This window comes from Malaclemys terrapin, chromosome 12 (assembly GCF_027887155.1).
Source record: "Malaclemys terrapin pileata isolate rMalTer1 chromosome 12, rMalTer1.hap1, whole genome shotgun sequence".
In the NCBI taxonomy this organism is placed as follows: domain Eukaryota; kingdom Metazoa; phylum Chordata; order Testudines; family Emydidae; genus Malaclemys; species Malaclemys terrapin.
The window spans coordinates 34,181,212-34,252,592 of record NC_071516.1 but is presented as its reverse complement, the minus strand read 5'-3'; the positions used below and the strand labels follow the sequence as shown (position 1 = coordinate 34,252,592).

The window sequence follows — 71,381 nt, the reverse complement described above, 5'->3', positions numbered from 1 at the left end:
GTTCATAGCATATCACCGTGTTTAACTTGGGCCATTTGAAATGGGGTCAGTGGGTGTGTTGGCAAAAGCAGTACCCCCCTGGCTGGGATGCTGAAGAGTTCCTTGGTTATAGTGGATTATACTGGGAAGGGAGAGAGCTGAACTGAAACTTTTCTTCAGTCATTGTCACTGAAATGCAGAGCCAAGTAAAAGGGAAGAGTGGGTGACACAAGGCTGCAGGTTGTCGTGTCCTACTGCCTGGATGAGAAGATGCTGGAGATGAGAGGTTTAAAAATCTGTGGAGAAAGCAACTACCAACAGAAGAGCCCCTCCCATAAACATAGGGGAATCAAACTGCTAGCTTAGGAGTTTTTAAAACAAAATCTAGAGGGATATTATTTAAATTAGGAATGGAGAGGAAGCTGCGAGGGAGAGAAGTCAATCAAAGATGTGCATTAGGAAGGGTGAAGATATCTGATAAGTGGCTGAGCTGCAAACAAAATACATAGTCGACTCTATGATGAAAACAAGATATTCTACTATATGACTGGAGGAGAGTAGCAAATAGAGTGAGCTGCTTGGGAATTGTCCATCACAATGTTTTTTCAACAGGAAATGCAGTTCTGGCTGAATCAACATTTTCCACGGGAATTTCAGCCAAACATTTTCAGGGTTTTTTTTCCTGAGGGAGAATTGGAACGAAATATTTTGTTCTGGATCAGGAGGATTTAAAATGAAAATGTCCGTTTGTCAAACCCATTCAAAGCATTTTATTTCACGGCTGTTGGCCATCAATGAGCATCCAACTGAGCTGCCATGACAATTCATGGGAGCTGTAGTTTAGATGCCTCGCTCCTTCATTCTCCCCTATGGGCTGGGCTCCTGGATTGGACTACATCTCCCATGATGCAATGAGGACTCCCTTCTGGTTGAACCATTAAAAAATACATAGATTCCTAGGCCAGAAGGGACCACTGTGATCATCTAATCTGGCCTCCTGCATAACGCAGGCCATAAAACTTCCCCCAAGTAATTCCTATTTGAATTAGAGCAGATATTTTAACAAAAATCCCAATCTTGATTTTAAAGTGTCAGTGATGGAGTATCCACCACAACCCTTGATAACTTGTTCCAATGGTGGTTTACCCTCACTATTAAAAACGTACACCTTATTTCCATTCTGACTTTGTTCAGCTAAGTTTTCAGCCATTGGCTCTTGTTAGCTGTTTCTCTGCTAGATTGAAGAACCCATTCTCACGGGTTCCCCCCAGGGTGCCACCTGGAACTGGGGTACCACTGAACCCTCCTGACTCACCAACCTGGGCTCCCTTTACACTGTATTGCTGTGACGGGCCGTCAAGCCCCCTCCAGCACACATACAGATAGGGACACACCCAACTGCAGCTACACACAGATGCTGAAATCAGCTCTGCATGGGAAGGCTCAGCTAAGGCACCTCGCAACTCCTAAGGCACACAGTGTGTAAACCCTACATTATATCCTCTTACACTGCACAGAGAACTGTACAGCATAAGTTCATGAAATTCACCCCCTCCCTCAATGTGGAGGAAGATATGCAACAGCTTTATGCCCCCAGTAACATACTAGATAGGTAGGATATGAAATAGCAAATTCTCACCCTGAGTGATAAACTGGCTGGCAGTCTCTTAAGACACAAGCTACCTTGGTTTTGCAGCTTGGGTTTCCCAGAATTTCAAACACAGGCTAGGAATCCCTTAGCCTGGGACCATCACTTCCCCTCCCCCGCCCCGTTCAGTCTTTATTCCTCAGGTGTTTCCAGGTGTGGTGTTGTAGGGAGAGTGAGGTACCATCATGATGTCATTTCTCCCCTTTTATATCTTCTTCCCACTTTCTGGAAAGCTCTTTTGCTGTGACCTGGGTCAAACAGTTCCCATTGTGTAGTGCTTTCTCTGAGAGGTTTCTATTGTACACAGTTCCTGGGGTAATCCTTGTGCTTGTGTGCATTTCTTAATCCATTAACATTGTTTGGCCTTTTTACTGTTTGTAACGAGGCGGTCTGGTTCCCCGCCGCCCCAGAGAGGGACGAGCCCCTCTGGACGCCAAAGTGGGTGGAGCCAGTGGAGCTTGCGCCCGACTCCCAGAGGTCAGGGCGCAGGACAGGAAGTACAAAAGCCCAACCCCAGAGCTCACTAGAGGCCCAGCCACTGGAGAAGCCAGACACCTATGGCCTAGTTCCCAGTTGGGAGACTCCTGCAGTTTGCGACCGACCCGAGGACTGGCCAGACCTGCCGAGGCCTGATGCCAACCAGACCCTGGGGAAGCTGTTAATCCTGCCTGTGGCAAGCTACCCAGAGGAGCTGCCAAGCCTACCGCTCACAGAGTACCCTGAGGAGCCCATGGTGCTTGATTCCATGGAGGAGACCGTCCAGACGCAGGTACCTCTAGAGGGGGAGGTAGGAAGCAGCCCGGGGGCAGCCGACCCTAGTCTGGCTGCAGCACACCCAGAGTTGATGTCAGTGTGTTGCGGCCAGGATCCCCACTGACAGAGCAGCAGGTGGTCTACCGCTGCTAGGGCCCCGGGCTGGGACACAGTGGAGTGGGTGGGCCTGCTTCCCTCCTGCCACCCAACATGCAGGTCACAGTCTCCCCCTCTCCCAGGGCCTTTGAAGCCAGGGCCTAGGCCTCCTGAACTCATTTGGTTGCTCAGCCCCCGCATAAGGACCTAAGCACAGACTCTCTACTGTCCCTCCCTGACCCAGGGCTAGGACCTGTGTTAAACTCTTAGCTCAGCCCCTGCTTAAGGGCCTGAGCCAAAGACTCTTGACTACCCCGCCCTGAACTAGGGCCTGGGTCTACTGAATAGAGCTGTTTGTTGGTCTCTACCATTGCCGTGGCGTGAAACCCCGAAATAACCCGATGGACGTAGCGAGGCGGTCTGGTTCTGCACCGCCCTGGAGAGGGATGAATGCGGCCAAACTCTTCTACACAGTTGTAACTGAAAGTCTGCTTGTGGGTGTTTTCAACCTCACAACATGTTTCAGTAACACATACATAGCCAAACTTCATAACTTCACATATGATGATAACACGTACAGTCCAATGAGATGTTAATGTCTAGCAGATCAAGACTTTTAGAATGATACCTTACAAGGCATACTTTGTGCAACACATATCCTAATTACATGATGGTGGTGAATATTGGGGTGCCAGGGTGTTACATCCATTGTTGGGATATGTGTATATCTATATCTATATCTATATCTCTCTCTATATATATAGATATCCATATATCCACATAATGTGTTATAGGCCATCAGGGCCTAGTGTGGATGGAGTGTATTCGACATATGTATGTGCATTGCATGTTGGCAACTGAAGCAAGAACTTAAGATTTCAAGTGGTCAAGGACTATTTGTACAAAACAACTTTGTTATGTCCCTGGGAAATATATGAAGAATCAGCAGTTAAAGAAACAACACCAGCTGGACTGCTATAAAAAAATGTGTAAGAATTGGAGGAAATGGCATGCCTTGGATCATGGTGGCCTGCCTGGAACTAAGTTGTGGGTGAAAGGCCCAAACAACAGAGACAAAAGACTAATGGCGTCACAAAGTGGATAATAAATGGAGGCTTCACACATTTGCAATTTGGAGTCTTTCAGCAACCCCAGAGCCCTGGGGGTTTTGCAATTTGCAATTTGGAGTCTTTCCACCGGCTCACCACATCTCATCTGATCTGATCTGATCTGATCTGACCAAACCTCGACTAGCCATTGGGACTTCATTCTGATCTGCGGACTCTGGTGTAGATGTTTGGTGTATGAATGTGGAGTGAATGAGGTTTATTTTGTAAGCAATAAAGAGTACTTAGAGTATTATATACCAATACTGTGTCTGGTACCTTCCTGCTCCCCCATCCTGTATGGAGAACCCTGCTGCGGGTCTAACACCATTATCAAATATTTGTTCCCAGTGTAGGCTCTTATAGACTGCGATCAAATCACCCATTAACTATCTCTTTGTTAAGCTAAATAGATTGAGCTTTTTGAGTCTATCACTAAGGCAGGTTTTCTAATCCTTTGGTCATTCTTGCGTCTCTTCTTTGACCCCTTCCCAATTTATCAACATCCTTCATGAATTGTGGACACCAGAACTGGACACAGGATTCCAGCAGTGGAAACACCAGTTCCAAATACAGAGTCAAATAACCTCTCTACGCCTAGTTGAGATTCCCCTGTTTGTGCCTTCATTGCAGTAGATCAGATGAGATGTAATCAAGCCAGAGGGTCCAGCTCAGAAAGGAAAATGAAAGCATGAGGCACCCACACTACAATGCCCATGAACCACTAAAACAGCCAAGGAGGGGAGTGTTTAATGTCTAATTGAGTTTCAATTTGGTTCAAAAAAGCCACCCAAAATGGATCAATCTGAGAATGTTTATTATTGGGGGGAGACAGGTGGAGACATGCCTGTGGAAGAGAACCTAGATCTTCCATCTCCCACTCCTTTGCCTTAACACAAAGACCATCCATCATTCCCATGCACAGAGTTTCCCATAATGAAATAGCTTTCATTTACCCCCTTGCAGGAGAGCTCCTCTTCAAGCAGAGAAATGGCTAATTGGACAATCGTGGCCAAATTCGTCCTTATGGGACTTTCCAATCGCCCAGCCATTTGTTTCTCTCTTTTTGGTGCCTTTCTGTCGATGTACCTGACTGGCAATGGCCTCAACATCCTAGCCATAGGGACCAAGGCTAAGCTGCACAACCCGCTGGACTTCTTCCTCTGCAACTTCTCCTGGTTAGACATCTGCTGCCCCACTGCTACCATGGCCAAGATGCTGGAAAACCTCTTGTCAGAGAGCAACATAATTTCCTTCACTGGCTGTATGTTGCAGGTCAACTTCCTGGTGGCTGTAGCAGGGAGGGAGGTTTTCCTTCTGGCCGTGATGGCCTACGACTCATACGTGGCCGTGTGTAACCCTCTGAGGTATGGTCATTAGGAACAAGAGACTCTGCATTCTGATGACAGCCGGGAACATGGGTCACCAGATTCCTCAACTCCCTCCTGCACACAGTGCCTACCTTCACCCTGCCTTTCTGCCACTCCAACGAAGTCAACCAATATTACTGTGACATTCCTCCAGTGCTGGCTTCATCCTGCACTTCCATGTACCTCAGGGAGATGGTGGCCCTCGTCGTAGGGGGGATATTCGACGTGGGCGCCTTTCTGGTCACCCTGCTCTCCTACATCCAAACCCTCTGGACCATCCAGTCAGCCGAGGGCAAACACAAGGCCTTCTCCACTTGCACCTCGCACCTCATGGTGGTACATCAGTTCTACAGCACCACTGTCTTCAGCTACATACACTGCTTGTCCAGCCGCTCGCTGGATCAGGACCGGCTGGTGGCCATGCTGTATGGAGTCTTCACTCCCATGCTGACCCCGTTACCTAGAGCATGTGGAATGTGGAATTGAAAGGGATTTTGAGGAGAGTGATGGGTCGTAAATGTCAGGAAATAGGCATTTTGGGCGCCTCTGCAGACTCTGTGCTGACCTTCACTGGGGCACTGGTCAGCCTTGGAATGAGATTTTCAGAGCCACCAAAGGCATTTGGATGTGCAGTTCCCATCAAATGCGATGGAAATTTTGCCTGCAAATCCCTTGGGTAACTCTGAAAATCTCAGCTTGGGGTCCCAAGTCCACTGATGTCACAGGGCTAGATTCTGGACTTCTCACTCAGGGCCTGATTCTGCGAACCCTATGGGGCCTGGTTCCCCACTGTGCTACTCCAGGTTTATGTCTATATGACTCCACTGAATATGGATGGAGTTACACAGCACAAAGTGGAACAAAGCAGTGGTAGTTTAGGCCCACTAGATAATGACTTACAGCTGTGATTTTCAAAGAGGTCTAGAGGAATTAGGTGACCAACCCCATAAAGTTTTAATGGGAATTGGATTCCTGACTCCCTTTGGCCCATTTGAAAATCCAAGCCTCACTAAACAAATGGTCCCATAGATTTCAATTGCACTTTGGAGAGCAAGGACCTCATCCTGCATTTTAACTTCAATGGGGGACCAAGCATGGGGCAGGATTCCACCCTAACAGAACAGCTGGTGGGATCTGCCACACTCCCCAGTCTGAATAAGGGTGGTAGAAAACGGGTTGTCAGTTTGAGCCAAGTCCAGCATAGCGTTGACTTTCATGAGCGTTGATTGAGTCTAACATCTTGTGATTAGTTCTCATTAGTTTTGAATCTTGATTAGTAAATTCACAGTAAATCAAAGTATGTTTTTTTTTAATTAACAGTATGTAAAAAGTCATGGCAACAATAGATCAGTCATTTTAATTTCCTACATATGGGTCAGGGAGGTACTTTCAGTTTAAATGGTGCCTTGGGTTAAGCGCTGTTAACTGGTTGAAGGTACTTTTGGTCAATAATGTCTATTGGGCTTTTGGAATTCATGAGATAATATATGAGAACCTAATTCTCTACAGTAGAGCTGGCCAAAAAATGTCCAACAAAAAAATTTGCATTGGAAAATTACGGTTTAATCAATTTTTTGTTTTACTTTTTTATTTACAGAAATATTTCATTGAAATTGTTCCTTTTCCAGACTTTCAACACCATTTTTTCTTCTGGAAAAAAAACCTGAACATTTGTTGTTATTTCTGAAATTATTTGTTTCAAAATTGTGGGATGTTCTGCACTTCCTGTCTGTTTTCCAACTTGCAAAAGTTAATTAAGTTAAGCATGTAAGTAGTATTTTTCACTTTTCCAACCTGGAAAATTTTGGAAAATGGTGAAGTGTGAGAGAGAGGGTGACACAAAATCTTTCCCACATTTTCAACATTTCTCACACTGGAGTTTCCTGGTGGAATTTGTCAAATGGGAATTTTTCCTTTAAAAATTGTCATGGGAAAAAATCCTACTTTTCCAATGAACTGTAATAATCACAAGTGTAGAGCCTGGTGTACATTGTCCTGTGACATCAGTAGAGTGCCACTGATTTACACCAGTTGAAGATTTGTCCACTGTGCTTCATATCTGCTTGTCAATGAGATGTTTTTGCTTTAACATAAAGTCCAAAATTCTGCCTATTGACACACAACTTTAATATATTTGATCACTTAGAAAACAAAATTACAAAAATAAAGAAGATGATGTGGCTTGTCTTCCTTTCGGTGTTTTAAATGGTGTTCATTTTGCAAATAATTGCATCTCTGCAGTGCCTTCCATTGAAAGCTCTCAGATCCATTTCTACAGACATTAGTGAATGAAACTTTCCAGGGCTCCTCTGATATACACAATGGAGCTGGTCAGAAAATGGGGATGGAATATTACGAAAGTGTTCATGAGTTCCACCCTCAGGCTGTTTTTCCTCCAGACTTCATTTGACCGCTATTTTCCAACCATCTCTATATTACCCCTTAGTGTAATGTAAAGATGTGACTATGAAAATATTCTACACATGGATAATTAACTGAGTCAGATAAACCAGTTTATTGGGGCTGGTCAAAAATTTTCCATCAAAACTTCTTCCAAACAACTTGGAGTTTGATTAAATAAAATTTTTCATGGAAAGTACATTCTTCCCTTGCAAATTATTGATTTTTCATCAGAAAACTGAAACCCTCAAAACAAAAACAAAAATTGTAGAGGGTGGCAGTTTTTGTTTGAAAATGTTTTAGTTTTTGGCCAAAAATTGTTCCATTTTCAGCTGAAAGTTTTTAGATTTGTGATTGCTGAAAATTGAAAAATAATTGATTTGGTCAAAAAGTCAAAATTTTCCCAAAACAAAAACATGTTCTGACCAGCTGTACAGATTGTTTGTCAAAACCTGTGTGACATGGTGAGGAAAGAGAGGTTGATACTGAGTGATTCTTCTGTATTTCCAAAGTCTCATAGATGATATTCAAGTATTTTCTTCTGTTGTTCCATCCCTTGCATGCAGAAGACTGAGATTTTTCAGAGGCCCCTGTAAGATTTGGATGATTCTCATCAGTTTTGAGAACTGGGCTTCCAAATTCCTAACACAACTTCAAGAATTTCAATCATTGACTTCTCCACAAACTGAGTCTACAGTTAACGTGGTACCCCTTTTGTGTGTAGAAAAGGCTTTCTCCACCCAAGTTGTACTGGATTGGAAATTTAATCTGATTTATTTCAAGCAGCCCAACCCCAATTATGAACACTCTTGTTTTCTTTTAAGAATAGCTTGTTTGGGTTTAGTTTAAATCAATTAGGAACAAATTTGAGCTAAAAAAAATGGAAAGGGCTCAGAAAAGGGCTATGAGAATATTTCAAGGCCCGGAAAACCTGCCTTTGAGTGAGATATTTAAGAAGCTCCATCTGTTTAGTTTATCCAAGGGAAGATTAAGAGTAGAAGTGATCCAGAATTTTTCTGCAAAACTTTTTTCCAGTCATAAAATGCCAACTCGTCAAAATCAAAACTTTTCACTGAAAGTTATCCCAGTTCTGCTAATGTTTCTCACACAGAAGCAAGAGCCTAGAGTAGCCAGTAGTGGATGTTGCTTCAAGTTCTTACTATCAGGCAATTTTTTTTACCAATGAGCATACTTAATTATTGGAACCATTTATCTAGTGATGTGGTGAATTCTCCATTGCTTGGAGTCTTTACATCAAGCCTGATTTCTTGTCATTGCCCTGTGTTCTGCAGGAGGTTCAGAGTTGATTTACTAATGGGCCCTTTTTCCCTTACAATTTATGAATGAACCACTCATGCCCTGCAATAAGTGTGTCCACGCTGGAGTTTGCACCAGTCAGACTAAACCAGTTTAATTAAAATGCTACACGTTTGCGTGTAGAGAAGGCCTCAGTTTAAAAACAACAATTGAAGTTAAACCGAGGGCTATTTATGTGTGTGGACAAGGCTTGGAAAACAGAGAGAACATGTAAGCGCTTAAAAAACATTTGACATCAATACAACTTTCCAATACAACTTTCCAGTTCCCATGAGACGTAAAGCTGATTTAATGAGTCCATCTGAGATCCAGAGCTCTGAGCAATTCAGGGACTCTGTCCCCAAATGCCATGATTTCATGTATAAAGAGCATACTCTGCAAACTGCACGTGTGGTCATAACAAGATCCATCTGCATGCCCGCATGTTAGACTTCTATCTCTCCCACAGGCAGTAGGTTTAGTAACAGTAGCCTCCAATAGCTCTGGAATACGTTTTGGTTCTACCTGGAACTAGCTCTGATTTCAATCGGATCTGTTTGTTCAATGAAATTAGATTTCACTAAAAGTTTGGCTACTGGTATTCATTCCTGAATTGTTCTCTTATTTTTCTATTTTCCGGTAAATTAGGAGAGGAAACTGATGCAATGATGCCAATACCCTGAACCCTACCCGGGACTGATCGGGTAAGTGCATACTATTTGCATTCTATTGCACCATGTAAGATGTGCCAGAAGGAAATTATGGCAAAAGAGACTATTCTGCAATTTTTGCCATTTTCCAAAGTGACCCTATAATTTTGGGTTCCTTGCATTTTGAGTGCCCAACTTTACACATGGGCAAAGCGCAGTAACTCCATTGCTTTCTTTGTAGAATCTGACCTGAGAATTGTCTAAGTGAGGAACCAATGAGAAATCTGAATCTATAGGCAATTTACTAAATTGTAATAGACTCTAATTCTGACCTTCATTTCACCAGGTTTACATGAGTATAACTTCATTCTCGGTTGCTGCAGCACCTTCCTCTCTGACCTCCCAGACACTCACACTAACCCCCTAAACTCCTCTTTCTTTCACATCACGTTGGTCATGTAATCCCCCTATGAGTCCTTCCCTTGGCTTTCCAGCCAATATTGTATCATATTGAAGCTTCTTGTCACTGCCTTCAAAGCTCTACATAGCTCTGCCCCTCCTTCGTGATCTTCTTTGTCTAGCCTCCCAGCCTCACCCACCCTCTGGCTGGATTCTCACCCGGTCACCTTCCTGCCATGTTCCATGCAGCCACCTATTCATAGTCCAGCCTCCCCGAGCTCTTCCAACCCTCTTCACATGCGAGTCCCTCTTCAACCCCCAGCTCTGCCTCTCTGTGTTTGCTGAATCTTGTTGCTATAGCTACATACATGAGTGCAAATTGTATGTGTGTTGCCTCTGGTTATTCCCCTTCACCTCACCTCTGTCTACTTGCCTGTTCTTAAATTGGAAGTTACTCCAAGCAGGAATTGTCCTTCTGAGGTGTTTGGAGAGTGCCTAACACACAGTGGGGAATACTCTTCTTAGCATATATGTAATAATGTACATTATTATATATTATAACCTATATTTTCATGTTCCAGTTGTTACAGTAATTATTATAACAACAATGGACTTTGAAGGAGTTACTCCTGAGGCTAAATCCTCAGCTGGTGTAGAACAGCATAACTCCATTGATTATACAAGACCTACACTGATTTATACCAGCTATGGACCCACCCCTGCCATCTACCTGACTCTCTCTATCTATCATACTACAGCCTTCAGTGTCTGTGCAGCTACATTGGTGTGATATCAAAATCAGGCCCAGAACACTTTCTTGTATACTATATTTTCCAGAGAAAAATAGTCCAGTCCTATTCGTATTGAAGTAAATGGGAGTTTTGTAATGGACACCAGTGAGAGCAGTACAGAGTCTAAATATTGATTAATTACAAAGACTAAGAAAGGTTGTTTCTTGTACTTCTTGATTCAAGTTGCTGGGGGGAGGACGGGCAGAAATCTGTCAATCTTGGGATAACATTAAATAGAACAAGGTTCCTTCACTCTCCTCACAGTCGTAGTGTTTCACAGTAATTTCCATTTTATGTACATTGTCTAGGTATAATGTCCCTGATTCTCTGCTGCCTTGCACCTTGTGTCATCATTAACCTTTGCACAAACAGAGTGTACCAAATAATTGCTGAGAGCTGCTATTTCCAATGTGCTTATCTGAACCTCTAGGCTCCTAACTACCTTTGAAAATCTGGCCTTTCAGTTCTTTGGAACATTTCACCCCCTCTCTAGACACCCGAGGAGAACACAAACTTCAAGTACAATTGTCTCTGATCCAGCTGTATTTTTTCTCAGATTTAGAATCCACATCATCCCTCCACCAGCTTTGTATACTGCACCACAGTCTCACCCAGACCAGATTTTCCACCAAATGCCTTCTAATTAACAGGTAAGTGTTGATAAGAGCATAAGAATGGCCATACTGGCTTAATGATGCCAAGCATTCTATTTGCTTTTTTGACTGCCACTGTACATTGAGTGGATGTTTTCAGTGAACTAGCCACAATGACTCCAAGATCTCTTTCTTGAGTGGTGACAGCTAATTTAGACCCCATCATTTTATATGTATAGTTGGGATGATGTTTTCCAATGTGCATGACTTTGCATTTATCAATATTGAATTTCATCTGCCATTTTGTTGCCCAGTCACCCAGTTTTGTGTGATCCCTTTTTAACTCTTCACAGTCAGACTTAACTATCTTGAGTAGTTTTGTGTCATCTGCAAATTTTACCCCTTTTTCCAGATCGTTTATGCATATGTTGAGCAGCACTGGTCCCAGTACAGACCTCCCTGAGCATTTCACAGACACCATCACCATCCTGGTCAGGTGGTCAGTAATATATCCCTACTTCTATATTCTTATTATTCAGACATGGACTTACTATCCATAGAGATTCTATGGTACAGTTTGGTTCATTTAAGATTTGTACTTCATTTGATTCTATGCTTTGTTTCACATATTGTTTCACATCCACTCCGCCACCAGCGTGACCTGTTCTGTCCTTCCAATATATTTTGTACTCTGGTATTACTGTGTCCCATTGATTATCTTCATTCCACTAAGTTTCTGTGATGCCTATTATATCAATATCCTTATTTAATACAAGGCACTCTAGTTCACCCATCTTATTATTTAGACTTCTAGCATTTGATAGAGATATGTTTGACTGGAGTGTTTCAGGAAGGGGTTTTCAGAGGAAATGAAGTGAGTTAGGCATCCAAATCCCATTGGTCTGGATGTCTGAATCCCTTAGGCTTAATTTATCCAGCTTCCCCACTAGCATATTTCTTCTTTATTTTATTTTATTTTATTTTATTTTATTTTAAAGAAAATTACAAGGAAGTAAGTGTTACATGCAGAGCACCTGCGGTGATGGAAAGGGGCAGGAAAAGCTAAACTAATTTGTCCTTGTGATTGTCATACATTCATCAATGTTTATGGCCATCTGGGACCACGAGGATTTTCTAGTCCGACGTCCTGCATTGCACAGATTTGGTGTAAAACGACGCAGCTCCGGTTACAGTACAATGGAGCTGGTTTGATTTTCACCAGCTCCGGCTCTTGCCCTGTGTTTGATGCTGATGTTTCTCTGTTATTTATTTATTTATTTTGATGGGTACAAAAATAGAAAGTCCTGGGTGCCCGGACACAAACCTGTGCCATGCAGCCCACCATCCTCAGCCATGGAATTTTGAGTTGCTCTTGGATGTCGCTCTGGATTCTCACCCCTCTTCCCAAAGCTTTAGGGATCAAGGGATCAGATCAAAGATTTTGATAACACTTTCTCTCTTTGTCTCCTCCTGTTCACTTCTTAATTCCAACACCGCAACTGGAAAGCCACTTGGAATCACTCTCTCTGTCACCTCTTTCACTCTTCCAATACTTCTTAACTGTAAAGCTGTGTCCCCCCCACTTGGGTAGGCTGTACCCCAGAGGCACTGAAATGCTAAAAACAGTAACAATTTCAATTCGGTCAGACTTCATCAGCACAGAACAGAGCTTCATCTTTCTTGCTTCATTTGTGGTGTGAAAAGGGGTCATTTAAAAATAGTTCCTTTGCAGAGCTGAACTAAATTTAGGTACAAGGGGCCAGGATTTTTTTTAATACTTTTAGGCTCCTAAAGATGCAGATAAGGTGTCTACTGAATTTTTTCAAATGCATTTAGGCACCTAACTCCACTTGATTACAATGGGAGTTAGGCACTTACACTGCTTCGGTGTCATTGCCAATCCCACTAAGCAACTATCTGCATCTTTAGGTGCCTAAATACCTTTGGAACTCTGGCCCCAGATTTTTTATTTAAAATAAGGAGAATTATTGACAGTTCACATTATGTTCTTGCACAAATATTAAGAGTGATTGGCGACTAATAAAAAGGTCTGGGGACCCAGCAGAACTGAGTCAGTGTAGATCATAATGCTCAGTGAGTTACAGGTGAGGTTTTTGTAGTTTAATGGGAGTTGTATGTCAAACTCCTACATGCCCACAGCATGTAAATATAGAGGTGGGAATATTCAAAGTGCCCTAATAGACTTGGATGCTCAATTAATGGGAACTTGGCATCCAAATACCCTAGGCAGCTTTGGAAAATCTCATCCACTGATCTTTGACAGTTCCATGGGTGATTGTTCCTCTCATTTTGTTCCATTTGGCCCATCTTTCCTTGAATAGCTCCATGACTAATTTAATACGGGTAGTAAGACATTCCATTTCTCTCAGTTTGTCAGTGATGATCAACCTTCTTCGAGTTGATGGTGTTTGGTTTTGCAACCACAGTGATGAAAGCCATTCATTGACATAGGACTGCATTATAAAGGCTGTGTTTAGTCCCCGAATTGTTCTGGTTTATTGTCTTTTGTGCTTGAATGGTGCACTGTGTTTTCTCTAGACACTGCGCACATGGCAGATGTTGAGAGGGGAAACCAAAGCGACGTTACAGAATTCATCCTCCGCGGGTTCAGGATCCTCTACCCATTCCAAATAGGTCCCTTTGTGCTGGTTCTGCTAACGTACTTCACCACCGTGGCTGGGAACACCCTGATCATTGTCACCATTCTGATTGACCGAGGCCTTCACACCCCCATGTATTTCTTCCTGGGGAACTTGTCCTTTTGGATATCTGGTACACGTCCAACATCGTCCCCAAAATGCTGCAAGGTTTCCTGGCTGAGAAGGGTGTGGTGATCTCCTTCAGTGGCTGTGTCACGCAGCTTTATATCCTTGGCTCCCAGGCAGCCACCGAGATCCTCCTGCTAACAGTGATGGCCTACGATCGCTACTTGGCGATATGCAACCCGCTGCGTTACACGGCCCTCATGAATGCGAGGGTGTGCATCGAGCTGGCTTCCTGCTCTTGGCTGGGTGGCTTCCTCTTCAACCCGGTGATAATGGCCTGGATTTACAAGCTACGTTTCTGTGGCCCTAATGAAATTGACCATTTCTTCTGTGACTTCATGCCCCTGGTCAAGCTGTCGTGCAGTGACACCCACCTGATCACCTTAGCAGCATTCTTACTCTCCTCTACAGCCACCTGATCCCCTTCCTGCTAACCCTGACATCCTACGCATTCATCATCATGGCAGTAGTAAAAAACCCTTCCAGCACTGGGAGGCGGAAGGCCTTCTCCACCTGCACCTCCCACCTTATTGTGGTCAGCACTTTCTATGGGGCTCTGGCCATGGTCTACATGGTGCCGACGGCCAGTGCAGCCATCAACCTAAACAAAATATTCTCCCTTCTCTACAGCCTGGTCACCCCATTGCTCAACCCCCTGGTCTACTCCCTCAGAAACAAGGATGTGAATGATGCCCTGAGGACAATGGCCACTAGACTGTTGGATTTTCGAAGGAGGTAGAGCCAAAAAGGGAGCATGAGGGATTTAAAAATGAAAACTACAGTAGAACCTCAGAGTTATGAATCCCTTGGGAATGGAGATTGTTCGTAACTCTGACATGTTCGTAACTCTGAACACAACATTATGGTTGTTCTTTCAAAAGTTTACAACTGAATGTCGACTTAATACAGCTTGGAAACTTTACTGTGCAGAAGAAAAATGCTGCATTCCCTTTAATTTTTTTAGTAGTTTATGTTTAACACAGCTCTGTACTGTGTTTGCTTTTCTTTCCCCTCTGTTGCTGCCTGATGGTGTACTTTCCGTTCTAAACAAGGTGTGTAGTTGACCGGTCAGTTCCTAACTCTGAAGTTCTATTGTCCTGGGCCGCATTCCCACCTGGTGTAAACTGACATAACCCTGTTTGAATCAGTGGAGCTGTGCAAGTTAGTACTAGCTGCAGAGCTGGTCCATGCCCCTCCCCTCCCAGATTTAACAGATAAGACAATCCCATGTTGTATTCCAGCTGCATCCTTAGCATAGAATCTTTGTCCAGGAGTTTCTGGTCTACATCCGCCCAGTGCCTATCACTCCACATGCTGCATTTGCCCTCCGTGGACTGCAGTAACCTAGGGTTTGCTGTCCATCAGGACAAGGGATGATTATGGGGCAGATTTGTAAAGGTGTTTAGGTGCCTGAGGATTCAGGTAAGACACCTAGTGGGTTTTTTCAGAATAGCATCTGTTGATTTCAATGGGAGTTAGACACCTCGGTGTTAGAGGGCTTTCCCTCAACCCTCCCACTTCCCTGGTTCTTGTCACACAGACAGCAAGCAGCAAAAGACCAGAACTCCAAAGCGCAGACAAAGCGATGTTTATGGGGGTTAGTTTCCAAGCAAGCATATTCCGAAGCCCTTCACACCAGTCGGGCTTATCTCTATATGCCGATAGAGTCTGTTTCCCAGTGTTCCCTTCCAAGCTCATACGCCACAGAGCGTTTACCCCACATCCCCCTTCCCAGCTCCGGTGCCGCAGAACGTTCACCCCGTGTCCCCCTTCCTGGCTCCGACACCGCAGAGCATTCACCCCGCGTCCCCCTGCCCAGCTCTGATGCCACAGAATGTTTACCCCAGATCCTCCTTCCCGGCTCTGACACCGCAGAGTCTTGCCTGTGTCCCTGGTCCCTGGTCCTTATTCTCTTCCTCCTCAGCAAACATGATTCCAATTTCCCTTCCATTTCCTGTTTGACCCCAGTTTATATAGTAATATTCTCAGCTATATCTTAACCAATTATTTTACTGAAATTTAACTAACCAATTCTAACATATTGTAACATAATTCTCTAACCAATTATATACAATTACCCTAATTAACTTACACCTAGCAAAATTAATTATACAGCAAACAGAAACAAATAGAGAACTAGACAGATTAACAACAGAAAAGTCGGGGCCATAAAGATAAAACAATACAGAAATGAGGGTTTCACAACCACAACCACTGATAAGTGATTTCTTGCCAGACAGGATGCTATCTTAAGATCTGTTTCTTTATCTGGTGGTGATGGGCACTATCAGGACAGGATCATCTTCCTAACAGCCCAATACCACCTTATTTCAATATGACTGGTTTGGGATGTGAGGATGTGACCATATGCTTCCCAGGTGATGGCTGCCCCTGCTGCTTAGCCAAAGGCCTTAGCCTAAGAACAAGGCCTCAGACTGTCCTAGTGAGAGAAGGCCCGTACACAGGCAGAGTGTGATTTTGATTCTTTGTTTTATACCCCTGTAACTAGCTAAATGATAAAAATACTCCTTCAAAGTCCATTGTTGTTATAATAATTACTGTAACAACTGGAACATGAAAATATAGGTTATAATATATAATAATGTACATTATTACATATATGCTAAGAAGAGTGTTCCCCACTGTGTGTTAGGCACTCTCCAAACACCTCAGAAGGACAATTCCTGCTTGGAGTAACTTCCAATTAAAGTATAGGCCTTTACAGGCAGGCCTGACTATCTATAGTCTAACACCTCACCTCTTTCTTTTTCTTTTGGGATCCTCCTGCCCAGGTATCCCTGGAAAAGCATAGGACACATGGCGACACATTTCCTGATAGGGCCAGGCATTAAGGTGGAATGTGTCGATGCTCCATCTGTCCCACTGCCCTTTGTGCAGTAGAATGTCCTTCACCTTCTCTTGTACGGGCATACTACACCTATTCCGATTAGTGTTCCAGACTTCCCATTATAGTGGGCCCAAGAAGGTCTAGTACACTGGGAGGAGGGCCTATTACATTACTTATATGTGACAATTAGTGGTTGTACCTTGTGGGTCTGTGCACCCCTTAACCACCGTAGTATACATTGCAAAATTAGCATACTGAACAATAGGCCAATAGCCACAATAATCCACAGTAATATTGTCAGCCCTGACCATCGTAATATAGTCCAACATCCGAGCCACCACCATAAACACTGCTTCTCCTCCTTTGACAGGGTTAAAACCCTGTTAACGCCATCCCAAAGTGTATATTTTAAATGTATCCATTTGTTGGCAGTTGTAGGGAGCTGCCCCTGCAGGTTTCGTATGCTTTTGTCCATATCATGAGTCCACTGAATATTCACAGAAAAATGGGGTATTGGCCAAACCAGCTCGACCACTTGGTATGGAATTGGGTAGTATGCACTAATTCGATTGTTCACAGCAATGAGTTCCACAGATCCATTCGTGCACCGAAGTCCCAATGGCAGTGTATAAATGTGCATAATTGTGCCAGATGCTGGTGCACTTGTGTCCCCAAGTGTTGTGTACATTCCCAAACACCTCATGCCCCTAATGGACCCCATTTGCAACAGGCCATTAATTCTGTCCCTCCATGGCCATTGAAGAGGGACACATTCAAATATTTTCTCTGGACGAACAATTACTTAACTGAATTATTGTCCATTTTACACCATTCTATCCTCCCCATCTATCTCCCCGTGGTTCCTAGTGAGCTCCTTCCTTTCTCATTATTCCCATAGGGCCCTTGGGGACCACCTTAGTAGCTCTCCCACTCCAAGGTACGACATTACACAAGTGCTAGCCTCAGAGTTGAGCATTTTGTATTTCCATACACACCTCCCGCTCCCAAGTTAGCCTTTTGAAGCCATCCTCCACCCATGTCACGAGGTTTCCTGTCCATTGAGTTAGCCGCAGGTTCACTTTTGCCACCCTTTTCCATCCCATTGCGATTGCAGACAGCTTTTGTGCCAGTAGCTCATTGATTTGCTGCTGCAATTTCACATTTTGGCTTATCAGTTACTTTAATTACCCACTGGTCCTTCAGATTTCATACACCCAACCCTGTGTTTCCTGCTGCCCACAAACCCCTTTTCCAGTGATGATTCCATGTATGTCCCCTCACCCCCCAATTAAATTGTTGCTTCAACCCTTCTATGTATGTACTGCAGTTGGGGTGTACCCGGTCCACCCACCATTCTCTGGGGTGTACCACCCATATTATGGACTGGAAAGACACGTTGAAAAGCACTGGTTGGACCCGGTCCTACAGTGGCTCCCACACATTCACTCATCAGGAAGTATTTCCGGTTCCAGGCCGCAGCCAGCTTAGATCAGGATTCTTCCAGCTTGGCATCCATATTACCTGCAGGGTTACATTGACCTGCTAAACCCAGGGTTGTGAGTTCAATCCTTGAGGGGGCCATTTAGGGATCTGGGGCAAAAATCTGTCTGGGGATTGGTCCTGCTTTGAGCAGGGGATTGGACTAGATGACCTCCTGAGGTCCCTTCCAACTCTGATATTCTATGATTCTGCAAAGCAGTTAAATTGTCATACCCAGTATCACAGGGGAGACTGTATGCCCAGTGTCATGTGTACATAACAACTGCATGTCCAGGGATTTTCCTCTTTGGAGGTACCATTATGATTACACATGGTAACATCACACCCTAACTGTGGGACCCCATAATCCAAACACCCCAGGAGACCAGAGGGTTATTTGATTTTTGGGCCCTCTGTGACAAACCTCATGTCCAGAGGACTGTGTTTCCCACAGTCATTGCTGTCCATCAAGACAAGAGATGATCATGGGGTAGATTTGTAAAGGTGTTTAGGTGCCTGAGGATTCAGGTAAGAAACCTAGTGGAGTTTTTCAGAATAGTATCTGTTGATTTCAATGGGAGTTAGACACCTAGGCACATTTGAAAATCCCATAGTGTGTCCACACAGGGAGAGCTAGAACCATAGAAATGCCAGGTTGGAAGGGACCTCAACAGGTCATCAAGTCCTACCCCCTGTGCTGAAGCAACACCAATAAACCTAGGTCAACCGCAAGAGGCATCTGTCCAGCCTGTTCTTAAAAACCTCCAGTGACAGGACTCCAAAGCCTGCCTTGGCTTCAATCATTTTTGTTGCTCTCCTCTGAACTCTCACCAATTTGCCCACATCTTTCCTTAAGTGTGGCATCCAGAATGGGACACAGTACTGCAGCTGAGACCTCCCCAATGCTGAGTGGAGCAGAACAATGACTTCCCATGTCTTCCATACGACGATCCTGTTAACACACCCTAGAATGAGATTAGCCTTTTTCGCATCTGCATCACATTCTTGATTCACGTTCCATTTGTGACCCATGGGAACCTCCAGATCCTTGTCTGCAGTGCTGCCCCCGGCCAGTGATTCCCCAGTTATAGCTGGTCCTGACTAACTCCCTGTGTAGACCTGCCCTTAAGGCTGAGTTCAACACTTAAAGAAAGGATTCAGCTGCCTCTGTTTGCATGGGAAGTGCAACGTATTCTCCCCAAACTTGCAGCCCTCAGTATTTGACTGGAAATAAAGTGCCAGATTCCCAGCATAGCTCCCTTTCAGTCAACAGTCCAACAATGTAAATTGGCATCAATCCACTGGAGACAGTGGGCCAGATCCTTCAGCGGTGTGAAGCAGTGTCACTCCCATGAAGTCATTGTAACTGTGATTTACAGCAGTGGAGGATCTGGCTTGTGATTTACACCGTGGGTAAGATTTTAAAAGCCATGTCAAGGATTTTGATGACCAGTTTCCATTAAAATTGTTCCCTACGGCTATTTACCTTCTTTATTTAATTAGCTTTGGAATTCTGCAGGCTCTAATAGACAGATATAATTATACAATGTAATTAGGATTCATCTCTTTATTAATTGGATTCATCCCTTTACTAATAACTGATCAGGATGAATATCATAAACCATTTCCCAAAAATATTTTCTCAAAAATTGAACTGAATTCACAGCCAGACTTGCCTGAATAAAGATTCATTCGGAATTAATTGTTGTTGTTGTTTTTCTTAATTACTGTGGGAGCTAACAACTGTTGCAGAACTGGGGCCTCGTTCTGCTCAGTGTTATCCACAGACTGTGCCCCTGAAGAGCATACACTCCAAAAAGACTTGAATTTGCCCTTGAAAAGCTGGATGGAAGTGGTTAGCATCCTATGTCCAGAGGTGGGAAATCCAGGTTCAATGTATTGGTGTACCATGGACTTTGTGTAGGGTGACCAGATCGCAAGAGTGAAATATCAGGACACATTGGGTGGGCGGGGCGGGGGGAGGGGAGGGGAGGGGAGAGGACGACAATGACAGACACAGGTGCACAGAGCCATGAGAGGGGGCCCTAGGAAGCTGCAAGAGGGGTTGTACGGCCCCTGCTGCAGCCCGCACCACAAGCCACAGGGCAAGGACACCTATTGAATTCAATGAGAATTTTGCATGTGAATTGATGTACCTAGTTCTGAGATTATAAAGCCAGAAGGGATCCGGTGATCACCTGGTCTCACCGCCTGTATAGCACAGACATAGAACTTTCCCAAAATAATTCCTAGAGGATAGCTTTTAGAAAAAGCTTTTAGAAAAACACCATGACCCTTAGTATATTGTTAATCGTTAATCACTCTCACCATTGAAAAGGTATGCCTTATATCCAGTCTGAATTTGTCTAGCTGCAATTTCCAACCATTGGCTCATGCTCTACCTTTCTCTGCTAGACTGAAGTGCCCATTATTAACTATTTGTTCCCCATGTAGATAGTCGATCACTATAAGGCATGTTTTATAATCCTTTAATCAGTCTTGTGACTCTTCTCTGAACACTCTCCAATTTATCAATATCCTTCTTAAATTGTGCACACCAGAACTGGACACAGGATTCCAGCAGTGGTTGCACCAGTGCCAAATACAGAGATAAAATAACCTCTCTCCTCCTGCTTGCGATTCCCCTATTTAGGCATCTGGTCATCCTATTTCTGTATGCATTTCCCGAGGTTTTTTTGTAAAAATCAAAACTGAACTGCCCCAGAAATTCTGGCATGTGGAATCATCGTGAAACTCGCATGGCTCCAACCCTGCTGATGAACCTTTAGATCCACTGTACAGACTTCTGCCACTTGAGCTAACGCAGTAAGTGATGGCAGACGCAGTAGGTTGTCATCCTATATGTGATAGATCAGCTCTATAGGGGGATGAGACACTTTTTTTGTCACTGGGTTTCACAGATATCTGCTGACAGAAGAGGATCTGTGAAACTCAGGAATCCTGGGTCTATTCCAGACTCCTGAACGGAGTGGTCTCTAGTAGTCAAAGACCCTTCTTCCCCGTCCCCTCCAGTCTATGTCTATCCTATTGCTGTCTAACCCGCCCCAGCTCCTCATCTGATTTCAACTGCCCCCCACTGCTCTGGATTCCTTGTCCCAGTTTCCTGGTCGTGTCTCACTCTCCTCTCTCCCCGCCCCCATCCCTCAGATGGGATGTTCGTTGCAGACTAGCAAAATTATAAGGCTTCCCAACATTTCAACACTTCCCATTCTAAATTTTCAGTTGCTTAACTATAGGCTAGCTCTGCCTACAACAAAGCATATTCAGAACCTCTGATTAAAGGGATTATAAGTGTAACAACCTCCATCATAGCTAGTCACCAAAGATTGAACCCGAGCCATCCAGACTTAAAAGCATGAGCTTCTACTACTTGAGTTCAAGATATAACTCCCTTAGTGGTAGCTATACAGTTATCCTCTAAAAATCCACCAGAGGAGAGCACAAAACATGTTGGACAGTGAATTACAAAAGCGCCAAAAATTATTATTAGACCTGCAATACTTTTCACAATGAACATCTGCAGGGGATAAACTGGGAGTTTAAGAATATTTGGAAAACAATTTTAGAATAACATTCAGTGCTGTGGTTTAAAAGAAAAAAAACTTGTTAAAACTCATAACTTAGCAGCATTCAGTGTTTGAAAAAAAAAACTTCTAGGAGCTATGGGATACAAGTTAAGAATGTTGAAACAGGAAGATGTTATGCTTAGTTACCACTTGGGCAAGGCGGCGTGCTATGTAATACTTGCAAGATTTCACCGTAATGTTTTACAATACATAGCAGTGCAATGCTGATTCCATTGATATTGTTGAGCAATTCATGCTAATTTTATTTCAGCCCACATCTTAATAGTTTTGAATACTATAGATCACAATTTTCAGCTCAGTTGCTCTGAACATGCAGAGCTTTAAAATTGCTATGCTCTAAACTATATATTAACTACAATTTTATAAACCTGCATGTCAGAGAACTGTGTGCCACTACTACTAGACAGTGGCACAAGGCAATTCAGTGTGAATCACAGAAATGTAGGACTGGAAGGGACATCAACAGGTCATCTAGTCAAACCCCTGCACTGAGGCAGGACTGAGTAATAACAACTAGACCATCCTTGACAGGTGTTTGTCTAACCTCTTAAAAAACTCCAATGACTGCTATTCCATAACCTCTCTAGGTAATTTTTCCAGTGCTTAACTACCTTTACAGTTAGGAAGTTTTTCCTAATGTCTAACCTAAATCTCCCTTGCTACAATTTAAACCCATTGCTTCTTTTTCCTGCATATCCTGAGTGGGATGGGGGTGGGTCCAGGCAGTGGGATTGGGGGGAGGGAGGTCGAGGGAGTCGGTGGGTGTGTGGGGATGGACCGGGGGAAGCAGGGTGGAGGAACTGAGGGGGACAGGACTGGGACTGGGGGAGTTGGGGGGGCTGAGGAGGATGGGACAGGACTGGGATGGGGGGAGTAGGGTAGGGGCTGAGGGGAGCATGAATGGGATAGGGTAGAGAGAGCTGTGTAGAGTGGGGCGGGGCGGGGGAGGGGCGGGGGGTTGGGGAGAGGGACAGGGTCTGGAGGGGATGAGACAGAGGGGAGCAGGAATGGAATGGGGGGAAGTTGAGGGGGTGGGACAGCAGGGGGAGTGATGGGGGTGGGATGACGGGAGAGGCTAAAGAAGAGACTTGGGGTAGGGCAAGGCTGAGGGCAGTGGGTTGAGGGGAGCAGGTGGACTGTCAGGGAGGCTGTTGGAACAGGGTCAGGGGGGCTGAGGGCAGTGGGAGGTACAGAGGGGACTGCGGGGGAGGGAACAGAGTCAGGGTGGGGGCTGAGGGCAGTGGGTCGGGTCTACACTGGCACCTCTCAGCATTGCTGTGCCGGGCGGCAGACCTGCACCAGCGCTACCCTGGCGATGGAAGAGTCCTCAGTCGAAATGCAGACTTCATGACACAGACCCCCCTGGTCACTTCAAACCTGGTGCTGCTCTGGTCAGTCGCTAGGCTTTCGTCACTTTCAAACCCATGCAGGGTATCTGGCTCTTTTTCAGTTCTCAGGTTAAGAAAAGCCTCTGCATTTTGTGAGGGCTTCAGCATTCACTTTCCTACTAGACAAACTGTCTGCCTGACACATTACTCCCAGGGCATTCATCTTTATTCATTATCGGCAGGTCCATCAGATTAATGAGCAACACGGGGAAAGCAACACAATGGTGTCATGGAGTTTTAATTTTTCAAACCACTTTGGCCTCAACAGGGATAACAGCAAATCTGGACAGAGCAGATGGGTGTCAGGATGGGTTTGGGTATTTATTTATTTATTTTTAAGTGAAAATGTTTGGGTCTGAGCAAAGGCTGAAAACTTCCCTTTGGAAACCTCTGCTGATCTTTTGCCCCAGGGGCTAACGACAGCCTGGAATCCGGGACAGATTTCCACATCCATGCAGGGTGAGATGATGGGGGGAGGGGAGGGACTGTGGGGGAGGCAGAGGGAACAGGGTCAGGGGGGCTGAGGGCAGTGGATTGAGGGTGGGGGCACAGGGGGGACACTGCGGGGGAGGCTGAGGGAACAGGGTCAGGGTGGGGGCTGAGGGCAGTGGGTCGGGTGAGATGATCGGGGGAGGGGGGGACTGTGGGGGAGGCAGAGGGAACAGGGTCAGGGTGGGGGCTGAGGGCAGTGGGTCTGACGGGAGCCCCCCAGAGGGACTTGCCAGGGGACCAGGTGAGTCCAGCAGTGCTTACCTGGAGCGGCTCCCAGGAAGCATCCAGCCGGCAGGTCCCTCCCAGTCCCTCTGGCTCCTTCCTCGGGTCAGGTTGGGTCGAGGGGAGGGGGTCGGGGGCAGGGGCGGGGGGGGGCTCTCTGCCCGCTGCTGGAGTCTACAAGCCCCACCCCGCTGCAGCACGCAGGGGAGCGAGACCTCCTCGCTGCCTCTCTGTGTGCCCAGAATAGGGGCAAGGCTGTGCTGTGCAGGCTCCTGCCGGCCAGGCGGCGGGCCCCGTGGGCTGGCGCCGCCCCACCGGGAGCTCAGCTGCGCGCTGCCCCAGGGCCCAGGGAAGAAAGGTGAGTGGCGCCGGTGGCACCGGCTTGCCGTGGTCCCCATCGTATAGGGTGACCAGACGTCCCGATCAATGTAAGGTTGGGACGAGGGACAAGTCCCCTAAAATCGGGACTGTCCCAATAATATCGGGACATCTGGTCACCCTAACTTTGTGTGTGACCTTGGGGCAAATCGCTTGGTCTCTGAGGGGCAGATTTTCTTAGGGATTTGAGTGCATACGCTGCTAAGATGAAATTTTTAAATCCTGCCAGGAGCTAGATTCACAAAGGGATTTAAACACCTACCTGCTACCTTAGTGTATCTAGAGGGGGAACCAATATTTGATAACGGGCTCTTCAGCCTAGCAGAGAAAGGTTCTAACACCATCCAATGGCGGGAAGTCGAAGCTAGACAAATTCAAACTAGAAATAAGGCTTAAATGTGTAAGAGTGGGGGAAATTAACCATTGGAACAGTTTACCAAAGGTCTCAGCAGATTCTCAATCATTGACAATTTATAAACCAAGATGGGATGTTTTTCTAAGAGACCTGCTCTAGGAATTATTTTGGGGCAGGTCTCTGGGCTGTGAGGTCAGACTAGATGATCACAATGGTCCCTTCTAGCCTAGGAATCTATGAAACCGGAGAAGTGGCAGATCTCTGTCCAAGTCCTATCTCTCCCTGAGGTAGAGGAGGGACCTGAGGCACAGTTATCCCACGCCCCAGCTACATAGCCTAACCACTGGGCTAAAAGTTATGAGGGAGGTCCTCCGCTTCCCCACATTCCAGCCCATCCTCGCCTTGTGTAAGCTCACCTACATGGGCCCAATCCGGTAGGTGAGCTCTGAGCATGCTTACCCAATTGGGCCCCATGGGCAAGTGAGGCAAAGGCCTGGCTATCTCCCCCCAGCTCGTGCATGGCTCTGGGACTCAGCTGTTGGGATGGTTGGCCTGGGGCTGCCAAGCACATTCCCAGAGGCACCTGGGGAAATTTTCCTGCAAAAAAGTAGTGAGTTTAGGCACTGAAGGCATTTGACGGCACCTGAGCAGCAGTTTTGTGAATCCCCCAGGGGCCTGAATCTGGGATCTGTAGCTGCCTAAAGTGGTAGGTAGCCACCTAAGTGGCTTTGTGAATTGGGCCATTCCCTGTGTAGGCGATTTTGAAAACCCACTAGGTGCCTGTCTGCATCTTTAGGGTCTTAAATACCTTTTCAAGGATACCCCCCACACCACCCCGCATCTTTGTGTGCATCTGCTCCCTGTTTGCAATTTGCGGACAATAGCATGATCTACAGCACAGGGGTGTTGTGAGGCTAACGAAATTAAGAGTGTGAGGCGCTTACTCCTACGTGGGCCTTGCAGAGAGAAATAGTGAGGTTCTTTATGGGTAATAAGCTCAAATCAGGGATTTAAAGATTTAAGTCCCATTTTCGAAACGTTTTTGGGATTCCCATCTCCCAAACCAGACCCTATCATTGAAAATCCAATTTTCTAGTGGAAAAAGTTTTGATTAAAAATTTTCCACCAGCCTTTGTTCAAAACAGCTGTCCCTGGAAACATGGACCCTCTATTGTCCATGCCAAAGAAAAAATAAAAGTCCCTGTCTCATCTCTGAATCTTTGATGTAGCAAGGATTCAATGCATGAGGGAACCTGTCTCAATAGAGACATAAAAGAACTTAAATACTCAGACTCCTCGAGATGTGGCCTCTTCAGCGTTGGGGAATGCACTGTTCGCTCTGCTGCCTGTAAGTTTTACAGCACATGATTATATGAGATTAGAATATTTTTTAAAGTCAATGTTTTTTCTGCATGTTATTGCTTTTTAACCAAGCACATTGGTGCATAGCTCTACCTTGGTCCTTTTTCTCCTCTGCTTTGTACCTTTGTGTAGTCATTTACATGTGAGTGCTGACTGGGTGTGGGACCCTGCCGGTACAAGTGGGTAATTCTGATACGGAGTCATTTTGTACTCACCTTGCATTGGTATAAATGACTACACATGGTACAAGGGAGCAGGGAGACAGCCACTGGTGTGCTCTTCCTCTCCTCTGACTGTTTTGTTATACTAAGGAATAGTACAAAGAATTCTAGTTCATAGCTGGAATTTCTAAAGGAACCTAAGGGAATTACACAACCATCTCCCACTGAACTTAGCATAGTAATGTAATCAGGATCTGGGCTGCTAAGTATAGTTTTAATGCGTGCTCTATGAAAATAGATAGATAGATAGATAGATAGATAGATAGATAGATAGATAGATAGATAGATTGGGTGTATGGGGATAGATCGATGATGGATGGATATAGTGTCATTGTAGCCATGCCGGTCCTAGGATATTAGCGAGACAAGGTGGGTGAGGTGATATCTTTTATTGGACCATCTTCTGTTGGCAAGAGAGAGACAAGCTTTTGAGCTCTCCTTCAGGTCTGGGAAACATTCTCAGTGTATCCCAGCTAAATACAAGGTGGAACAAATTACTAGTGTAGACATGGCCTTTGTCTTCTATCATTTTCCTGAGTGAGTTCATTAAATCACTAAATGCCCAATAGCAACTATGTGGGTGAAACCAGACAGTCCCTACAGTCTCGAATGACCTCACATAGGCAAATGACTGGAGGGGTGTTAATGGGCCACTTCACCTTGAATTGTCCCTTGAAATACATGTTAGCTACTTATGCTGAACAATCTGTTCCATCTCTTACCAACAGAAGTTGGTCCAGTAAAACAGTGGTTCTCAACCAGGGTACATGTACCCATGGGGGTAAGCAGAAGTCTTCCGAAGAGTACATTAACTCATCTAGATATTTGCCTACTTTTACAACAGGCTACCTAAAAAGCACTAGTGAATTCAGTACACACTAACATTTCATACAGACAATGACTTGTTTACACTGCTCTATACACTATACACTGAAATGTAAGTACACTATATTCCAGTTGATTTATTTTATAATTATATGGTAAAAATGAGAAAGTTTTTCAGTAGTAGTGCACTGTGACACTTTTGTATTTTTATGTCTGATTTTGTAAGCAAGTAGTTTTTAAGTGAGGTGAAACATGGGGGTACACAAGACAAACCAGACTCATGAAAGGGGTACAGTAGTCTGGAAAGGTTGACAGCCACTGCAGTAAAAAATATTACCTCGCCCACCTTGTCAGATAGATAGATAGGATATTGCATATGTAGTGTGACCATATTTCCCAAAGGGAAAACAGGACACCATGTGGGGCTAGCTCAAGCCCCTCTCCCTTCCCTCCGCACACTAGGCTCTCCCGAGATCCACTCCCCTTGCGAGGCTGGCGTAACTGATCACCCGAGTCCTGTCTGCCCACCACCTGAGCCCTGCCTCCCACTCTGTGCAGGGCTGGCATGGCCCCTTGCCTCCCTGCACATTCCTCCGCACCCCACTTTTTGACAACAGTGTGCACATGTGTCCTGTTTGCTCTTGCCAACTGATCAAGTTGGCAAGAGCAAATGGGCCAAATGCTCACTTTTGCCAGAAATGTCAGGACAGCCACGACAGGGCTAGATATCCCTAGATTAATGCACACTAGGAAATGTTAGTGCACGGCACCAGGGTCTACATGGACACTCCATGTGTATCACACTAGTGAAAAGGTAGATTTACACCCTGGCTTGCTGCAAACTGTCTACACAAGCCCTGAGAAATGAGGCTGAGATTTTTCCAATCTGCCTTCAACAGGAAATGGAAATAATTTTTGTTCTCAAGCTCAGTTTTTTTTGGGGGGGCGGGAATGGATGGGGATTGACAAAAAGCCAACATGTTCTGCTGAAAAATTCTATGGAAAAAATATTTTTGTCAAAAGTTTCCATGGCAAAACAAACAAAAGAATACTCCAAACCATTCCAAGGGTGAGCCAAAACCATGTAATGTGGACTTTGAGCATTCTCTGCAAATGCTGAGGGGCTCTGAACTAGAGTTTTGCTTTCTCCCAATACAGAGGTAAGGACAGCTGTGGAATTAGGAGCTCCATTATTTTTTCCTACACAGAGAACAGAGCATGTACATTCAATCCATATATTTCTAAGTAAGGCTACAATTTAATCACAGAGGTCACCTATTCCGTGACTTTACCGGACCTCCATGACTTCTTCGGTTTCAGCTTTTTATTTCCTTATTATTATCATGATTGTTATTATGGTGTGAAAAATGTTTCTCTAGAGTTTGGATCTTGACCAAGAAATTTGGACCTTGACAAAAAATAATTGACTAACCTTGTCTTACAGGGTCCAGGCCTGTAGGTTCCATGGGACTTCAGCTGTGATTCCTCCCCCCTACCTAACGCTGCCCCCTGGTTATTTTTAGTAAAGTCACAGACAGGTCACGGCTCCCATTATTTTTTGTTGCCCATGACTTTTACTAAAAATAACCATGACAAAATCTTAGTTTTATTTCTAAGAACAAAAGAGAGACTATAGACCAGGATTCACTACAGACTCTAAGCATGGGCCTACGCTAAGCATGTGACTGGTCTCATAGAAGTCAGTGGGACGATTCCCATGCCAAGGTTTAGCCACCTATTTACTGTCTTATTGGGCCAGGACCACAAACTCTCCATGCCAGTGTGAACACAGTGACTGTGACCCACACCGCTGCTGCCCCATGGACCCGCCCCAGGAGGCTTCCCATCACGTATAACTATAAGAACCACTACGTGCCTCCGACACAGTGCCTGAGCCTTCAAGTTTCAGACCCACAACCCTGTCACTGGAGCGTCCCGGTCAGTGCTGGTTGTGGTGGGCAGATTCCTCTCACTTCTGAATGCAGCCCCTGTAACTTTAAAGTGACTAGAACTAGTGTTGAGGCTGCTCGGATGCAGCTAATGAGACCAAGTTCCCTGGTGGCACCCCGAGCCCGTTTCTAAAACTGCTAACAATGCCTTTTGGAGAATGGGTTAGGAACCATGTCCCCAATGCCTCTGCCCTGTCACTCAGTGAGAGATCACTGCAACAAGTGCATATAGGCCAGTACAGACAGACTGATGAGAAAGTTCTTCAGCTGAGGACGTTCGAGTGTTTTCCAAAAGATGCAAAAGCAGGAAGGCGACAAGCACAGAGAGGGCCGGAGAGCGTCTCTTAGTGGGAGCGTGGACTCACTCCTCTTTCATCTTCGCTCCTGAAGCGGGTAAAACCCTCTCATTTATTTCACCAATCTCTTCCCCCCCTTTAGACCAAGGAAAACGAACACATATGTGTCTAGGATTTTGGCTGTCTCAGAAGACCAGGTCAAGAGACCCTACAGGGCATGGGCAGTGTAACTTTCCTTGCACATTATCAGCCTCGGTCAAGCTAAAGCTGTGTTGGTCACTTGCTTGCCTGGTCTGACACATCCGACTGAGCCTCAGCAGTCATCTTTTGTGCTCTGGTGCTACAAAACCAATGCCCATGACTCACTTTCCTCATGCGAGTAAGTGTGTTGAGAGCATGTGAAAGGAGTTACTCGTGTGTGTGTGTCAGTGTCCTAGCTTCTTGTGCCGCAGCGACAAGCAATTTAAGCTGGATAGATAATGGGCTGGACCCAGTCCAGAATTTTTTGATAAAATGTTTTTTTTCATTTGTAAATGATGATTCTTCAAAAAAAATTAAATTAAACACTAGTTTTGACTAAACTTTTGCCAGGAAGGTTTGAAAATTGCAACCTGAAACCAAATTTTGAAACACTGAACATTTTCATAAAATTCAATTCTTATTTTCCACCTGGCTGTGGTAAGGGGCTGGATGGGTGGGTGAGTGGATGGATAGGAAAGCTGATATTTTCTGTGAAAATAAAATATGAATACTGAATAGAACTTCTTAGAAAATTTTAATTGCAAAAATTATTGAGGGAAGGGTGAGAATTTCAAAAGCACCAAAGGGAATTAGGGAAATAAGTTGATTTGAAAGTCAGGGCTCCTAACTCCCTAACACACTTTTGAAAATTCCCCCAGAAGACACATTATTTATTTGTTTGTTTATTATTTATGTATTTATTCAACAATAGTTCAAGATTTTTTTCTCATCCATTTTCTGGCCAACTTAACTCATCCTGAACATGTTAGGGTTGGATTTTCAAAGGTAGCTAGGCGTATTAGGCACCCAACAGGACTATCAACAGGAACTGCTGAGCACCTCCCTCTCTTAAAAAATCATTCCTTTAGTCCACATTCCCACCCAAAACCTTTGTTGATGCAGAGTTCAGACACTCAGCACAGCCTCACGCCCTTCCAGGGGCTAAACTTCAATCTCTGAAGAGCAGGAAACAAAGTATTAAGGTACATGCCACCCCTGCAAAATAACCTTAGCTCTGCCCCTTTTGAGTTGGCCCTAGCCACTTGGAGTGAATGGATTTAAATATGCTGCTGGGTGGCTATCAGAGCAGATAACACCCTTCCAGACCTTTAGAGTGACACAAACCGAACAGTGAGGGGGCAAGTCACAAAGTAGTGCCCTTAATTTGGGGCATTTCCAAAAGTTGCTTTTAAATGAGACACGTCTGCTCAGAAAATGATAGTCTTGGGAGATTCTGCTTTAGCTCGAATAGCACCATCTCTGATTAATTTCCCTTTGGTGGAGGATAGATTCATTCAAGGCAATGACCTCATCAGCCATCTAAATAATTCATTTTTATTTTAGGTCATTAAAAAAATAAGCTATAACATAACAAAGGTATGAATTTTCCACCCAAAAAGCAATATCAAGCACGTGTTTGAATTGTAAGTTTGTGCACAGGTGTTTGTTGGGGAGTCCAGGGCTGTATTTCACAGTAATTGCTGAATGTATTTGATGTAAGCTTTATGTGTCTGTAAAAGTCCTTGTGTATGTTTATAACAAATATGTGTTCCCAAAAATAGAGTGCATTTGCAGTGGTGTCTATTTGTGTCTGTCTGTGATTGTGTTACAGAGTCTGTAACCGTGTGTTTGCATCTGTATCTGTGTCTATCTGTTAGGGATTTCTTAGGGAGAGTGTCCTTGTGTATATGTATTGCTGGTGTGTGGGTTGGGATGGGGGTGTGTGATACCTCTGACCCTTTGTACACGTATATTTTAATGCTCATAATTAGCAGGTTTGCTTTGTTTCTGTGTAAACAAGAAAACATTTGTGTTTATACCATTGTGTTTGTGAGTGTGCCACTAAGTCTTCCTATTGTGTGTTTGTGTCCAGATGTGTATTTCTGCACTTGTGTCTGAGCTTTTGAAAAGATCATCCAACATGAACAATAGCCCCATTTTAGAGACGGCAAAAGAAGAAAACCAGGAACAGTACATGTGTGAGGAGGGTCTGAATTCGATGCACTAGCCATTGGACAGCCTCATTTTCAGTGAAGCTAGCTCAGATTTACACCAAAATAACTGAGAGCAGAATCTGTCCTATTACGTTTCAATGGATTGTATTTTGCCTTGTGCTCATAAAACAACAAAAATTCCGTGGTTATTGATACTTCAGGAGTCAGTCAGATTACACTGGTGAATAATATTACTCATGTCTGTTAGTAATGGCAGGATTCAATAGGAGGATGAGAGAAACAAATTATTCATTTTCCCAGATCTGTATTCAATTTAAAAACAAAAACCTGGAAATAGTGAAAAATGCAAACATTATATTGTCATTTTTTTCTTGGTCAAAATTTCACATTTTTGAAAAATACCAACCCTTCTATGAACTGAGCAAAACATTTTTACCAATTTTTTGAGAAAAATGTATATTTTATTTAAAACTTCCACTTTTTTGAAGTTCTAATATTTTCCTCCATTGATTTTTCCCTACAGAATTTTGTCCCATTGTTTGGATTTGCCTTCAGTGCTTTTCGTCCTATCCCTTTGCTTTCAGAGTCCCAGCGTCTCTGTAGCTTCTTAAATAACATTTACATTTTTATTTATTGAAACCATTCTCGTTTTCAGCTTTAGTTAATTAATTTTTATAAAGATGGTTCTACTTTAAATTCATCAAGGGCCAGAATGTGCCGTTCTCCCTCTCACAGTGTAGTACCTTAATCTCCAAGTAGGAATATCTGTTCTGTGGAACTATTTCTGGAGTTAGGTGATACTCGCTAGAGGGGTGAGTGGCTGATGGCTGGGTTGGGATTTTTAAAGGATTCTAAGTGGGTTGGGAACCCAAATCTAATTGAATTTCACTAGGTGCTGCTACCTGTCTCCTTTAGGCCTCTTTGAATGGCCCTGGTCATGGTAGTAAGCACTATACCTTGGTGATAAGTGTCTATGGAATCAGGTCTGAAAACCAGAGCTGGATTTTCAGTCAAATAAACTACTCCTGGCTACAGACTGTTCATAGCCAATATTACCTTATGTGGGTTCCTTCTCCTTGTGTTAGAAGGAGTCGGGTGCAGTTGACACTGGGGTATTCCTCAGGGAGCTGGTAAGGAGAAGCAGAGAGGTCAGGGCAAAGAAGGGCTTCTGCTAAGATACTCCTGGACTGAGGGGAGCGATAAAGGTGCTGAAGGTTCTGGTGCCAGGCTTGGAGTTCATGGCTAAGCTGATTCTAGTCCGATAACAGAACAAATCAGAAACCACCCAAAATTTGATCTGGACTCTGCTGCCAGTGGCCCCTCTCTTTAATTTCTAGCACTTGTTTGTGTGTTTAAAAAAATATTTTTTTCCAGTGAAAGAAAAAAATGAAAGAAAATGGGGAATCACTTTCTTTCCTGTTTTTATTTATTTCCCTTTTCTCCCCTCAGTATCAAGCAGGGGGAGTGAGGCTTTTTAAAGGTTTAAAATAGGAGAGAAAGCAGCACTTTTATTAATTGTTAAAACTTTTAAACACTTTTCCAGTGGGGTGGGGAAGTTTTAAAACATGGGGAGGTGTTTTACCTCCCAACTTTTTCTCCTTTTTAAAGAATAAAAACTTTTTTCTACTGACTTTTTGTCAATATCCCATTTTTCAAGTTTTGGTTGAAAAAATGTCAGCCAGCTTTAGGTGAATCTTCCCCCTCCAAATTCTTCCTGCTCTGAAATCCCAGGCCTCAGGCACTGAAGCTCAAAGAGCACCTGTGTTACCTGTCACAGGACAAGGCCTTTGACAAGCAGCGAAGCAATTCTGATCATACTGCCTGTGATGGGGCGCTCTCACCCCACTCATGTTGGGAATGGGTTAAAATTGGTCTGAGGGGCCAATGAATCTGCCTGCTCTCACCTAGGATGGGCTAGGTCTAGTTAAAGATCAAGCCAAGCAGGGGGAGCCCAGCTGGGGAATGGAGAGTTCCTAGGGTTACCATACATCCAGTTTTTCCCGGACATGTCCGGCTTTTTGGTAATCAAACCCCCGTCTGGGGGGAATTGCCAAAAAGCTGAACATGTCCGGGAAAATACCGGCCGGGCACTTCCCCTCCTGTGGCTGCTGTGCTCCTCCCCTGACTCTTCGGCTCTGTTTAAGAGCCGAGCTGCCCGAGCGCTACCGGCTTCGGGCATCCCCCTTGCCTCCGGACCCCAGCCGCCGGCCGGGCACTTCCCCTCCCGGGCTCCAGCTGCTCTGCTCTGGCGGCTTCCCCTGAGCTTCAATGGAAGACAACAGGACTTAGGCACCCAAGTCAGTTGGCACATCTGAAAATGTTACTTGTACAGTTTTCAGCTAGTGAGTTGTTCATGAATTCTTCACCTTGACTATTCCTTATTTGTGATTGGTCACTGACTGCATGCAGATAATTGCTTCACTCTGATTGGTAAATAACCAATCAATTGCTAGGATGAACTTCCAGCAACTAATCATCTGCGCTAAACACCCTGGAATTTCTAGGATTTACAGACACTGTCATGAATCCACAATGGTTAGCTCAGCAGTCGTAAAGAGCAAACACCCCAAGCAGAAGCAGACAGAGGAGCTGGACCATTTATTTATAGGTTTGCTCATTTTTCTCATTAGCCAGCTAATATGGCACAAGAGCCCTAATTTGTGCATAGTCACTTTTCTGCAGAGTGTCGCTATTCCTTGTTTTACAGAGCCCACCATGCTGAGAGATGCTACAGGAGAGCCGAGTTGGTGTGCCAAACACCTTGCCTTTTAAATCAAACAGTCCGTATAAGATACACATGGTCCCGTGTCCGGGAAGCATAGGTATGGGGTCAAAGATTTTACACCTGCGCAATGCCATTCAGCCCGGTGTGGTTATTTCTTATTTACATGCTGGCAAGTGAGAGGAGAATTGGGTCCATTTAACACCAATGGAGTTACTCTTGATTTACACCAGGGTAAGTAACAGAGGAGGCCCATGTAAGAGTGGAGAAAACCAGGTTCCCAATAGTTTTAGGAAACACTGGAAATGAGTAACGATGTCCCACAAATAAGAGTCACTCCTCACCCACACCGTATGAGGAAGGAAGTCTGCCTTACTATTGACTTTCTGAGTGCACTCCTCACCTCCTTGTTCCTTAGACTGTAAACAATGGGGTTGAACATGGGTGTCACCACCGTGTAGAGCAGAGAGAGCAGCCTGTCGCTGCCCAGAGAATAGACCGACTTGGGCCTCACGTAGGTGAATGTGACTGTCCCATAGAAGAGAGAAACCACAATGAGGTGTGAGGAGCAGGTGGAGAAGGCTTTGCGCCGGCCCTCGGCCGAGGGCATCCTCAGGATGGTGAAGAGGATGAGGATATAGGACAAGAGAATGAGCAAAAATGGGATGAAGATAAAGACCACCGTGACTATGGCAACGGCAGCTTCATTCTTGCGGGTGTCTGTGGTGGCCAGTCTGAGCACAGGGAGAATGTCACAGAAGAAATGGCTGATACTATTAGACCCACAGAAAGGCAGAGTAAATATTGACACTGTTTGACCGAAAGCCACCAAAGTACCAACGGACCATGAAACAGCTGCCATCTGAATGCAGACTCTCTGGTTCATAACCAGGGTGTATTGCAGGGGGTGGCATATGGCCACATAGCGGTCGTACGCCATGACGGAGAGAAGGCAGCACTCCGTGATGCCGAAGAGAATGAAGAAGCACATCTGAGCACCGCAGCCTGCAAAGGAGATGGTCTGGGTCTCCAACAGCAGGTTCAGCAGCATCTTGGGGATCATGACCGAGGTGTAGCCAATTTCCAAGAAGGACAAGTTCCTGAGGAAGAAATACATCGGGGTGCAAAGAGCCCGATCTGTCACCGTGACAATAACTATCAGAGAGTTACCCAGCAGGGCCACCATGTAGAAGGTGAACACCACCACAAAGAGCAGGACTTGCAGTGCCTGGAAATCTGAGAACCCCAGGAACACAATCTCTGTCACACAGGTCTGGTTGCTCTTCCACATCTCTTCTACTTGCTTGACTCATGCAGAGTTCATGGAGACTGCAAAGAATGCAAAGAAATTTACAGGTGTTAAATGTTCTTACAGGAAGATAAATTGATGGTAGTGGACAGAGATGGATTGTACAGCAAGCCCCCACTCTATACACCCGCTAGCTTACTGGAGGTTTCATAATACATATCTGGCTTCAATTCCAGCTTTTAACATCCTGAAAAATACCCCTTTCATATTTCTGAGTAGGAAGCTGGAACAACCAAAGAAGATTCTGTCCTCACACAATCCATCACAATTTTAACACTGAATCATAAGAGTATTTTTCTTTTTTTATCTGTAGATCTCAAAGCAGTTGACAAAGGTGGGTACGTACAATTATCCCCATTTTGCACATGAGCAAGCTGATGAAGAGTGAAAAGATGCAATTTTTCTAAGGTCTCACAGAAGGTCAAAGGAAAAGCTTTGATTAAATTCTTATCCACTAGACCACCCTGGCTCCCCAGGAAAGAGCCAGCACGAGGGCCTTGGGAATCTAATCCATGATTTGTTCTAAGCAGAAAAGATTCAATTTTCCAATTTTTGAGTTTTCAATATTTTTTGCTCATAAATCCAATTTTAGATTTAAAAAGAAAAAAACTCATAAAAAATCATTCATTTTTTCTGCATCTTTCAGACACCTCCAGTTCCAAGTTCGTCAGTTGAAGTAGCTCTTTTGCAAAGCACACCTTCAGGATCAGGGGAGCTGCAGTATGGAGACCTTAGGTATGAACCTCCATCCAAAAGCAAAGTGGGTGCAGCAAACAGATCCCTCACAACCAAAGTCACCCATAACTTCCCTCTCTCTGTCACCTTCACGAGGCACTCGGAGTTTTCATCCAACCAACACTTTTAAGAGAAAATGTATAAATCACTGACCAGGAGATAGATCAATAGATTAATAGATAGATCGATAGATGATTAAAGAAATACCTTACAGGAAGGTTTGTGGAAACCTGTGCAATAAAATAAAATGGTCTAATTCTCCTACTGTCCTGTCTGCTGTGTTGTCTTAAACACCTAAGCAAAGAGAATTCAAAGTGGCTTCAAAAGGCTGGAAGCTGAAGCTAGGCAAATTCAGACTGGAAATAAGCCATAAGTTTTTTAACCATCAGGGTAATTAAACATCGGAACAATTTACCAAATGTTGTGGTGGATTCTGCATCACTGCCAATTTTTAAATCAAGACAGGATGTGTCTTTAAAAGAAACAAGACCATATAAAAACTCTCCATCCATTCACATTGGTAGTTGCATTTTACCCCTGCTTTGCACTCTTTTGCACACTTGTGAATGGTGACACAAGGTGCAAAGCAACAGTGAATAGGGTCTCCTGTATCCTCTTCCCTTTGGAATGGCATTAGGTTGTCTCTAAGATAGTTTTTAAAATTTAAATTAATGGAGATGTCCTATCTCCTAGAACTGGAAGGGACCTTGAAAGATCATTGAGTCCAGCCCCCTGCCTTCACTAGCAGGACCAAGTACTGATTTTGCCCCAAGTGGCCCCCTCATGGATTGAACTCACAACCCTGGGTTTAGCAGGCCAATGCTCAAACCACTGAGCTATCCCTCCCCCCTAGTTCTTTGTCCTAGCATCACAACAAGCAGAGCACTATGAGGGCACTGCTGCAGTGTACACTCTCTGACACTTCCCTCACCCCTTACTCAAATGCTGAAGCTTACTCCAGACTCAGGCAAAGTCAGCGAGAGCTTGGAAGGAATAAAGACTGTATAAAAACTGAGTATGCAGCTCAAGACTTAGTGTCTTCCTGAGACAAAAATATGTCAGGATGCCAGTGTCATAACTATAAAGGGAAGGGTAACAGCTCTCCTGTGTACAGTACTATAAAATCCCTCCTGGCCAAAGACTCCAAAATCCTTTTACCTGTAAAGGGTTAAGAAGCTCAGGTAACCTGGCTGACACCTGACCCAAAGGACCAATAAGGGGACAAGATACTTTCAAATCTTGCGGGGGGAAAGGCTTTTGTTTGTGCTCTTTGTTTTTAGTTGTTGTTCGCTCTTGGGATTGAGAGGGACCAGACATCAATCCAGGTTCTCCACATCTTTCTAAACAAGTCTCTCATATTTCAAACTTGTAAGTAAAAAGCCAGGCAAGGCATCTTAGTTTTACTTTGTTTTCTCAACTTGTAAATGTACCTTTTACTAGAGTGTTTATCTCTGTTTGCTGTACTTTGAACCTGAGGCTAGAGCGGGGTCCTCTGAGCTCTTTAAGTTTGATTACCCTGTAAAGTTATTTTCCATACTGATTTTACAGAGATGATTTTTACCTTTTTCTTTAATTAAAAGCCTTCTTTTTAAGAACCTGATTGATTTTTCCTTGTTTTAGATCCAAGGGGTTTGGATCTGTATTCACCAGGAGTTGGTAGGAGAAAGGAGGGGGATGGTTAATTTCTCCTTGTCTTAAGATCCAAGGGGTTTGGATCTGTATTCACCAGGGAATTGGTGAAAGGTTTCTCAAGGCTTCCCAGGAGAGGGAATTAGCTTTGGGAATGGTGGCAGTGGACCAGATCTAAACTGGTAGTTAAGCTTAGAAGTCTTCATGCAGGCCCCCACATTTGTACCCTAAAGTTCAAAGTGGGGAAGCAGCCTTGACAGCCAGCAACTCATTTATATGTTTTTATTGAACTTTATGCTGGTGAGAGTGAATTTCTGCCATCAGCCAGAGAGCAGAAAGCACACAGAAAGCAGCCGTGAATGATGCCCTGCTTTGCTGCACTGGTCCAATACCCATAGGGTATTTGCTCCATAAGGGATAAAACAAATCTTATTGATATTTAAACCACCATGGGACCTACAGGGCCCATATAAAATAACAGCCCCATTGGGCCAGGTGCTGCACAGACATAGTGAGAGGCAGTTCCTGCCGCAGTGGGCTTGTTAATCTGAACACAGAAGCCAGACAATGAACTACTATTTACAACATATTTCAGATAGGGAAACTGAGGCACAAAGTGACTAAGGGTGAAATTTTCTGAAGGTGCCTAAGGGCCAGATTTTCCAAGGTATTTAGGCCCCTGCTCGGAATTTCAAAAGCACCTAAGCAGGCTAGGAACCTACCACCAGTGAAATCAATGAGAGTTATGCAGCTAACGTATTCAGACACTTCTGAAAATTCCACTAGGGGTCTGTCTGCATCTTCAGGCACCTAAATAATGTTGCCAATATGTTCTGTAGACATGGAAGAGCCTAGATCTTGTTGAAAGTCAAGGAGATTTAGGCTCCTAAATTATTTTGGTGCTTTTAAAAAAAATGTCACTCTGCATGGCTTGCCCGGGATCCCAAAGACAGACTGTGGGAAAGCGAGGGATTGAAGCCACCTTTACTGCTTTCCCCATGAGATTACCTTTGCTTAGCAAGCGGTGAGATTAAAGGCTTCATCCTTGAGGTTCTTTGTTTCCAACATCTTCCATTGCTCTTATCTGGGCTGCTGAGTGATGAACCAACATAGCCCTCCCCCCTTAACTCTCCCTCCGCCGAGCCAAGGAGCCTTTTGTTGCTTAATTTCTGATTTGTAATCTTTATCATGGACAAACTTTTCAAATCGCAACAGCCTCTGAAACAATGACGGAGCTTCCTTGGCACTAGCAGGCTGATGTTTTCAGAGCAAAGTCAATAGGAATTGGACAGCTAACTCGCTAGGCAAATTCCTTACTCTGAGACGAAGAATTTGTCTCCTCGTGCTTGTGTTGCTGATGCCGAGTACCTGGGAATGGATTGAAGAGGAGCTTTTAAACTCTCCCTAAGAGCCACAGGGAATGTGATGGTCAAAATAGAGCAGGTGGCTCTTCCCTTAAGGATGTCACCCAACAAACATGCTAATAATACTCTTCTTGTTTGTTTGCTCCAAATTAGTGTTAGGGGAGAAATGCTGTACAGTGCTGTCAATATCCATTGGGGGCAAGAGGGAAATGGACTCTGGGGAATTCGGACTCTATGAGCAATTCAAGCTTTGCCCACTCTGTTTAGCGTTCTAGCAGAGACAGTCAATTAATGCTAACGGGTTGGGATTTACCAACAGTTTCCATTCAGCTCAGCAAGGAGCTGTCAAATGTAGAGTTGGTCAGGTTGTTGTTTTTTTTCTTTCGCAAAGGACGTTTTGATCAAAACAAAACAGTTTGAGTTCTTGTCCAAATTTCCCATGGTACATTTAGACTTTTCATTGAAAAACTGGAAACCAAAAATATTTTACTTTTCAGCAACTGAAATTTAAAAAAATTGGGCCAAAAACTGCCCACACTCAAAATTTGGGACTGAAAATTGGGGGGCGGGGGGAAAATCAGCTGAAAGTTTACAGTTTCAGGGATTTGGATTTTGATGGGAAATTTTCAACCAAGTCTAATCACATGTCAAGTCTCCTCCTTGTTTATTGCTACAATTCTGTGGCTTCCTTTAATTTCATGGCTGTTACTGAGCATCACAGCAGTAGAGAGAGAATTCAGGAGGAGAGAGAGTGCAAGAGAGACACTGGGGGTATCTCTATACTAGAAAGTAACGTCGCCCTATATTAGGCCGACTTACAGCCACTGCAGTAATTACTGCAGTGGTGCAGTTCACACGACCCTTCTTGGGTCGGTGGTTCGTGTCCTCACCAGGAGCGCTTCCACCGACCTAAAAGGGGCAGTGTGGGGAGCTGAGAGCCCAGTCCACAGGCAGCTTCCTGCTGGAAGCTTGGCTGTCCCACAGGCTCCCGGGCTCCCGGCAGGCTGTCCCCACCCTTAGTTCCCCATTCCCCACGGGGACCATGGGAACCCGCCCGGGGTTTCTCAGCTCCCCATTCCCTGCCGGGAGCTGGGCAGCCTTGTCAATTTCAGGCTCCTGGAGAGAACTGGTGCAGAGAAACCCCAGGTCCCAGCCGGGAGTAGGGTCCAGCCACCCAGTTCTCCAGAGGAGCGGGGGGCAGCTGGGCTCTTGCTGCCTGGCTTTCTTGTCAATTTCACAGCAGGAGCCAACCAATGAAAGTAATCTAACTACACCGCCATAAGCCCTACACCTTTGGTGGAGGTGGAGTTATGAAGTTGGGGGAGTAGGGCACTTACCTTGTCAGGAGCAAGGCTGTAGTGTGGACACTGACATAACTAGGTCGACGTAAGCTGCCTTACGTCGACCTAACTGTGTAGTGTAGACCAGGCCTGACACTAGAGCCTGGTGGGTCGTGCATTCAGCGGGGTGATGGAAGACCCAAGATGGAGTCCTCCAGTGTCTATTTAAGTATTTCTCCAAAGTGGAACAGCTTCAGCAGGAGCGATTGAAGGATCCTTAACATTAGAATAGGCCCTAGCTCAGTGGTTCTGGTCCACATTTAAGAGGGAGGAGAAAATCACTGGCCTGTAGTTTGCAGGAGGTAAAATAAGACACTCATCATGGCCCCTTCTGGTTTTGAGAGCTCTGGAAGTATGAATCTAGGAGCTCCCAATGAAGGGAGTATTCTGTGCGTGTCTGGTTCTGATTTCACTACATAGTGATCAGAGACAGAAGCGGAAGGACCCAATTCTAACAAATATCATCTATGGAGTTTGACCTTTAGCTCAGTTGTTGTCTCCTGAGGGCAAGATTTTGAACGGTATTTAAGTGCAAAAAATGCAGGCACCTAGTGACATTTTCAGAAGGAAACAGGCCCTGAATGCCCGTTGATTCAATAGCAATGAGGCACTTGAACATCTCACTTGATGCCTAGCTGCATCTTGAGGCAAATAAATACCTTTAACACTCTGGCCCTGAGAGTTTGGAAACAAAGAGCCAGTGTGCTAAGCCCAGATCCCTGGTGGTGAGGATGGAGGGTGTCCGTACACATGCAAAGTATCTGGTATAACTGGCACGTTATTATTCTGAGCTACTGGAGAACTTTGAACTTGCCCAATGGCCCAGATTCTCAGCTCAGTCACAGTGGTGTAAATCTGGAGTCATTCCACTGGCTCCAGTGCTGTCTCTGTCTCTGTTATCAGAATCCGAGCCACTCTCTCGGTGATGTTAATGCACTGGGCCAGATAAATCCTTGGTGTAACCATGGTGAAATTGGTGCAATTACACCAGGGAGTGATTTGGCCCAGTCTTGCCATTGAAAACTCCTTGTACTGAGCTCGGGCTAGATCATGCCGCAATAATGTTGTTTTTAATTAATACCCAAAGGGCCTAATTGCAAACCCTCCATCAACGCACACAGCTTAGAATCCATTTAGGAGTCATTATGTTGTGTTTATACATCAGTTATTTAAATCCCATGTTCCCCAGTTGTTAGGAACAGGTTAGCTCCAGGCAAATTCATCTGGACTTTTCACTCCTCAGTGTTGGAAGGAATCCAGGTGCTGTCTCAATGCTGGTAAAAAGGGATGACATTTTGGTAGCCTGAGCCCATTTCATATCAAAACCATGGCTGCCCCTCCTGTCCTAGAACCAGGCCATGCGAAGCCACCTGGCAGGGCTTTGCTAGCGTCTGGTGGAGTTTGACCTGACCCTCATTGTTAGGTTGTTTTTCACTCTTTACCCTTACACTGGGTAGCAGCGAATCCATGCAGAATACGTATGGATGCTTGAGTGTATCGAGTGTCTGACCAACCACTTACCACCACCAGAAAGAAAGGTGCTAGTTAAACGCTCAAGCATGCTCTAATAACCAGGTCATTTTCTTTGCAGAGCCCCTCAGAGATTCATGATGCTTTAGGAATGGGACCAAGGGGAGTTAGGTGCCTTTGGAAGTCACTGTGAGTTGGGCTTCTAACTCCCACAGGCCCCCTTTAAAATCCCAGGCTCTGTGGGTAAACATCATGTTTAGTTTATGTGCAGTGTCCATAGAAAAAGCAACAACAATGGTCTGAAAGGCCTTAACCAGTCATTTTGGGCAGCGTGCCATTATTATTTTATAGCACACACAGGTGTGCTGGAAGCATCAAAGAAAAATACCATTCCTTGGTGACCGAGCTTGCATGCCAAACGAATGACAGGTTCAAATACAGCAACACTTCAGCAATCACATGAGACACATAAGCGACCAAGAGCCTGGCAGGGCCTGCCCTTACAGCAAGTTACCATGCAGCAAGCCAGGACGTGCATCTTTTGTTCCTCATCAGAACTCCGTACAAGAGGTTTGCCTGGGCCCTGAGCAGTGCTGGGGTACGCTTTGTGCTGCTGTTCTATAAGCCAGGGACTCTCAACCTTTCCAGATTACTGTACCCCTTTCAGGAGTCTGATTTGTCTGGTGTACCCCCAAGTCACACCTCACTTAAAATCCACTTGCTTACAAAATCAGACCTAAACTACAAAAGTGTTACTGAAAAATTGCTTCTTTCTCATTTTTAACCACATCATTACAAAATAAATGGATTGTTATTAGGGCTGTCGATTAATCGCAGCTAACGCATGCGATTAACTAAAAAAAATAATTGTGATTAATCGTAGCTTTAATCGCACTGTTAAACAACAGAATACCAATTGAAATTTATTAAATATTTTGGATGTTTTCCTACATTTTCAAATATATTTATTTCAATTACAACCTAGAATACAAAGCGTACAGTGCTTGCTTTATATTATTATTTTTTATTACAAATATTTGCACTGTAAAAATGATAAAAGAAATAGCATTTTCAATTCACCTCATACAAGTACTGTAGTGCTCTCTCTTTATCGTGAAAGTGCAATTTACAAATATAGATGTCAAGGCTGCTTCTCCACTCTGAACTTTAGGGTACAAATGTGGGGGCCTGCATGAAAACTTCTAAGCTTAACTACCAGCTTAGATCTGGTCCGCTGCCACCACTCTCGATGCTAATTCCCTTCCCTGGGTAGCCTTGAGAGACTCTTCACCAATTCCCTGGTGAATACAGATCCAAACCCCTTGGATCTTAAAACAAGGAGAAATTAACCATCCCCTCTCCTTCCTCCCACCAACTCCTGGTGGATCAAGATCCAACCCCCTTGGATCTAAAAACAAGGAAAAATCAATCAGGTTCTTAAAAAGAAGGCTTTCAATTAAAGAAAAAGGTAAAAATCATCTCTGTAAAATCAGGATGGAAAATAACTTTACAGGGTAATCAAACTTAAAGAGCCCAGAGGACCCCGCTCTAGCCATAGGTTTAAAGTTACAGCAAACAGAGGTAAACACCCTAGTAAAAGGTACATTTACAAGTTGAGAAAACAAAGGTAAACTAACACGCCTTGCCTGGCTGTTTACTTACAAGTTTGAAATATGAGAGACTTGTTCAGAAAGATTTGGAGAGCCTGGATTGATGTTTGGTCCCTCTTAGTCCTAAGAGCGAACAACCCCCCAAAACAAAGAGCACAAACAAAAGCCTTTCCCCCCCAAGATTTGAAAGTATCTTGTCCCCTTATTGGTCCTTTGGGTCAGGTGTCAGCCAGGTTACCTGAGCTTCTTAACCCTTTACAGGTAAAAGGATTTTGGAGTCTTTGGCCAGGAGGGATTTTATAGTACTGTACACAGGAGAGCTGTTACCCTTCCCTTTAAAGTTATGACAATAGATTTTTTGTTACATAACTGCACTCAAAAACAAAGCAATGTAAAACTTTAGAGCCTACAAGTCCACTCAGTCCTACTTCTTGTTCAGCCAATCGCTAAGACAAACAAGTTTGTTTACATTTACAGAAGATAATGCTGTCCGTTTCTTATTTACAATGTAACCTGAAAGTGAGAACAGGCGTTCGCATGGCAATTTTGTAGCCGGTATTACAAGATATTTATGTGCCAGATATGTTAAACATTCATATGCCCGTTCATGCTTCGGCCACTATTGCAGAGGACATGCTTCCATGCTCATGATGCTGATTAAAAAAATAATGCATTAATTAAATTTGTGACTGAACTCCTTGGGGGAGAATTGTATGTCTCCTGCTCTGTTTTACCTGAATTCTGCCATAAATTTCATGTTATAGCAATCTCGGATGACGACCCAGCACATGTTGTTCATTTTAAGAACACTTTCACCGCAGATTTGACAAAACGTAAAGAAAGTACCAATGTGAGATTTCTAAAGATAGCTACAGCACTCGACCCAAGGTTTAAGAATCTGAAGTGCTGTCCAAAATCTGACTGGGATGGGGTGTGGAGCATGCTTTCAGAAGTCTTAAAAGAGCAACACTCCAATACGGAAAGTACAGAACACAAACCATCAAAAAAGAAAATCAACCTTCTGCTGGTGGCATCTGACTCAGATAATGAAAATGAACATGTGTCAGTCTGCACTGCTTTGGATGGTTATTGAGCAGAACCCATCATCAGCATGGCGGCATGCCCCCTGGAATGGTGGTTGAAGCATGAAGGGACATATGAACCTTTAGCACATCTGGCACATAAATATCTTGTGGCGCCAGCTACAACAGTCAGGTGACATTGTAAACAAGAAGTGGGCAGCATTATCTGTTTGTCTGAGCGATTGGCTGAACAAGAAGTAGGACTGAGTGGACTTACAGGCTCTAACGTTTTCCATTGTTTTATTTTTGAATGAAGTTATTTTTGTACATAATTCTACATTTGTAAATTCAACTTTCATGATAAAGAGATTGCATTACAGTACTTGTATTAAGTGAATTGAAAAATACTATTTCTTTTGTTTTTTACAATGCAAATATTTGTAATAAAAAGTAAATATAAAGTGAGCACTGTACACTTTGTATTCTGTGTTTAATTAAAATCAATATATTTGAAAATGTAGAAAACATCCAAAAATATAAATAAATGGTATTTTATTATTAACAGCTCAATTAATCATGCAGTTAATCACGTGATTAATCATGATTAATTTTTTGAATTGTGTGATACATTTTTAATTGCTTGAATGCCCTAATTGTAATATAAATATTGTACTTCCATTTCAGTGTATAGTCTATAGAGCAGTATGAACAAGTCATTGGCTGTATGAAATTGTAGTTTGTAATGACTCGGCTAGTGCTTTTTCTGTAGAGTTGATGTACCCCCTGGAAGACTTCTGTGCATAGACACCAACTCCATGGGTGATCCAGGGCTGGAGCACCCACAGAAAAAAATTAGCGGGTGCTTGGTAACCACTGGCAGCCAAGCTCCCTCCCTCTTCCCAGTGCCTCCCACCCACTGGAAGACCCACTGATCAACTCCTCCCGCTCCCTCCTAGCATCTGCTGCACGCCACAGAACAGCTGTTCAGTGGTATGCAGGAGGCACTGGGAGGAAAGGGGAGGAGCAGGGATGGGGTGCGCTCAGGGGAGGGGGCGGGAAGAGGCAGGAAGGAGACAGAGTGGGGACAGGAAGAGGCAGGGCAGGGGTGGGGCCTTGGAGGAAGGGGTGGAGCAGGGGCGGGAAGAGATGGGGTAGGGGTGGGAGCTTGGAGGAAGAGATGGAGTGGGGGTGGGCATAGGGCAGAGGGGGGGTCGAGCACCCCCCAGGTAGAGAGGAAATTGGCACCTGTGCCTTTGCGTACCCCCAGGGGTATATGTACCCCTGGTTGAAGACCACCGCTATAAGGAATGGGACATGCTGGCCCCAGTCCCTTTGGTGCTCTTCTAGAAAGGCGGCCTGCTCAGCTCCCGGCGTCCTATTGATCCTTTCCACCATCCCATCAGATGAGGGTGTGCTGGGGTGGGGCAGGTTTTGAGGAGCCCTAGAATCTCCCAAATCTGCAGAAATGCTTTGTATTCAAAGTGTGTCCCTTGATCTGTGTGTTACTCATCCAGGATCCCAAATGTGGTGAAGAATTCATTCACTAGGACCCCGGTTGCTGTCACAGCTCTGGAGCTCTTACTGGATAAGCCTCAACAAGTCCTTTTGTGAAGCAGTCCAGAACAACCAGCAAATATTGACCTCCAGCCTCTGTCTCAGGAAAGGTCCCAAGAACACCAATGGCAGTGCACTGCTTTAGCCCCTTGGAAATTTTAAAATTGTCATTGATGGAGAATCCACTCAACCCTTGCTAAGTTCTTCCGGTGATTAATCATCCTCACTGTTAAAAATGTACACTTCATTTCCAGTATGAATTAGTCTAGCTTCAACTTCCATCGTGTTACACCTGTGTCTACTAGCCAGTAGAGCCCATTACTAAATATTTGTTCTCCATGTAGGTACTTATGGACTCTGATCACGTCACTTCTTAACCATCTCTTTGCTAAGCTAAATAGAATGATCCCCTTGAGTGAACAACTATAAAGCATGTTCTCCAATCCTTTAATCTTTCATTTCCTAGGAGCTCATAAGGTTTTGTCAAACTGCAGTCAGAAAAAAGTCAAGTATCAGAGGGGTAGCCATGTTAGTCTGAATCTGTAAAAAGCAACAGAGGGTCCTGTGGCACCTTTGAGACTAACAGAAGTACTGGGAGCATAAGCTTTCGTGGGTAAGAACCTCACTTCTTCAGATGCAAGAAAAAAGTCAGACACTCGATTCAAATTGTTTAAAAAGTGGAAATTTCTGACATTGTCAACCCAATCCGCACAAACACAACATGAAAAAACAATTATAGGTTATTTGCAATAGCCATTTTTGTCACTTTTACATTTCTTAAAACTAAATATTTACCACTTCTGTTAAAATGAAATCTCTGCAGCAAATTTACCTGCAGATTTCTACCACCCTGCGATGGTAACAATAATAAATCAGACAGGATGCTAATAAAAGTTTATTGAAAATTTTCCATCAAATTTGTTTATTTTAATTAAAAAATTGAGTTTTGACTAAACGAAACTGTTCAAGAATGAGTCTGCTCTTTTCAAATTTTTTCAAATTTTGATCAAAACCTGAAACCCTGAAAAAAATTGGTCAAACATCTCTCCCTCCCCCTTCTCCCCCAACTTTTTTGGTTTGGGGCAGTTTTCATAATAATATTTTTGGTGTTTGGTTGCTGAAAACCAAAATATTTCTCAGAGTAACAGCCGTGTTAGTCTGTATCCGCAAAAAGAAGAACAGGAGTACTTGTGGCACCTTAGAGACTAACAAATTTATTAGAGCATAAGCTTTCGTGGACTACAGCCCACTTCTTCGGATGCATATAGAATGGAACATATAATGAGGAGATATATATACACACATACAGAGAGCATAAATAGGTGGGAGTTGTCTTACCAACTCTGAGAGGCCAATTAATTAAGAGAAAAAAAAAAAAAAACTTTTGAAGTGATAATCAAGCTAGCCGAGTACAGACAGTGTGATAAGAAGTGTGAGAGTACTTACAAGGGGAGATAGTCAACGTTTGTAATGGCTCAGCCATTCCCAGTCCTTATTCAAACCGGAGTTGATTGTGTCTAGTTTGCATATCAATTCTAGCTCTGCAGTCTCTCTTTGGAGTCTGTTTTTGAAGTTTTTCTGTTGTAATATAGCCACCCGCAGGTCTGTCACTGAATGACCAGACAGGTTAAAGTGTTCTCCCACTGGTTTTTGAGTATTTTGATTCCTGATGTCAGATTTGTGTCCATTAATTCTTTTGCGTAGAGACTGTCCGGTTTGGCCAATGTACATGGCAGAGGGGCATTGCTGGCACATGATGGCATAGATCACATTGGTAGATGTGCACATCTGTACTTGGCTAGCTTGATTATCACTTCAAAAGTTTTTTTTTTTTTTTTCTCTTAATTAATTGGCCTCTCAGAGTTGGTAAGACAACTCCCACCTGTTTATGCTCTCTGTATGTGTGTATATATATCTCCTCATTATATGTTCCATTCTATATGCATCCGAAGAAGTGGGCTGTAGTCCACGAAAGCTTATGCTCTAATAAATTTGTTAGTCTCTAAGGTGCCACAAGTACTCCTGTTCTTCTTTTTGCAAAATATTTCTGATTTTCAGGTGTTCAGTTTTTTGATGAACAGTCAAAGTTCTCCAGTGAAAATGTTGCCAAATATATATACATAATTTTCAATTAACTTTCCCATGCCAGCACAAAAATCCATTCACTTCTATTTGCAGCAGTCTATTTCGTTTGCACTGGTGTTAAAAAAAAAAAAAAGCATTAGAACAATTATGATTCAGTCATTCCCAATGCTCTCTTTGCTTGGCACAACTGTAATGCAGATACAGATGACAATGACAATTTAGAATGATTCCCTACCTTGTGATTTCTCTGCACGGTTGTAATGCAAATAATACAATAAATGGTAATTAATATGTTTCCCTAAAGTATGTGCCCCATGCAGAACTGTGCCTTACATTGTACAGCCCACTTCCCGTGACAATATCAGAGTCAGACCCTTTGTTGCATTGATTATTGTCTCTACTTTAGTTATTCTTTTCCAAGGAAGCAGTTTCTCCTTAGCGCTTTCCTCAGAGCAGATTTCACTTCCTGGTTCCTCAGGGTGTAGATCAGGGGGTTCAGGGCAGGGGTGACAATGCTGTACATGAGGGTGGCAACCATCTCCCTCTCAGAGGAGCTTCCCGCAGAGGAGAGCATATAATTGAAGATGACCGGCACATAGAGCAGTGCCACTACCATGAGGTGGGAGATGCAGGTGGAGAAGGCCTTTCTCCTGCTTTTCTGGGAGCAGACCTTCAGGAGAAGGAAGGAGATGATGTAGAGGTAGGAGAGGAGTGTGAGGACAAAGGAACCCAGACCAATGCCCCCGGTAATGATGTTGAGCAGGGTCAAATTGAGGTGGATGCTGCTACAGGCCAGGCTCAGCAGGGGCTTGATGTCACAGAAGAAGTGCTGGATTTCATTGGGGCCACAGAAATTCACCTGAGATATCATGACCGTGTGCATCAGGGCATGCAGGAAGCCATTGGACCAGGTGGCCACTGCCAGGAGCAGGCAGGTCTGTGGGCTCATGACCAGCCTGTAGTGCAGCGGGTTGCAAATGGCAACATAGCAGTCATAGGCCATGACAGCCAGCAGCATGGCCTCACTGCTGCCCAGAAAGTGGAAGAAGTGGAGCTGGGCCAGACAGCCAGCAAAGGAGATGGTTTGGCGCCTCCAGAGGAAGCTGACCAGCATCTTGGGAATGGTGACCGTGCAGTAGAAGATGTCCAGGCAGGAGAGGTTGCCCAGGAAGAAGTACATGGGGGTGTGAAGCCGGGGCTCAGCCAGCACCACAGCTATGATGGCCCCATTACCCAACAGACTGGTCACGTAGAGCAGGAGGAAGAGAACGAAGAGAGGGCACTGTAGTACCAGGAGATGGGTCAGGCCCAGGAGGACGAACTCGCTCACCACTGTCTGGTTCTCCATTGCTGTGGAGGGAAGAGGACAAAGCAGGAGAAAAGCAAATAGGCTGAAGGTAGCATCCACCACCATGTCAATGGTCCTATTCCCAATGCAATGGAGCTGGATGGACACTTAGGGGTTTTGTTTTCTGGCTGCAGCCACAGGTGCAATCTGTACCCAGATATGACTGAGCAGTAAAAAGAGGCAGAATAATTAGAGCAGTTTGCATTTCTTTATAAATCTGAGAGAGAAAGAGAGAGAGAGAGAGAGGGAGAGAGAGAGAGAGCGGATTCATGGGACCAGGGCTGTTCGGCATAGTCATAAAAGATCTGGAAAAAGGGGTAAACAGTGAGGTGGCAAAATTCGCAGACAATACAAAACTACTCAAGATACTTTAGTGCAAAGCAGACTGCAAAGAGTTACAAAGGGATCTCACAAAATTGTGTGACTGGGCAACAAAATGGCAGATGAAATTCAAAGTTGATAAATCCAAAGTAATGCACATAGGAAAACATAATCCCAACTATTCGTATAAAATGATGGGGTCTAAATTAGCTGTTACCAATCAGGGAAGAGATCTTTGTGGACTCATTGTGGCTAGTTCTCTGAAAACATCCACTCAATGTGCAGCAGCAGTCAAAAAAGCTAACAAAGTATTAGGAAAGGGAAAGATAATAAGACACAAAATATCATTTTGCCTCTATATAACTCCATTGTGGCTACATAGAATCATAGAATCGTAAGACGGGAAGGGACCTCGAGAGGTCATCTAGTCCAGGCCCCTTTACTCATGGGGCATCTAGACCATCCCTGACAGGAGTTTGTCTAACCTGGTCTTTAAAAACTCCAATGATGGAGATTCCACAACCTCCCTGGGCAATTTATTCCAGTGCTTAACCACCCTGACAGTTAAGAAGTTTTTCCTAATGTCCAACTTAAACCTCCCTTGCTACAGCTTAAGCCCACTGCTTCTTGTCCTATCCTCAGAGGTTAACAAGAACAATTTTTCTCCCTCCTCCTTGTAACAACCTTTTATGTACTTGCAGACTGTTATCATGTCCCCTCTCAGTTTTCTCTTATCCAGACTTAAAAAACCCAATTTCTTCAATCTTCCCTCATAGGTCATGTTTTCTAAACCTTTCGTCATTTTTGTTGCTCTTCTCTGCACTTTCTCCAGTTTGTCCCCATCTTTCCTGAAATGTGGCACCCAGAATTGGACACAATATTCCAGCTGAGGCCTTATCAGTGCGGAGTAGAGCGGAAGAATTACTTCGCGTATCTTGCTTACAACACTCCCGCTGGATATTCGCTTTTTTTGCTACAGTGTTACACTGCTGACTCATATTTAGCCTCTGGTCCACTATGACCCCCAGATCCCTTTCCACAGTACAGTCAGAAGTCAGACTTCCTAGGCAGTCATTTGCCATTTTGTATGTGTGCAAATGATTGTTCCTTCCTAAATGGAGTACTTTGCACTTGTCCATCTTGAATACTGTGTTCAGCTTTGGTTGCCCCATCTCAAAAAAGACATATTAGAAATGGAAAAGGTACAGAGAAGGGCAGCAAAGATGATTAGGAGGATGGAACAGCTTCCATATGAGGAGAGAATAAAAAGACGGGGACTGCTCAGCTTGGAAAAGAGATAGTTTGGGGGGGATATGATTGAGGTCTATAAAATCATGACCGGTGTAGAGAAAGTAAATAAAGAAGTGTTATTTACTCCTTCTCATAACTCAAGAGCTAGGGCCACCAAATGAAATTAATAGGCAGATGGTTTAAAACAAACATACGTAAGTATTTCTTCACACAACGCACAGTCAGTCTGTGGAACTCATTGCCAGGGGATGTTGTGAAGGCCTAAATATAACTGGGTTCAAAACAGAATGAGATATATTCCTGGAGGGTAGGTCCATCAATGGCTATTAACCAAGAAGGTCAGGGACAAAACCTCATGCTCTGGGTGTCCCTAAACCTCTGTCTCCCAGAAGCTGGGACTGGACAACAAAGGGTGGATCACTCCATAAATTGCCCTGTTCTGTTCATTCCCTCTGGGGCACCTGGCACTGGCCACTGTCGGAAGACAGGATACTGGGCTAGAAGGACCATTCATCTGACCCAGTCTGGCTATTCTTAGGTTTGTATGAAATTTTTGAGGCAATGGTTTGTGAGAAACCCAGGACTGACTCACAGGCGTGCTCAGGGGAGTGGCAGGAAGAGGCAGGTGTCCAAGGAACTGAAGAGAAATCAAGAGCCCCTTTGACTTTGCTGAAAGGAAACTGGGAGAACATACCATTCGAACAGAGTCAAGACAGCAAGCATGAACCACACGGGTTTTAGAGGAAAAAGAACAGGAACGAGACAGGTTATATACAGAGGCTGTTTTAATCCATTTCCACAACCTCTGAGCTGAAATACTCTCCTATCTGGATATATCACAGGACTGGTCAAAAGTTTTCCACCAATCATTTTGACAGAAAATTTTGGGTTTTTGGCAGAAAGTGTGTTTTCCTCAAAATATTTTAATTTTGGAAAATGCCAAAAAAATTGGGTTTTCAAGTTTTTAGTATTTCAGTTTTTCAATGTAAAGTTTTATAAAAAATTGTGTGGTTTTTTTCATTTTTTGTTGAAATTTTTTATACAAAACCAAAATATTTTCTGACCAGCTCTGTTTATAAACTCCATATAGTCTAGGACAATTAGAGCTGGCTTAAGCCCAGCCAGGTAACAAACAGAGAACGAACTATGTAACCCAGCTTTTCCAATTAGCGAGTGAAGTTTAGGGAGGAGAAGAAACACAGGTGACCTAAAAGAATGATTCCAGCTAAAGAACAGACCCTTTCAGTGAGGACTTTATTGAAAGTCCTGGCTCTCATTGACCTCGCAGTGACAATGTTAACGCCACTCTTAAAGTCCAGTCTTCAAAAGACAGTTTATCTGAACAACATTGCCCTAGATAAAATCAACTGGTTTTCCTATCAGTTTCATGACTACCTATATAGCAATCTATGCAAGCACTTATACTGGGAATTATCACCACAGAATCTGAATAACTCCCAAGAATGCACTCTTGGGATTAAATGAAAGTGCTCAGTGAAGCCGTTTTTGAGAGGGGACCACAGACTATGCAGCGGGGAGCTTGGCAGAAGCCATGACTTTGAGGGAAGAAAGACTGAGGGACTGAAAACCAAGATAGAAATGCCAGAGAAGAGGAGAGGGAGGGAGGGAGTTGAAAGGTGAAGGGGTGGTGATCAAAGAATGGGAATAAGATTAGATAGATAGATAGATAGAATGAATATGGGAAATACCAGTGGAAAAATCAGCCCTTTGGTAAGTGGTGTATTTTCCTCACTGAGTTTGGTCCCTGATCTCTGCATGGTGACCAAAGTGGATAGGTGAGCCAGCGGGTTAGAGACATTCCAGGATTTAACTATAGGCAAATGCCAAAGAGATTCTGCGCGGGCTGAAGCACCGTACCTTGTAGCTGAATGTGTCTTGTACATAATTAACCTTCCCAGCTGTTCAGGAGCCAGCAGGAACATTTCCCCCCTTGATATTCCTCCACCCTTTTGTTTTGTTTTAAACAAACGATTGTACAAAGCAAACAGACCTGCTTGTTCTACCTCATCCTTTCTGCTAAGCGAAGAATCATGTTGGCAGCAGCGCTGCTGATCTTCCCTGCGTGCTCTCATCCCTACTACAACCTGCTCATATTTAATGGGCATCCTCTCAATACACTGGGGATTAACAGCAGAGAGTCACTGTTTATTGGAGAAAACAGCAGGCACTAGTTAACTCTGACTGGTCTCCCCAGTGTGAATGTTTTGCTTTTGTTCGGAGAACCCCTCTGTTGGCTTCCATGCAACATTTCATTGTGCAATAGCTTCATTGTCTGTCTATCCATCCATCTATCTGTTTGTACTGGTGCCTGCCCATCCTGATATTATCTGAGGCCTCCCAGGGACACAGACTGGCATAACAGAGTCCCTACTGGATTTCACTGAAGCGTCTGCCCTTTCCCAGGTTATGCTCAGGTGCTGAGAACAGCTACTAGGACGATCCGGGGAATGGAAGGCCTATCTTCTGAGAGGAAACTGGAAGAGGCTGTCTTGTTTAGTCTAGTGAAAAGAAGGCAGAGTATTCTGGATAAATAAGTTGGGTGGAGGTTAAATACCAGGGAGGGTGAAGAGCTATTGAAGCTAAAGGACAAGGTTGGCTCCAGAACAAATGGAGATGAACTGGCCATGAGCAAATTCAGGCTGGAAATTTGAAGTTGGTTTCTAATCACCAGAGGAGTGAGGTTCTGGAGAAGCCTCCCAATGAGAGTTTGGTAGGGGGGGCAAACAACTGAATCCGTTTAAAGAGAGAGCTCTCCCATCGGTGTAGGAGTGTCTTCATTTAAGTGCTACAGCGGTGCAATTGTGTCAATGTGGTATTTAACATGTAGACCTGTCCTCTAGCACCTAAGTCCCACAGGCCTCTTTGAAAAGCCCAACTTGGGTTGACAGAAGCACAGACTGTTGCAAGAAAAAGACAAAATTTAAACCTTTTCCAGACTGTCTAGGTGTGACGGGATCCCCAGGGTACAACCTGGAACTGGGGTATCACTGTGCCCCCTTAACTCTCCAGCCTGGGCTGTCCCTCCCAATGCTTTGCTAGTGACAAGCTGCAAACCCCTCTAGATGTTGTTCTCACTCAACTCAACAGCATGTGGCGCACCACACCCAGCTAGCTTGCATGAATGATCCCAGAGCCACTCAGGAATCACACCGAGAAAGGCACCAGCCAATTCCCCCACATCTCCCCAGCCTTGTACCCCAGAGCTGTACCATCTTGCCCTGGTCAGAAGCCTGAACATTGTAAGTTTATTACCCAGTCTGCCCCTCCCTCAATGTGGGGAGAACATACACCAGCCTTTGTAACCTGAGTTGAGATTTCCCAAGAACTTCATCTGAAATACAGTTTTAGGTAAAATGTAAAACTACAGAAAGATAGATTTTAAGTTGTTATAAGTAGAAGGCTTAAAAGGTCAGAGATAGTTACCAAAGAAAATAAAAGATAAGTGCATAATCTAAATCTTAACCCTATCACACCAGACAGTATTTAGAACAAGCAATTTTCTCACCCCACTGGATGTTGCAGTTCACAATACACAGGACTCTTGCTCAAGCCTGGGACCAGTCTCCTCTGTTGAAGTCTTCTGTCTCCCCAGCATTCTTGTTGCTTCCAGCATGGGTGAGGGAGGAGAAAGGCCCAAGCATGATGCCCTAGTCCCCTGTTTTATATCCTTAGTTAATGTGCCTAGAAGACACTTGCCCCGACATGTCCTGGTGGGCGTTGCTGAGTCACAGTGATCACATAAACCACCCATTGTGGTGGACTTGTACAACTGAGTCATAGACTTGATTAGTGGTTTGTTAACACACACCTGGCAGTAGAGTCTCTCAAACTTACAACATATTTCAGTAACAACAATACAGCAAAATCTCATAATTTCATACACACTAATGACATACATGTTTGGATAGAACAACAGGTTTCAGCAAATCATGACCTTTCTTATGATATCTTACATAGCATGCTCTGTATGGAATATCACAACCAACAATGAACATGGGGGTTACAGGGCGCTATTTGGAGGTACAGTGTGTCACACCAGGTTCTCATGTTTTCGGGGTTTCTGGTAAAAGGACTCTGAGAACGCTCCATAGTTGCCTTGCTGGTCAATTGCAGACAAATATAAACCACAAAGGACTTTAAGGCGGATGGCTGGCTTTTTGTTGACTTGCTCATTTTTATCTAGCCCTTTTCATTTATTTTTCTTATTTAGTGCTCCTCTAGGTCCCTTGGAAAGTCCCAGTTTAGAAGCTGTTCTTTGGGCTCCCATAATTGAAAGTCTTGTCCACAGAATTACCTCTCTTAAAGAAATCGAAGTACAATCTCTGTATTAATTCATCTCCGGAATCTTTCTCCCTCCACACCAGTACTCCCTCTCTCTCTCCCTCGTTCTTTCAATACCAATGCCACAGAAAGAAAAGAGCAAGTTGTGAGCAAGGTGTGCTTTTGGCGAGAGATAAATGATTAACAGATTGCAAGGCCAGAAGGGACCGCTGTGGTCATCCAGTCTGACCTGTTGTATAATACAGGCCATAGAACTTCCCCAAAAATAATTCCCCAAGCAGATCTTGATTTAGAACAAATCCCATGTTGATTTAAAAATGGTCACTGATGTTCCAATGACTAAATGCCCTCACTGTTAAATAGTGATGACATATTTCTACTTTTATTTAAAAAAATGAAGGCTCAAAAATGAGGCTCAAAAATGAAGGCCCTGATCACCCTGGGGAAGCATGACACTTGCAGGGACAAGTATCTGGTGAGCAAGCTGCAAACAAGAGGTTGTGAAACTGCAACCACCTACCCCTCCAGCGCCCCTGGTTAGCTGAGTAGAGGAAAATCACAGTCTAAACTACTGTGATCTCCTTGGGGTCCAGACCGTTCCTTCTATCTTCTCTGGAAAGAGACAAGCACAAAGCATTATGGTCCCATACTAAAGTGCTGCACTGCTGAGGTGAGAGGAACAGGCCTCCCACTGGTGGACGGGATTCACAGGATGGTGCTGATGACACAAACATAGGATGTCAACGTTAATGGAAATGGGGAAACTGCATCTAGGAAGGTAAATATATAAAGAACCAGGGTGATCAGGCTGGTGTTGCTGCAGGACAGTTTTAGCACTCGGGTGAGATCACCAGAAAAATGAGCCGTTTCATTGGGGTCTGTGATAAATGAAGGGCTGGCTGGCTGGGTGTCCATAAAAGGGAGTTACCCTCTCCCCCCACACACACACTTCATTTATCACAGGGTCACAGAGAATTAATTGGGACAGAAAATACATGGATGGTTTCCAAACTAAAAATCAATTTACCCAACATACAGCCATGGGATTTGTCCACAGCTCCCACCCATCCCTCCCACACCCCCTTCAATCCCCCAGAGATCCCCAAATAACCCCCTCCTATAGTCCCCACCTCCTTCCCCTCAGCCTCCCACCCAACCCCACTGTGCTCCTGTTTAATCCCATCCAACCCCCTCCTGCCCCATCCCCAAATAAACACTTCCAACCCTCCCCAGAAAAACCCAAACCCCACAAAACCTCCTCCTGCAACACCCCCCCACACACCCATCCCACCTCCCCACTCCACCAACCCCCCTCTCCCCACATAAACCCACCCCTTGGCACAACCCCCCAAATAAATGCCCCCTGGAAACATCACCCTGCCAGTCGCCTCCCCCTCCAACCCCCTGCACCCAGACCTTCCCCTGACACCGGTCACCGCCTCCCCAGCGCCATTCCCCAATAAACCCACCTCTGAAAACTGCCCCCACACCCCCATCCCCCACTGACACCAAACCACTTCCCTCCATGCAGCCTCCCTCTATCTTCACCCCAGCCCCCTACCACCACCCCTTACTCCCCCCAGATCCCTTCTGCAGCCCCCAAAACCCAGGTCCATCTACCCTACACATCAGCCCAAATACCCCCAACTCTTGGCTGCACGAAACCACTCTCCCTTCTTCCATCACTCCCATCCCCTGGAGCTCACCTGGAACCCCCCACATACACACACAGGGCCCCTCACACTTTTTTCTTGGCACCAGCATCCCACCTTCACTGTATGTGGTGCTAGGGACCTTTTCCCTCCTTAACCCTCCACATCCTTGTCCCCTTGGGGTGGTCAGACAGCTCAGCCCCCCACTTACTGAGAGGAGCCCCCACAGCAAATCTGTGAGTGAGGAGAGCCAACGTACCGGAGCGGAAGCCAAGCCCAGTCCCACAGGAAAGGTGGGGTAAGGGCAAGGGTAACTGCTGTGGGGTAAGTGCGGGGTGAACTCGCTCCCCAATTCCCCATTCTTCCCTTGCTGGGGCCTCACAGCCACACCAGGCTGGGGTAGAGACAGCGAGAGTTGGGCCTGGCAGTTTTACCGAGCTCCCCCAAATCTTCACCAGCCCCCAGTGCACTGGGGCTGAGTGACCAATCCCTGGCTGGCCTGATCTGGTCTCTACTGGGCAGCAGCTGTGACTACAATGATCAGAATGGACTTTTTTCACCTTAAAAGCTATGAATCTCCGAGTTTCCGCACCCACCCCACCTGTGGCCCTCCGCGTCCCCTCCCTCCCCCTGCCCCGGAAGAGTGGGTTAATGGGGAAGTGTGACTCCTGCAGGGCGGAAAGAAGGTGTGTGCATGGGGGGGGGCAGGGTTGGGAGTCCAGGGCCCCCTCTTTCTCCTGTCCCTGCACAACTGAGTAGAAAGGGGTACCGTGTAAGGGGCATGCTCATCTCCTTGGGGCACAGACCATTCCTTTTCCCAAGCTGGGAGGGGATGCAAGTGCTTTGGAGGATAGGAATAAAATTCAAAATGATCTGGACAAATGAGAAATGATCTGACGTAAATAGGATGAAATTCAACAATGACAAATGCAAAGTACTCCACTTAGGAAGGAACAATCAATTGCACACATACAAAAAGGGAAATGACTGCCTAGGAAGAAGTACTGCGGAAAGGGATCTGAGGGTCATAGTGGATCACAAGCTAAATGTGAGTCAACAGTGTAACACGTTAGCAAAAAAAGTGAACATCATTCTGGAATGTATTACTAGGAGTCTTGTAAGCAAGATACGAGAAGTAATTCTTCCACTCTACTCTGTGCTGATAAGGCCTGAACTGGAATATTGTGCCAGTCCTGGGCGCCACTTTTCAGGAAAGATGGGGACAAACTGGAGAAAGCCCAGAGAAGAGCAACAAAAATGATGAAAGGTCTAGAAAACATGACCTATGAGGGAAGGTTAAAGAAATTGGGTTTGTTTAGTCTGGAGAAGAGAAAACTGAGAGGGGACATGATAACCGTCTGCAAGTACATAAAAGGTTGTTACAAGGAGGAGGGAGAAAAATTGTTCTCCTTAAACTCTGAGGATAGAACAAGAAGCAATGGGCTTAAATTGCAGCAAGGGTGATTTAGGTTGAACATTAGGAAAAACTTCCTATTCGGGTGGTTAAGCACTGGACCAAATTGCCTAGGGAGGTTGTGGAATCTCCATGCTTAGGGGTTTTAAGAACAGGTTAGACAAACACCTTTCTAGTCCTACACTTCTAGGATTCTAGGATTCTCTGCTCGCTGGAAAGAAGCAAGCACAGAGCAATGTGACTATGAACAAGAAATAAATCATAACCCTTGCAGATTGGAAGGGAGTATCCAATGGAACTGAGATGGGGATTATTAAGAACTCCACATACAAAACTAAACAAAGGAAGTCAATTTGCAGTGTGCAACAATAATTTTTATTGGTCCTAAAAAGAAAAATACATATTCTTGAGCACCAGCTACCAGCTCCTCATCCATTCACATACTGTTTACTAGAGCTGGTGAAAACTTTTTAGTAAAAGCTTATTTCAACAAAAACTTTTGCATGAAAAATCGCTGCTTCCCTCAGAGATACTGACTTCTTTTTTTTTTTTTGACAGAAAACAGAAAACAAACAGAACCATTTTTTTCAACTTCCAGCTGAAAGTTTTCGGATTTCACATGCCAAAAAACAAAACTTTTTTCATTTTCATGGCTTTCAGTTCTTTGATGAAAAGTCAAAAGTTTCTCCCCCCAAAAAACCTCCAAAAACATTTTCCAACCATCTCTATAATTTACAAATATATTTATTCACATGCACATCTTTCATACAGCACTTCGGTGTCAGGGGCCACTTGACCCTGCCACTTTGACAAGAGAAACCTGATTGACCGATCCTCATTTTAGAAAACTAATCTAAATTCTTTGTAAGGGTCACAGATCTCCTGACAGCGTTTCTCAAGGCCTCCTTGACCTCTCTGTTTCTCAGCCTGTAGATGAGCGGATTGGCCAGGGGCGTCAGGACTGTGTAGCAGACAGAGAACACTTTGTTCAGGGCTCTTAGGGTGCTGGATTTCGGTACCATGTAGACAATCATTATGGTCCCATAGAAGATTGTCACCACGATGAGGTGAGAGGAGCAGATGGAAAAGGCCTTTTGCCTCCCGGTGGTGGAAGGGATTCTCAGAATGGTGCTGATGACACAAACATAGGATGTCAAGGTGGATAGAAATGGGAGAAGTAAATTAAGGAAGGAAAATGTATAACTAACCGGTGTGATCTGGCTGGTGTCACTGCAGGAGAGTTTTACCATTGGGATGAGATCACAGAAGAAGTGGTCCATTTCATTGGGGCCACAGAAAATTAACTCTGACATGAGACACACTAATATTGTACAAGCTAGAAATCCACTTATCCAAGATCCAGCTGCTAGCTGGAGGCACAGCCGGCCGTTCATAAGGGCTCCATAGTGCAGCGGTTTGCATATAGCTAAATACCGATCGTAAGACATCACCACCAAGGGCTGGTCTACACTTAGTTCGGACTTCGGACTAAGGTACGCAAATTCAGCTACGTTAATAACGTAGCTGAATTCGAAGTACCTTACTCCGGACTTACCGCGGTCCAGACGCGGCCGGAAGTCTCCCCCCGTCGACGCCGCGTACTCCTCTCGGCGAGCTGGAGTACCGGCGTCGATTGTGAGCACTTCCGGGATCGATCCGGGATCGATTTATCGCGTCTTAACCAGACGCGATAAATCGATCCCAGAACATCGATGGCGTGCCTCCGGACCAGCCGGTAAGTGAAGACTAGGCCCAAGAGATAACACTCTGTAGTTACTAGAAAATCAAATACAGCCAATTGTGTGATGCAGCCCTCCACAGAAATGGTTCTGTCCCCAGTCAGGAGACTGGCCAGCACCCTAGGTAGGATGGTGGAGGTGTAGCAGGTCTCTAAGCAGGATAAGTTCCCCAGGAAGAAGTACATGGGGGTGTGAAGGTGCAGATCAGCCACAACTAGTGCAACGATGAGGAGGTTCCCGGCCAGGGTCACAACGTAGATCACCAGAAACAGCAGGAACAGAAGAATCTGCAGCCCAGGTTGATTCCCGAATCCCAGGAGGATGAATTCTGTGACGGGCGTTTGATTTCCCCCTTCTCCTTTCTCCATGAGCTGTAATAGTAGGAAGAAAAGCACCAAACAGTGGAATAATTTCCTCTGCTATTAAACAATAGAAAGCTTACTCCATTCAATTACATGAACGTTCAAAGAGGAAAATGACAAAGTCACATATTGTCTTCTAGTGCCACGTACCTTGGACCTGTGAGACTCGGTCAGAAACACAGGTATCGACACACCCAAGACGAGCAGTGATTCCTCTAATCTGGAGTCCTGTCTTAAAGAGCGGCCAGTACCAGATGCTTTAGAAAGTATTCAGGTCCCTTAAAGACCTTTGCACAATCTCACATATATGGGGAATGTTTTCCCCAGACAATGGAGTTGTAGCCATGTTGATAGCAAGATATTACAGAGACAAGCTAGGTGAGGTAACATCTTTTATTGTTCCAATAAAATTGGTCACACACCTTGTTTCCCCAGAGTTAATTCTTGGCCTATGTTATAAAACCTTCTATGTTTTATACTTTGTTGGTGTAACTAGACATTGTTAGGTGATTATCAGGCCCCAATTACTGTAGTATCTGAGCACCTCACAGTCCTTAATGTATTTATCCCCACAACACCACAGCGAGATTGGAAAACCTTTTTATGCCCATTGTACAGATGGAGAACCGAGGCCCTAAGTGATTCCCGCAAAGACCCCTGGGAGCCCGCAGTAGACCTCAGAATTGGTCCCAGGGGTGCAACACCCACGGTTAGCCCCCTACCCAAATCTATCCGTCGCTATAGCTCGCCACATTATCCAGTTTCCTGAATTACCAAATAACCTCCTATGAAAATGAGTTCCAGTCAATAAATACACAATGCGTAAAAAGAAAATTGTTTCATGTCTGAGCATTAAAGGTGTTGTCTCTTAAGTTCATTGGGTCACTCTTGATTTCTAGGTGCCCCTTATGGAGCTTCTCTGTCCCATTTATAAGTCCTCTCGCACATCCCCTTTTGTTCATCTCCTCCTTAAATTAAACTCTCCCTGAGTCTTTACTGAAGTTGGGATATTCAAAGGGACCTAAATAAATTAAACACTATTGAAAATCAGGGGGATTTGGTCACCGGAATCCCTTGAAATTCCCAGCCCCATTAAACTCTGCCCATCCAGGCACCTGCTTCTCTGCTCCATTCCCAGCCCCATTCAGCAGGTGGGAAAAGAAGAGACTCTCTCATCCCCCCGCATTGAGACACCTGGCGCAGCACAGGAGCTTGCGTGTCAGCGCCAGCAGAACAGGGCGTGAGCATGCTCGCCTCCTGCTAGTGCCTGAGACACTGAACAGCAGTGCAGCAGGGAAACGGCCTCAGCCCAGCGCCCTGCCCCGAGCACAAAGGGAAACCCTAGCAGCCATGCACAGACCCCCCTTCCTGCTTCCATCCTTGCCCACCAGAGACACGCTCTACCCAGCTGCACTCTGCAGCCCAGCTGACGAGTGAGTGTGTCTGGGCCTAGATTCAGTGCAGCGTCATGCTCCCTGCCACGTTCTGCAGTGCCACAGGGGCAGGGAGCAGGAAGTGAGACAGAGCAGGAAATGCACAGCTCCGGTGAGCTCCAGCTGGTCTCCTTCCCACTACGGCACCGTTTTGTCCTCTGTGAGATCTCCAGGGTCTGACTAAGGGCTTGTCTAAATGAAAAGCTGGGGTGTGATTCTCCAGAGCACTAGCCTGCCACGTACTAACGCTGCATGGACCCTGCTGCAGGCACTCAACTTTCCCTAGTGCACTTTGACCTCCCCCCGTTTCAAACAGCACTAGAGCAAGGTCCACTAGGAGACTTTTAGTGCACAACAGCAGGATCCGTGCGGCCCCTTACTGCACAGCAACCTAGAGCACTGCAGATTTTCACCCCAGCCAGCCACACACTAACTCCACGTGTGGACAAACCTCAGGAAGGATCAGATTTAAATTGAATCCGCTGCAGGAAATGGCAATGCTGAGTGGCTGTGGGGATTGGGACCTGCTTTCCACTTCCAGGCTGCTCCCCCCAGTGTCTCCTGCTCTCAGAGCTTGTCTGCAGGGTGGAGGAGTGCACTCAAGAGCAATGGGATTTCTAAAGGGCACCTGCAAGTTGCATGCGAACTGGTTCATATAGACTCTTGCTGGAGCCCACTGAAATTTCCTTTGTGCACGACGTTTGGTGCACTGTAGAATTGACACCCTGCATTTGTGCACCACCCCCACACATGGACAAGCCTGCATTCACTCGGCAAAGACACCTACCTTCTATTGCTGCACTGGGCTGGCGTTTGCTTTCTTGCTTGATGCTCACACCTGTGTGTATTATGAGGGACCTTCTTGCCTCCTGCTCTGGAGCTTCCAGGGTTTATAGAGGAAAGCTGTCTCGCCCTGGCTCAGGCGGCTGTTGGGATCTCCACTGAGGCTGTTGATAATGATCCCAGTGAAAGTGCCCTCGGGAGGGAATTCAGTGCTATGTTGTTGTTAAAACGGTGTAAACATCAAGACCACTGACGCCTGGTCTACAGTACAGAGTTAGGTTGACGCAAGGCAGCTTATGTCAACCTAACTGTGGAAGTCTCTACACTTGAATTTCGCTCCTGCTGACGTAACTACACCACTGCACTGTGTCCCTCCCAGGACCCCATGAGAGGCACAGCAACATGGTTACACTGACCCAAACCCCTGTGTAGACAGTGCTATGTGGACGATAGAGGGTCTCCCATAGACATAGCTACTGTTTCTCAGGGAGGTGTGATTTTTTTCAATTTTCTCACCCCACGGGATGTTACAGTTCACAATACACAGGCCTCTCGCTCAAGCCTGGGACCAGTCTCCTCTGTTGAAGTCTTCTGTCTCCCCAGCATTCTTGTTGCTTCTAGCATAGGTGAGGCAGGAGAAAGGCCCAAGCATGGTGCCCTAGTCCCCTGTTTATATCCTTAGTTCATGTCTCTAGAAGACACTTGCCCTGGCATGTTCTGGCGGGCGTTACTGAGTCGCTTTGATCATGTAAACCCCCATTGTGGTGGACTTGTACAAATGAGTCATAGAGCTGATTAGTGGTTTGTTAACATCCACCTGGCAGTAGAGGCTCTCAAACTTACAACATATTTCAGTGACAACAATACAGCAACATCTCATAATTTCATACACACTAACGACATACATATTTGGATAGAACAATAGGTTTCAGCAGATCATGATCTTTCTTATGATATCTTACATGGCATGCTCTGTATGAAATATCACAATCTTCTATGAATGATGAACATGGGAGTTACAGGGTGCTATTTTGAAGTACAGTGTGTCACACCAGGCTCTCATGTTTTCAGGGTTTCTGGTGAAAGGACTCTGAGAATGCTCCATAGTTGCCTTGCTGGTCAATTGCAGACAAATATAAACCACAAAGGACTTTAAGGAGGATGGCTGGCTTTTTGCTGACTTGCTCAACTACCAAACTGGTTAGCCACAGACCTGTAGCAGTCTGGGTAGAGCCGCCCACTTCTGCACTAGTAGGGCCACTCTTGTGGATGTGTTGTGTTGCTGGAGGGTCAGGACAAGCTGCTTACAGAGTACCAGGAATGTAGCTTTTTTCATAAGCAAGTTCTGGACCCATTGCTGGTCATTCCAGGTCTGCATGATGAGGTGGTTCCACCCACCTGTGCTTGTGGCCCTGCTCCAGAAGCGCCAGTCTACATAGGAGGCATCAGTGACTCTCCTGAGAGCCGTGAGCAGCATCAGCCGGTTTCAGTCTTCCATGTCTGTATCAGCCTCCTCCTCCTCCAACAGGGGTCATCAGCAGGTCATAAAATGCTGCCGACATGTCCACCGTTCCTGAAACTGGAGCAAAATCACAAGCAAGACAAGTGCTTTGTACGCCGACTCCTCCATGGCTCCATCTTCCAGGAGCGGGGAGACCCAAAAGACAGATCGGCTGCTAGATGGACAGTCAAGTTTTCCCACAGGGCACCACAAACTAAAGGCTGGAGTGGCTTCAGCTGGGGAGCTGCTAGGCAACCTGGCACAGGCTGGTTTCACTTCGGTCTGCGTAACGCAGTGTCGATGCCTGAGAACTGGCGTGAGGCCTGAGGCCAGAAATTATAAACCGAGGACCAATATTCAGCATGGATGCTCACACACCCTGAAACTACGGCTTCGAGTCCCACGACCCTAGGCGTACACTGCAGTTTAGGCACACCCTTACACACCTTCCGCCCATTGCAAAATGACACAGTGACGGGTTCCCCTGGGGTGCCACCTGAAACTGGGGTGTAACTGAGTCCCCTGACCTACCAGCCTGGGCTCCCTCTCACACTGTACTCCTGAGACAAGCTGCGAAGCCCTCCAAGCTTGCATTTTCACCAGCATTCACACAGGTAAGGAGGCTCCCAGCTGCATCACATGCAGGTTCTATGACCAACCACTGCATGGGAAAGCATAGCTAGGGCATCTCCCAGTTCCTAAGGCACACAGCCCCTCTGGAGTATAAACCCAAAATTACACCGCCTTGTGCTGCACAGAGAACTATACAGTGTAACCTCATAAAATTCACCCCCTCCCTCAATGTGGAGAGGAATATGCAACAGCTTTCTGCCCCAGAGTTATTATTCTCACACACTGATTTAGAATAAAGCAAAAATAAGTTTATTAACTACAACAGATAGACTTTAAGTGATTATAAGGGATAGCAAACAGATCAAAGCAGAGTACCTAGCAAATAAACAAAAAACACAATCTAAACTTAATATACTAAATAGATTGGATAGAAATAGCAGATCTTCACTCTAAGTGATGATACAAGCAGGTTGCAGATTCTTAAGGGGCAAGTTGCACTTGCTTTACAGCTTGGGATCCCCAGGTGTTCCATACACAGACTAAAAATCTCTTTAGCCTGGGTCCAGCACTTCCCCCAGTCACGGCTGCCCAGAGTGGGGGACAAGTAGGGAAATTTGTCCCAGGCTCCGGGCCCCGCAGGGGCCCCTATGAGACGGGCTGAGGCTCACCCCCACCCCGCCATCCCCCATCCCCCTTGCACCTCAGTGTGCACATCCAGGATCCGCGTGCCTCCAGCGGGACCTGAGCTCCTCCCCACTCAGAGAAGCATGATAAGGGTGTGGGGCTGCGAACTCCAGGCCAATTGGCGGGAGCTCCGGTCCCGCTGGAGCTCACAACCCTGCCCCCTTACCACGCGGCTCTGAGTGGGGAGGAGCTCAGGCCCCGCCGGAGGCACGCGGCTGCAGCGCTGTCCACGGACGCTCCTGGATGCACGCGCTGAGGCTCCGGGAGAGGGAGTAAGCAGCCGGGGCCAGGGGGATTGGATAAGGGGCAGGGAGTCCTGGGCACTGAAGAGTCCTTTTACCTCTGTACTATAGTTACACTGTTGAGGTTTGCACCAATGTAGCTAATGCCCAGTCATTGTTTCCATCACAATCAAGGTTTCAATGAAGGTATTAATAGAATTTCTCTGCCTTGAAATTTGGTATGAAAAGATATAGGGACTAGATAGCCATGCAGGTTGTTGGACTTGCCTTTTCATCTCTTGAGATCCAGGACCAGCTGGTGCACAGGAGTGCATTCTTGTGGGATTATTAATGTTGCAACAGAACCTAGAGACCTCAGGTAAGATCAGGGCCCCATGATGTTAGGCACTGTACAGACACCCTGCCCCACAACATTTCTTATCTGAATGGACAAGACCAACAAAGAAAGCTTTATTTCCATTTTAGAGATGGGGAACTGAGGGCTGGGCTATAAAATGACTTGCCTCAGGTGAGACAGAAAGTCTGTGACAGCCAGAATTGAGCACACATCGCGCAAACTCCAAACCAGCTCCTTAACCACAAAACTATGCTTTCTTTCTGGGGGTTCTCTGTTAATATTCCAAATCCAAAATGAAGCTGAGGTGCTTTTCCCTGACACTGCAGACATTTACTCTCTCTCTGCATGTGATAAAGCATCGCTGCCAGAGATGACTCAACCCTGGGGCTCATAAAATACTTCTCAAGATCAAATACTTTGTTTGTGGAATGGAGCAGATTGGACCAAGCATTTGGAGTTTAAACACAGCAACCCACCCAGTCCTAGGACCTAGAGCTGGTCAGAAATATTCCAGTGAAGTGTTTCTTTGAAGTTTAGCATTTGTTGAAATACAAGTGTTTTGTGGAGTTGGTTTGGTTTCAGTTAAACCTGCCTGGTTTTCTGCCAGGTCACCTGCTTGGCTCCTAACAACACACCTGCCAGACTGGCTCAGAATCCAGGGCTCCATCCTCCCTATTGAAATCCTCTGCAAAATAGAATTTCCTTCTCCACACAGCTCAACAAGGAACTGAGGGGGTTGGATAAGGGGCAGGGAGTCCCAGGGACAGTCAGGGGACGGGGGGGGGGGTTGGATCGTGGGCCTTATATAGCTTTGCATATGGCGGGAATCCTTAGTTTCAAAGCTTGGTTCCCATGCCAGTCAGTGGAAAAATACTTACATCCCAAGATGGAGAGCAGCACCAGGTGATCTGGTCACATGTCCCTGTAGTGTCACAGCAGCCATTACTCGGAGGCTGTCTGTGGTGTCCTCAGGGAGGCTCCCCAGGTGGGAGATAAGCTTCTCCTAAGGCCTATTGTTCTCGCTAATGGCTCATTAATCTGAATGGGCCCTTCCTAGCCAGCCATCTAGACTGACAGCATTTTGCCTAGTGGGCATTGCCCAGGAATAGCTACGTGTGAAATAGATACATAGTCAATATTCATAAATTCAGATACAAAAACAATACATGCATACAAATAGGATAATCAGATTCAGCAAACCATAATCTTTCCAATTATCCCTCACAGACATATCGTGCATAAAATACATCATAATTTTGATATAATTATATCATACTAATATCACTATGAAGAATATGGGGTGCAGTGTCACAGACACATAGTACAAAAAATAGGAAGACAGCACAATCTTCCCAGATATAAATGTATGTAGCTGTTGGGAATCCAGGGCATCAAGGAGAGAGAAACTATTTTAACAAGCTAATCCTACCCACGGTATCTGAGGCCAGTGCCAAGTAAAACATGGCATTTTCCCAACTCAGAGAGAGCAGAGAAGTAGGTGAAACACATAACTTAAATCTCAAATTTCACTGTGTAAAGTGCATGACAGTCAGGTTTCCAATTAAGGCAGTAGCAAGTATCAGCTTTAGCCAGGAATGGGATTCCGCAATCCCAAAGTTTAGTATGTCCTCACATTCCCCAAAGAAGGCATTAACTATCTTGCTCATTAAGCCAGAAAGATTCCTTCAGTATCAGTGACTCCATTGGAATTCATTTGACCAACACACATTAGCTGATGACTTTCCGCAGGGCCTCCTGGACCTCTCTGTTTCTCAGGCTGTAGATGAGGGGGTTGACCAGGGGAGTCAGGACTGTGTAGAAAAGGGAGAAAACTTTGCTCAGGGCTCTCAGGATGCCGGATTTCGGTAGCATGTAGACAATGATCAGGGTCCCATAGAAAAGAGCTACCACTATGAGGTGGGAGGAGCAGGTGGAAAAGGCTTTCTGCCTCCCGGTGGAGGATGGGATTCTCAGGATGGTGCTGATGATACACACATGGGATGTCAGGGTTAATAGAAATGGGCAAAGTGAATCAAGGGACACAAGTATAAAACTAACCTGTGTGATCAGGCTGGTGTCGCTGCAGGAGAGCTGAATTAGTGGGGTGAAATCACAAAAGAAATGGTCAATTTCATTGGGGCCACAGAAAATTAATTGTGACATAAAAGACATCACTATTACACATACTAGAAATCCACTGATCCAAACCCCAGCTGCTAGCTGGAGGCAAAGCCTACCGTCCATAAAGGCTGCATAGTGCAGGGGTTTACATATCGCTAAATACCGATCATAAGACATCCCTGCCAGGAGATAGCATTCTGTGCATGCCAGAGAACCAAAGCAATAGAATTGTGCAAAACAGCCACTGACTGAGATGGTTCTGTCCCCAGTCAGGAGACTGGCCAGCAGCCTGGGCAGGATGGTGGAGGTGTAGCAGGTCTCCAAGCAGGACAAGTTCCCCAGGAAAAAATACATGGGGGTGTGAAGATGCTGATCAGTCACAATTAGCACAACAATGAGGATGTTCCCAGCCATGGTCGCAGTGTAGATCACTAGAAACAGCAGGAAGAGAAGGGTCTGCAGCTCAGGGAGATCCCCAAATCCCAGGAGGATGAATTCTGTGATAACCGTTCGATTGTCCTCTTCTGCTTTCTCTATGAAGTGCATCTAGGTCAAAATAAAAGTATTAAAACTCAGAGGTGGGACTTTCATAGGCACAAGCAGGTAGCACCAAAATCCCACCCATTAAAGCACATGGAGAAGGACAGATATTCCAAGGCATTTAGGGACCCAAAGTTGCAGATAGGCACCTAGTGGGATTTTCAAAAGTACCTACGCAACCTAGGTGCCTTAGGCCAGATTTTTTTAGCTATTTATGTGCTTCAGCACTCAGAATCGCAATGCCTAAGCCTAAATCTCATTTTCCCAGATTCTATTGATGGTCAATGGGATTTAGACTCCTCAGTGCCCAAATCCCTTTTGAAAATGGAATTTAGGCTCCTCAATCAGTTAGGCGGTGCAACACTGAGCTCAGCATCCCCTAAATTGCTTTAGAAATCTAGGCTGAGTGCTCTGCTAAATCAGGACCTGAATTCAAGCCATGCAGAGCCGCAAAGGATTTTTTGTTCCTCAACGTATGCTAGCCACTGGGTAGTTTCAGACCACACTAAAAAAGGTCTGAAGAGCTTAGCGAGAGAAAAGGAATGGCTTTCACAGGAACGATGGTGCAGTCTTTCATCAGATGAATAAATCCACCAGGTCTAATTCTGAGAGCAGAACCAGGCCCTGTAATTCTGAATAAATGTAAATCCCACAGGCTTATAGGTTTTATTTTTAAATAACTGCAACTTGCTGCACTGAATATATGTACATATTATTGTTATTGTTTTCATAGGAAGTTGCGGTCTGAAAGACTGACTGCTGAAAGACACTGACCTCATGTTTCCATACCAAGCCCCCTGCTCTGCAAGCAGGACCAGGAGAACCCTTGAGAATTTCAAGTGATAGTGTATTATTTTAACACAGTTTTCAATGTACCATAGGTGCCATAGAAAGAGAGAGAAAGGTATAGGCAAAGAGACAGACAGACAGGCACTGAGAAACACATGCAGACAGACACAGAGACATCAGACAGCTAGAGGGAGATGTGTGAAACACCTCTATGTAACATTAGATATGACTGGGATTTTTTTTCTTCCAAGAAATTTTTGACTTTTTGTGAAAAAAATTGACAATCAAAATTTTGTGGCCAAAAACTGGAAATTTTCCATGAAAATTACAGAGCAGCTGATTTGGCTTGCCACAGTCAAAAATTGGCTACACAGGAAACAATTCTCATCCAGTCACTACATCTCATTCATAGCATAAAAAGGGGCTTGGAAAAGCAAGTGCAAAATTTCACAGAGAGTAATCAAATGCAGGCAATCAAAGAAACTCTGACACACCATGTCTGGGACAGGGATAGAATGGGGAATGCTCAGAAACCGAGAGAGACAGACAGACCGACACCTAGTAGAACACTGGAAGGCCTGCATTTCTTCATCAGCCTTCACTCAGTGGAAATTCCCATCCCCCCAGAACAATGGAAGTGTATTGATTACAGACTGAGTAAAAAGTGAATAAACCCCAGAATTTTCCTCAATAATGATATTTACTGGTCTTCCCCCACGCCCACAAACTGTCAACTTTTCATCAAAAACCTGAAAACTGAAAAATGTGGGCTGAAAATTACTGAAAACCAGAAGAATTCCACCACAAACCAAAATATGTTAGCGTTTTCAGAAGATTTTTTTTAAAATGGAGGAAAACAGACACTTTCCATGAAAAATTAAATTAAAAAAAAAAGTTCAAGGTGGTGGAAAATGTCCACCGAGCCCTAACGCTTACCTTCAGTGGTGCGTGTGAAGGAATGACTAATGTAGTGGGGTGCGAGGAGTGACCAGTGTATCAATGGTGACTGGTTTGGGGAATCATGATGCAGGTTCCACCATCATTCACTCTCCTCTCTTCATTTTATTTATGCCCCTTCACTCTCTCTTCACTCTCTCTGTAAAGACCCATCCGTTTTCTTGATGGGATGGACTGGTCCTGCTACCGTGCTTATTCCATTGTACAAAACCTTCATTACCCTTTCTCTGATGACTATGGGCTTTATAGAAGAAAGCTGCCTCTCCTGCGTGCTGCTAGCACAGGAATCACCCTGGAGACTGCTTGTGTTGATCATATCTAAATTAATGTGATGGGGTAATTGTTCATATTTTGCATTTCCAAACAGGGCACTTAACCAGACCAATGTAAATAACATTCTAACAAAACTGAGCATTGCACACAGTGATTGTTGCATCAAGTTCACATCTTCAGGTTGAACTCACTTACTGAAATCACCCAACTATTCGAGATAGCTGACTTGTGTGGACAAAGTAAATAAGGAAGTGTTATTTACTCCTTCTCATAACACAAGAACTTGGGGTCACCAAATGAAATTAATAGAGAGCAGAATTAAAAAGAATAAAAGGAAGTATTTTTTCACACAACGCACAGTCAACCTTTGGAACTCCTTGCCAGAGGATGTTGTGAAGGCCAACACTATAACAGGGTTTAAAAAAGAACTAAAT

General features: G+C 44.9%; 4 protein-coding genes and 2 pseudogenes across 4 annotated transcripts; 2 read left to right on the top strand and 4 right to left on the bottom strand.

Annotated features, from left to right (window-relative positions):
* Positions 1 to 4,665: 4,665 nt before the first annotated feature.
* Positions 4,666 to 5,438, top strand: LOC128846747 (olfactory receptor 5V1-like; annotated as a pseudogene).
* Positions 5,439 to 13,651: 8,213 nt separating this feature from the next.
* LOC128846335 (olfactory receptor 11A1-like) lies at positions 13,652 to 14,606 on the top strand (annotated as a pseudogene).
* Positions 14,607 to 32,171: 17,565 nt separating this feature from the next.
* LOC128846746 (olfactory receptor 10C1-like) lies at positions 32,172 to 35,498 on the bottom strand. The gene is made up of 2 exons (XM_054045995.1): positions 34,584 to 35,498; positions 32,172 to 32,255 (listed from the first exon to the last, which is right to left on the bottom strand). The coding sequence occupies exons 1-2, from the start codon at positions 35,496 to 35,498 to the stop codon at positions 32,172 to 32,174; spliced, it is 999 nt and encodes a 332-aa protein (XP_053901970.1).
* Positions 35,499 to 48,731: 13,233 nt separating this feature from the next.
* On the bottom strand, positions 48,732 to 49,739 carry LOC128846745 (olfactory receptor 12D1-like). The gene has a single exon (XM_054045994.1). The coding sequence runs from the start codon at positions 49,737 to 49,739 to the stop codon at positions 48,732 to 48,734; it is 1,008 nt and encodes a 335-aa protein (XP_053901969.1).
* A 9,722-nt stretch (positions 49,740 to 59,461) lies between these two features.
* On the bottom strand, positions 59,462 to 60,723 carry LOC128845902 (olfactory receptor 10A7-like). Its single transcript, XM_054044964.1, has 2 exons — positions 60,361 to 60,723; positions 59,462 to 60,073 (listed from the first exon to the last, which is right to left on the bottom strand). The coding sequence occupies exons 1-2, from the start codon at positions 60,718 to 60,720 to the stop codon at positions 59,462 to 59,464; spliced, it is 972 nt and encodes a 323-aa protein (XP_053900939.1). The 5' UTR covers positions 60,721 to 60,723.
* A 7,272-nt stretch (positions 60,724 to 67,995) lies between these two features.
* On the bottom strand, positions 67,996 to 68,934 carry LOC128846968 (olfactory receptor 11A1-like). Its single transcript, XM_054046264.1, has one exon. The coding sequence runs from the start codon at positions 68,932 to 68,934 to the stop codon at positions 67,996 to 67,998; it is 939 nt and encodes a 312-aa protein (XP_053902239.1).
* Positions 68,935 to 71,381: the final 2,447 nt, after the last annotated feature.

Bases quoted from the DNA above. Each gene is read 5' to 3' on its own strand.
- LOC128846746 (XM_054045995.1), bottom strand. From the start codon at position 35,498: ATGTGGAAGAGCAACCAGACCTGTGTGACAGAGATTGTGTTCCTGGGG. The intron at 32,256-34,583 runs GTAAGGCAGACT...ATAGTTCCACAG, and splicing joins GTGCACTCAGAAAGTCAATA to AACAGATATTCCTACTTGGA.
- LOC128846745 (XM_054045994.1), bottom strand. From the start codon at position 49,739: ATGGTGGTGGATGCTACCTTCAGCCTATTTGCTTTTCTCCTGCTTTGT.
- LOC128845902 (XM_054044964.1), bottom strand. From the start codon at position 60,720: ATGGAGAAAGGAGAAGGGGGAAATCAAACGCCCGTCACAGAATTCATC. The intron at 60,074-60,360 runs GTCTTCACTTAC...AGTGTAGACCAG, and splicing joins AGTGTTATCTCTTGGGCCTA to CCCTTGGTGGTGATGTCTTA.
- LOC128846968 (XM_054046264.1), bottom strand. From the start codon at position 68,934: ATGCACTTCATAGAGAAAGCAGAAGAGGACAATCGAACGGTTATCACA.